General features: G+C 42.6%; 1 protein-coding gene and 5 pseudogenes across 1 annotated transcript; 3 read left to right on the top strand and 3 right to left on the bottom strand.

Annotated features, from left to right (window-relative positions):
* Positions 1–3,396: 3,396 nt before the first annotated feature.
* On the bottom strand, positions 3,397–3,516 carry LOC146076168 (5S ribosomal RNA; annotated as a pseudogene).
* Positions 3,517–9,661: 6,145 nt separating this feature from the next.
* Positions 9,662–9,781, top strand: LOC146076196 (5S ribosomal RNA; annotated as a pseudogene).
* A 19,181-nt stretch (positions 9,782–28,962) lies between these two features.
* On the bottom strand, positions 28,963–52,328 carry LOC146072313 (uncharacterized). Its single transcript, XM_083179613.1, has 2 exons — positions 51,721–52,328; positions 28,963–29,101 (listed from the first exon to the last, which is right to left on the bottom strand). Exons 1-2 carry the CDS (start codon positions 51,914–51,916, stop codon positions 28,992–28,994), a joined length of 306 nt encoding a protein of 101 aa, XP_083035739.1. The 5' UTR covers positions 51,917–52,328; the 3' UTR covers positions 28,963–28,991.
* LOC146077196 (5S ribosomal RNA) lies at positions 30,748–30,867 on the bottom strand (annotated as a pseudogene).
* LOC146077280 (5S ribosomal RNA) lies at positions 35,916–36,035 on the top strand (annotated as a pseudogene).
* Positions 49,282–49,401, top strand: LOC146077197 (5S ribosomal RNA; annotated as a pseudogene).
* Positions 52,329–72,089: the final 19,761 nt, after the last annotated feature.

Here is a 72,089-nt window from a genome sequence, read left to right on the forward strand (position 1 = left end):
TGGAAACATCCAATGAGCTTAAGCGCAAGGATGACGGACATCGGCGTCAGCCAATAGAAACATTGTCTCTCAACAAACATTGAGAGAGAGAGAGACGGCCAATCCATAGGCCGCTACTGTGATTAGCAGCACTAGTGTCCTATCAAGACTCAGCCCTAGGGCATGAGTGTTTATGACGTGCCTTGAAGCTCCGTCCACAAGAGTTCTCTCTCACTGAACTCAAAGGGATAAGGCGCTAGCCAATAGAGTCATTTACAGTATATTACTTGATGGACTGGTCAGTTAGCCAATCTCCATGTTCCTATGTTACACATAGGTAGCGTCTTTCTCACTGTAAGCGCTGCTGACAAGATGATTTTAGAGAAAAGTCAGCGCATAAAACTCATAATTGCTGGCTCTCTGTATGTTTCCAACGTTTGCTTTTACCTTTGTAGTACAAGCATACATAATTACAATCATTATATGGTACATAAAGTGCATAATGTGCATATTTAAAAAACATAAAAAAACGTGAAAAAACTACATATTTCAGTTTCTTTTTTTAAAAACAGCAAATGTATATATAAAAAATTGTAAATTTCATGCTTTTAAAAATGGAGTTATTTCATACCCCTCGTTCAACCCTACTGGGGCTAGTGTATTGAGATTTAGGATCCAAAATGTTTCCCTTTTAATCAGATCCTGATCTCTATCACCCCCTCTTCTGTTAGGAAATACCACTTCAATGCCTTTCACTTTTAGGCTCGCAGGATCACTATTATGGAATATTCCATAATAGTGATCCTAAATCTCAATACACTAGCCCCAGTAGGGTTGAACGAGGGGTATGAAATAACTCAATTTTTAAAAGCATGAAATTTACAATTTTTTATATATACATTTGCTGTTTTTAAAAAAAGAAACTGAAATATGTAGTTTTTTCACGTTTTTTTATGTTTTTTAAATATGCACATTATGCACTTTATGTACCATATAATGATTGTAATTATGTATGCTTGTACTACAAAGGTAAAAGCAAACGTTGGAAACATACAGAGAGCCAGCAATTATGAGTTTTATGCGCTGACTTTTCTCTAAAATCATCTTGTCAGCAGCGCTTACAGTGAGAAAGACGCTACCTATGTGTAACATAGGAACATGGAGATTGGCTAACTGACCAGTCCATCAAGTAATATAAATGACTCTATTGGCTAGCGCCTTATCCCTTTGAGTTCAGTTAGAGAGAACTCTTGTGGACGGAGCTTCAAGGCACGACATAAACACTCATGCCCTAGGGCTGAGTCTTGATAGGACACTAGTGCTGCTAATCACAGTAGCGGCCTATGGATTGGCCGGCTCTCTCTGAGCAATGTTTGTTGAGAGACAATGTTTCTATTGGCTGACGCCGATGTCCGTCATCCTTGCGCTTAAGCTCATTGGATGTTTCCAGCTTTTTCTATGGGTCAGCGAGCGCACCTAGACCACGCCCTCTGACGAAGTGTTATCACGAAATGCGTAGGGGCGTGGCTACGGTGACCCTCGCTGTCTGCACCAGGCTGTCCTCCCTCCGTCTGTCCTCAGAAGGACCCGGCACGCTGTGTATCCTCCAAGAGAAACAGCGTGGGCCGCGTGTATCCTGACTGTGCTCCGGATGGTGTGCTGAACCTGCCTGGTAACATTTCTAAAATCTTGTGGTATCCAGCCCACTGCCGATGTATTATTTGGTACGAGCATTTCCTATGACTTGTACTCTGTGCTGTGTGCCTTTTAAATATTAAATTGTTTTATGCACTATGGAGCGCCCCTCTGTTCCTCTTTTCTGCCTAGATATATATATATATATATATATATATATATATATATATATATATATACTGTATACAATGGTTTGGATAAAGGTCTAAGCGACTACAAATATCTGAATAGGAAACGTTTTACTTTTAAAACATATAAAAGTTTTATTAGTACAAAAAAATTTTTGTATATAAAAAATGCACAATAGTATTTATATAAGAACAAACAGTACAAGAAATATCATAGAAAAAAGCAATATATAAAAAATGCGAAGCTAAGTAAAAAATGCCTATAAAAAGATATCGCTAAAAAGGGGAGATATAAAACCAGTTATAGGTAAAAGATACAGAAGTATCAGAACTTATCTCTTTATGGAGGTGTCAGCAGGCAGTACCCAACGCGTTTCGTCATCTAAGACTTCATCAAGGGGTGAGAGGGATGTGTGCCTGGTGCTCTACTTATACTCTATGTCTAGTGATCCTAATTATGATGTCACATCCTGTAGGATGTGGCTATCGTTTCTAGAGACAACAAAAAATCATGAAAACTGGAAAATACTAATATAGATGTTATGGTATAGGCTCTATGCAGCCTGCGCTATCAGGGGATAATAGATATTCACATTGGAAACAGCAGAAAATACACATTGTAATTGCGGGGGTGCGTGTGCCCACTTCTGGCGGGCGCACGTCACTTCCGCCCCGCTTCCTGTGTCCATCAGCGCTGTGTAATACAGCGTCTTCCGCCTCTCTTTGGCGGATGTGCAGAAGCGCCCCACTTCCTTTCCCAGGATGGATGCGCGTCATTGGTCTGGATAGCTTCAGATGTCAGCTCTGTGGAAAACGGAGTTTCATTGTAGTATATGTCTCCATTTCGGCGGCCATTTTGTTAGGGATTTCTTGGTCTTTTACTTGGGGAATCGGCCATCTTTCTGAGTGCGGATGCGCAGACTTAAGATGATAGTGCTCGATTTCTCATGGGACACATAGAAAGAATATGGATCAGGGATACAACACGTTAGTATTTGTATTTATATGTGCATGTTAAATGCATATCGTTTTATAAATCCTATCACAGCTTATGTTAACCATATATAAAAGTGAAATTTATTAGAGCAGCATAAATTATTTTGATAAACGTATGTACATCATGTGCATCTTATGTTCATCAATTCATAATAGCCCAGATCGAAAATATACCTAGATGTATATGTCTATATAAATTTTTTTTTTTTTTTTTTTTTTTAAATATAGATATACAGGATGAGACCAATTAATATATAATAGCAGCAGATTTTAGTCTGTTTAGAGACAGATATTTGATGTTAAAAAGGTTTTTAGGTGAAAATAACGAAAATTGAAGATCCTCAGTGGAAAATTAATTATCAATAGTGACTTTTAGAGGAAGGAGTAATGAAGGAGTAATAAATACATAAATAAATAAATATATAGGTGAATAATACAATAATAAAGTGATTTCAGTGTTTTTAGCTTTTTATTAATTCATATACTGTATATTACAGTGATTTCTACAGATGAAGACGTCATAGTATATTGTGAATAAAATAGTGATTGAGCCATGGTATCTCTATTTTGTCCTTATCTCGAGGTGTATGTTGTCTGTACATTACAGAACCCGTTCTTCTCAGGTAGTCACCTGTCCTGATACTGTACGGGCCCAGACACTGCTTGGCTGCCAAGATCGGACGGGGTTGAGCATTACCAGCGTGGTATGACTGTAATGTTTATTCCATGTTCCTTAACCTCTCGGACTTTGGTACCTTATTGCTCATGTGATGAAACCAGAGTGAGGAATTTGGGAAGAAAGGAAGAAAAGTGATCCAGTTTGTGACAGGACAGTAAAGTTAGGAAGGGATTTTTACAAAACCTTTACAGGAAAGGTGCAATCTCGTATCCTTCATTTAAACCGCTTGGATATAGCGTCTGGAGTTGGAAGATCCAATACATCTCCCTTTGGGACAGTTTCTTAGCCAGGTCACCTCCTCTGTCCCCCAGCTGGACATGTTCGATCGCTTTGAACGTCAAATCTTCGGGGTTTGAAGCATGGGTTGCGGTGAAGTGTCTGGGAACTGCGTGATTGTCCATTTTGTTCTTTATGCTTCTTACATGTTCCTGGATTCTAATTTTAAGGGGGCGTTTCGTCTTGCCGACATATTTCTTTCCACAGGTGCATTCTAACAAGTAGATAACTGAGGTGGAGTTGCAGTTGGTAAAGTCCTTTATTTGGAATTCATTGTTATTTCCGGTGTCTGTGAAGCTCTTCCTATTTGGATGGAGGTACTTGCATATAATGCATTTACCACATTTGTACGATCCTTTGCACTTCGGTAGTCTAGTAGATGCTACGGGCATTCTTAGCATGCTGGGTGCCAAGATATCCTTCAGATTCTTTGATTTTCTATATACAATGTCTGGTTTTGGTGGTAGGATTCCCTTTAGTACTGGATCCATCAGGAGGATCCCCCAGTGGTTTGTTAGTGAGTTCTTGATAGTGTCTTCATGTCTATTGTAGGTGGTGATAAATGCTACTGACTCTTTGCCTTCCTCTTTTGTCTTCTTTTTATACGTAAGTAATGAGGCTCGGTCTGTATTTCTTGTTTTTACTGCTGCCTTTTCGATTAGACCCGATGGGTACTCCTTTTCTGCGAATCTTTGTCCATAGAGGGTCAATTGTTCCTCCATGTCGTCTGGCTTGCTGCAATTCCGCTTGATCCTATGGAATTGGGAGAACGGTATATTATCTTTCCATCGTTTTAGATGGTTACTCTTATGGTGTAGATAGCTGTTTGTATCCACGCTTTTGACATAATTTTTAGTTATTACTTTGTTGTTTTCGTGTGTCAAAATCAAGTCCAGAAACTCAATGCAATCTTTTTGTACATTTGACGTGAACTTTAGATTCATATCATTATTGTCCAGGCTTTTAAAAAATTCTTGGAAGCGTAAGTCTGTCCCGTCCCATACAATTAAAATGTCGTCTATATAACTTTTATATAAAATGATTTCATTTGTGAAGTTCGGGTTATTATAAATATAGAGATTTTCCCAGTGTCCCATAAAAAGATTTGCGAAACTTGGCGCGAAGATGGTCCCCATAGCTGTTCCGCACTGCTGTAGATAAAATCGATCCTGAAACTTAAAATAGTTATGATGTAGAATAAAAAGCATGACATCGCAAATAAAATCTCTGTGCTCCGGTGTAATTGAGGCATCTTTTTCTAGGTAACTCCTGCTGGCTTCCACTCCTTTTTTGTGTTCGATGCAGGTATACAGCGATTGCACGTCTATGGTTACCCATTTGTATGTATCTTTCCATTCGAAAGGTTCCATTGTATTGAGTACGGATGTTGTATCCTTTAGATAAGAGGGTAGGCATTTGACGTATTTGTTAAGAAAAAAATCCACATATTGTGACAGGTTTGACGTTAATGAATCTATGCCCGCCACGATAGGTCTTCCGGGCGGGTTTTTTAGGCATTTATGGACTTTTGGTAAAAAGTAAAATATAGGGGTGATGGGGTCTAGTCTTAATAAAAATTGGTACTCATCTTTAGTTAAAATATTGTTCCTGAGACCTTGTAATAATAGAGTACGTAGTTCCTCAATGTATGTATCTCTTGGGTCATTGGGTAGCTTGCTATACGATTTCTCATCATTCAGAAGCCTTTCTGCTTCTTTGACGTAGGATTCCCGATCCATAATAACCAGGCCCCCCCCCTTTATCAGCCGGTTTTAAAACCAGGTCTTGGTCCTTTTGAAGTTTTTGCACTTCGGTAGTCTAGTAGATGCTACGGGCATTCTTAGCATGCTGGGTGCCAAGATATCCTTCAGATTCTTTGATTTTCTATATACAATGTATGGTTTTGGTGGTAGGATTCCCTTTAGTACTGGATCCATCATGATTTTTTGTTGTCTCTAGAAACGATAGCCACATCCTACAGGATGTGACATCATAATTAGGATCACTAGACATAGAGTATAAGTAGAGCACCAGGCACACATCCCTCCCACCCCTTGATGAAGTCTTAGATGACGAAACGCGTTGGGTACTGCCTGCTGACACCTCCATAAAGAGATAAGTTCTGATACTTCTGTATCTTTTACCTATAACTGGTTTTATATCTCCCCTTTTTAGCGATATCTTTTTATAGGCATTTTTTACTTAGCTTCGCATTTTTTATATATTGCTTTTTTTCTATGATATTTCTTGTACTGTTTGTTCTTATATAAATACTATTGTGCATTTTTTATATACAAAAATTTTTTTGTACTAATAAAACTTTTATATGTTTTAAAAGTAAAACGTTTCCTATTCAGATATTTGTAGTCGCTTAGACCTTTATCCAAACCATTGTATCTTTTTGCTACACCCCTTACCAAGGTGTTTTTCTTAGAGGTCAGCTGACACCTTTTTTTCTAAAGGTATATCTGTCTTTTTGATTAAAAAATACTAAGTTGTTCAGAACACAAGTGGCACCCTACATTTCCCTTCTTTTCCCTGGACATTATCGGTTATTTTTTGTAAGGCAGCCTGGTGTTAGAACACTCTACAAACGTGTTCAGAAATAATGAACGCACCACAAAACAGACATTTTGTGTAAAAGTATATTTAATGAGAACAAACAAACAAACGAGACGGTACCATCACAAGACCTAGATGACCTATTTTGGGCCATAGAAAGAACACTCACAAAGGAGATTAAGGCTTGGTGGGACATACAGGGACTACAGCATTACATCTCAGTCAATAGGATTCCCAGAGGTCTAAGAATCCAAAAACAACCAACCTTTGGAAACCAAGACTCACCGTTTATGGAAAAATGGGATGCCACTCTCCATGCATGTTCCCTGAGTTTGATGAAACTACTAATCGAAGAGAAACAGAAAACTCTGTTAGAACTGGAAGTAGATATTAAAACACAGGAAGGAGTCTTGGAAACCTATAAAGATACAGAGGACTACAGGGTTAATGAGAAAGTACTTAATAAAAAATTAGAAAGAATAGAGGAGGATGTCATCAAAGGCAAAGAAAAGAAATTCCTGAGGGATAAGAAAGACTATGACCAAGGGAAGGTCAAAAATTGGAACAGATTCAACAACATCGAACATGTACACCCACAGGATAATAGAAATAAGTGGAAACATGTGACACACAAAAAATCATCAATGAGGCACAGGAGCTTCGATTCACCAAACTATGCACCAATAAAGACCAGTAACAGATTTACAGCTCTGCAAAGACTAAGACCAAACGGAGAACAAGAACCGTCTTCCTCGTCTTTTTTATCTCCAAGTACAGGAACAAGAAGGAAAGAGGACTGGAGAATATTCCTGAAAGAAAACGTCAAACAAGCATCTCCACTAAAAAGAAGACTTACAGACGACGAGGAAAGCGGGGCAGCGGGAGGCAAAGATCCCAAAAAAAGAGCGGCATAACAAAACCACAAGACATCGAAACCTTGGCAAAGAATAAAGGCATATTTAATCTCTCAAAACATGTACTCACAGCACCAGAAGTGTCCCTACTGGGAAAAGGATTATCCTTTGCACCAACAAGCAGTTTGAACAGATTCGAAACATATATCGACCTGAATAAATTTGTACGAAAATTGACATTGAAGAGGCATTTTTTAAGGAAAGAGGATGCGATAACATCAAACTTTGAAAACAGATCCAAATCGGGTTTGAAACCGGCATCTAAATACTACCCATTGGAATCAAAAGGATCAAATATCAGTATCTTTTATGACCTAGTAAAAAAAGATCTCTGTGACATAGAACAGGCACCTGTCAAAACAAAGAACATGACAAACTCTGAAAGAGAGGCCATGAAAAAGGACCAAGACCTGGTTTTAAAACCGGCTGATAAAGGGGGGGGGGGGGCTGGTTATTATGGATCGGGAATCCTACGTCAAAGAAGCAGAAAGGCTTCCGAATGATGAGAAATCGTATAGCAAGCTACCCAATGACCCAAGAGATACATACATTGAGGAACTACGTACTCTATTATTACAAGGTCTCAGGAACAATATTTTAACTAAAGATGAGTACCAATTTTTATTAAGACTAGACCCCATCACCCCTATATTTTACTTTTTACCAAAAGTCCATAAATGCCTAAAAAACCCGCCCGGAAGACCTATCGTGGCGGGCATAGATTAATTAACGTCAAACCTGTCACAATATGTGGATTTTTTTCTTAACAAATACGTCAAATGCCTACCCTCTTATCTAAAGGATACAACATCCATACTCAATACAATGGAACCTTTTGAATGGAAAGATACATACAAATGGGTAACCATAGACGTGCAATCGCTGTATACCTGCATCGAACACAAAAAAGGAGTGGAAGCCAGCAGGAGTTACCTAGAAAAAGATGCCTCAATTACACCGGAGCACAGAGATTTTATTTGCGATGTCATGCTTTTTATTCTACATCATAACTATTTTAAGTTTCAGGATCGATTTTATCTACAGCAGTGCGGAACAGCTATGGGGACCATCTTCGCGCCAAGTTTCGCAAATCTTTTTATGGGACACTGGGAAAATCTCTATATTTATAATAACCCGAACTTCACAAATGAAATCATTTTATATAAACGTTATATAGACGACATTTTAATTGTATGGGACGGGACAGACTTACGCTTCCAAGAATTTTTTAAAAGCCTGGACAATAATGATATGAATCTAAAGTTCACGTCAAATGTACAAAAAGATTGCATTGAGTTTCTGGACTTGATTTTGACACACGAAAACAACAAAGTAATAACTAAAAATTATGTCAAAAGCGTGGATACAAACAGCTATCTACACCATAAGAGTAACCATCTAAAACAATGGAAAGATAATATACCGTTCTCCCAATTCCATAGGATCAAGCGGAATTGCAGCAAGCCAGACGACATGGAGGAACAATTGACCCTCTATGGACAAAGATTCGCAGAAAAGGAGTACCCATCAGGTCTAATCGAAAAGGCAGCAGTAAAAACAAGAAATACAGACCGAGCCTCATTACTTACGTATAAAAAGAAGACAAAAGAGGAAGGCAAAGAGTCAGTAGCATTTATCACCACCTACAATAGACATAAAGACACTATCAAGAACTCACTAACAAACCACTGGGGGATCCTCCTGATGGATCCAGTACTAAAGGGAATCCTACCACCAAAACCAGACATTGTATATAGAAAATCAAAGAATCTGAAGGATATCTTGGCACCCAGCATGCTAAGAATGCCCGTAGCATCTACTAGACTACCGAAGTGCAAAGGATCGTACAAATGTGGTAAATGCATTATATGCAAGTACCTCCATCCAAATAGGAAGAGCTTCACAGACACCGGAAATAACAATGAATTCCAAATAAAGGACTTTACCAACTGCAACTTCACCTCAGTTATCTACTTGTTAGAATGCACCTGTGGAAAGAAATATGTCGGCAAGACGAAACGCCCCCTTAAAATTAGAATCCAGGAACATGTAAGAAGCATAAAGAACAAAATGGACAATCACGCAGTTCCCAGACACTTCACCGCAACCCATGCTTCAAACCCCGAAGATTTGACGTTCAAAGCGATCGAACATGTCCAGCTGGGGGACAGAGGAGGTGACCTGGCTAAGAAACTGTCCCAAAGGGAGATGTATTGGATCTTCCAACTCCAGACGCTATATCCAAGCGGTTTAAATGAAGGATACGAGATTGCACCTTTCCTGTAAAGGTTTTGTAAAAATCCCTTCCTAACTTTACTGTCCTGTCACAAACTGGATCACTTTTCTTCCTTTCTTCCCAAATTCCTCACTCTGGTTTCATCACATGAGCAATAAGGTACCAAAGTCCGAGAGGTTAAGGAACATGGAATAAACATTACAGTCATACCACGCTGGTAATGCCCAACCCCGTCCGATCTTGGCAGCCAAGCAGTGCCTGGGCCCGTACAGTATCAGGACAGGTGACTACCTGAGAAGAATGGGTTCTGTAATGTACAGACAACATACACCTCGAGATAAGGACAAAATAGAGATACCATGGCTCAATCACTATTTTATTCACAATATACTATGACGTCTTCATCTGTAGAAATCACTGTAATATATATGAATTAATAAAAAGCTAAAAACACAGAAATCACTTTATTATTGTATTATTCACCTATATATTTATTTATTTATGTATTTATTACTCCTTCATTACTCCTTCCTCTAAAAGTCACTATTGATAATTAATTTTCCACTGAGGATCTTCAATTTTCGTTATTTTCACCTAAAAACCTTTTTAACATCAAATATCTGTCTCTAAACAGACTAAAATCTGCTGCTATTATATATTAATTGGTCTCATCCTTTATATCTATATTTAAAAAAAAAAAAAAAATTTATATAGACATATACATCTAGGTATATTTTCGATCTGGGCTATTATGAATTGATGAACATAAGATGCACATAATGTACATACGTTTATCAAAATAATTTATGCTGCTCTAATAAATTTCACTTTTATATATGGTTAACATAAGCTGTGATAGGATTTATAAAACGATATGCATTTAACATGCACATATAAATACAAATACTAACGTGTTGTATCCCTTATCCATATTCTTTCTATGTGTCCCATGAGAAATCGAGCACTATCATCTTAAGTCTGCGCATCTGCACTCAGAAAGATGGCCGATTCCCCAAGTAAAAGACCAAGAAATCCCTAACAAAATGGCCGCCGAAATGGAGACATATACTACAATGAAACTCCGTTTTCCACAGAGCTGACATCTGAAGCTATCCAGACCAATGACGCGCATCCATCCTGGGAAAGGAAGTGGGGCGCTTCTGCACATCCGCCAAAGAGAGGCGGAAGACGCTGTATTACACAGCGCTGATGGACACAGGAAGCGGGCGGAAGTGACGTGCGCCCGCCGAAAGTGGGCACACGCACCCCCGCAATTACAATGTGTATTTTCTGCTGTTTCCAATGTGAATATCTATTATCCCCTGATAGCGCAGGCTGCATAGAGCCTATACCATAACATCTATATTAGTATTTTCCAGTTTTCATGATTTTTTGTTGTCTCTAGAAACGATAGCCACATCCTACAGGATGTGACATCATAATTAGGATCACTAGACATAGAGTATAAGTAGAGCACCAGGCACACATCCCTCTCACCCCTTGATGAAGTCTTAGATGACGAAACGCGTTGGGTACTGCCTGCTGACACCTCCATAAAGAGATAAGTTCTGATACTTCTGTATCTTTTACCTATAACTGGTTTTATATCTCCCCTTTTTAGCGATATCTTTTTATAGGCATTTTTTACTTAGCTTCGCATTTTTTATATATTGCTTTTTTCTATGATATTTCTTGTACTGTTTGTTCTTATATAAATACTATTGTGCATTTTTTATATACAAAAAAATTTTTTGTACTAATAAAACTTTTATATGTTTTAAAAGTAAAACGTTTCCTATTCAGATATTTGTAGTCGCTTAGACCTTTATCCAAACCATTGTATCTTTTTGCTACACCCCTTACCAAGGTGTTTTTCTTAGAGGTCAGCTGACACCCTTTTTTCTAAAGGTATATCTGTCTTTTTGATTAAAAAATACTAAGTTGTTCAGAACACAAGTGGCGCCCTACATTTCCCTTCTTTTCCCTGGATATATATATATATATATATATATATATGTCTATTGTCCGTGTGTCACTGAAACACTGCAATCTGTTGGCAGCAAGTGAAACTACATCTAGCTTTGGAAGCATTTGCTTTGAGTGGGCTTACTAGTGAATAACTATCTATTTCTATGAAAATTGATTTTTTTTTTTGTATCACTATAGTAATTATAGCAAAGCATTTATAGAAACTATCTTAAGAAGACAAACAGCTGTTTAATAGTTAAGCCCATTACCATATACAAGGTGCTATCAAATTCTTGGAAGGTAATCAGAGTTGCTTTAATTAAAGAACATTGCTGTGCCAATTACTGAAATGGAACAAATTATTTGATGTGAATACACAATAAGTATAATATTTCAGCTAACTGTAGATTAACTTAGACCAGAATGTAATTAATGATATGAAATATATTTTATCATTATATGAAAAACAATGCATAAACAATGCATATAGTACGTATGTACACACTGGGCGATTTTGAGCTGAAAATAGCTCACTTTTGGTGTTTGAGCTACTTTCAGCTGTGTGTATGGTCGGGCGATGAGTGCTGCTGTGCACTCCCGCATCATCATCACCGTCGGGCTGTTTTGCCAGCCGAGTGTACAACTTTTGTTTTACCCCCTGTGAAAATCACTGGTCCTGTAAAAATCACTCACTGTGTGTGCACTGAGCGATTTTACGCCCAGTGATTTTCACATCATCGTTCCTCATACACGCTAGGAAAAATGCCCAGCATATATGAGGCTTAACTATAAATATATCCAATAATATACTGTATACTGTATTTATAATGTATACTTAGGCATTGAAACCATACCTCCCAACTGTCCCGATTACAGAGGGACAGTCCGTCTATTTGGCGGCTGTCCCTCCCGCAGGTGGTAATGTCCTTGGGGCAGTCGGGGCGAGCCGGAGATCAATGCTACTTTGCTCTGCAGACCAGCCAGTGATCTCTTCAGTGCAAGGATGAGTAAGGGAGGCAGTGGCGTGCTGGCCCGTGGGGCAGGTGCCACTCTGCTATCTGATGTACAGGACCGGGAACAGGAGACAGGAGGGAGACATGCGCCACCGCCAGTAGAGAGCCAGCAAGTCAAGTACGTCTGTGGCTATATCAAATATTGCACCTGCTCACGGCCCGGGAGCCAATTGGGAGCGGCTATTTGAGATTTCAAATAGCGCCGTGGACCTGCTCATCTAGCTGGCTCTCTCCCGGTGGTGGCACGCATCTCCCTCCTTGTATCTGAGAAAGCGGCACCAGGCTGAGCAACAATGCGCTCTGCCCAGCTCTGGCTGTCTGCCGTTGTCTGAGACTTTCATTAAACTCCCCCTTTACAACAAGCATTTGCACTCCCCCTTGGTAACAAGCATTTGCACTCCCCCTTGGCAACAAATATATGCACACCCCCTCGGCAACAGGCATTTGCACACACCCCCCCCCCCCCCATGGCAACAGGAATTTGCACTCCCCTGTGGCAATGAACATGAAGGCCCTGGCAGGCATGAAGGCCCTGCATCAAGCCCCTAGCATGTAGGTAAGGGGCACTTATATGGGATAATATTTAATAGCCAATGCGGTGTATGGTATATGTAATGGGCATTACAGTGTTTGGGATAAGGTGTAATGGGCATCACGTTGTGTGGCGTAACGTATAATGGGCATTATGGCATGTGGTATACTATGTAGTGAGTGTGTGACATGTAATAGGCATTACAGTATACATTTTTGGCGTGGGCCTTTGGCATGCACTGTCCCTGCTGTCCCTATATATTTTTTAAATTGTTGGGCCTTGGCATAACTTGGAATGGGCATTAAGTTGTGTGGCATAATGTGTAATGGGCGTTACAGTGTGTGGCATAATGTGTAATGGGTATTATGGCATGTGGTATACTATAATGGGTGTGTGATGTGTAATAGGCATTACAGTGTAAGTTTTTGGCGTAACACAGATCCCTTCCTGGAAGCCCTGTGGCTACCTGGGTCTCTGTGCAGGGGGACTTCCAGGTTAGAAACCTAGAAGTCCAAGCAGCGTTGGGGATCACAAAGGGCAGCTCTTATTGGAGAGCTGCCCTTTGTGTTGCTCATTGCATATGTCAGTACATATGCGATGAGCATTGTGGCGATGGGCGGTGCTGCTTGGTACATCCTTGGTGCACCCCAAGCTACAAGTTGCCAGCCAGCCCCTGGAGGGAGGTCCTGATTTGGAATTTCAGAAAGTTGGGAAGTATATTGAAACATATAGGCACAAAAGCTAAATATGAAAAAACCTTACTGTATATCAGAGGTGGATTTAGACCTCATGGGGCCCTAAACAAGATACAGATTTAGGTACTTATGTAGTATCTGGGCGTCCGATTTTGTGATTGTATGCCTTACCTTAAGGCATACAATCAGATGCGATGCGATTCGATGCGATTTTGCATAGGATTCAATGTTAAGAAGGTCCTGTTCATTTCCCCACTATCCAAGTGGGCATAGAGTTGATTTTATATAGTGTGACGAGCGCAGCGAGCCACCGAGCCAGAAGCGTGGCGAGCAAAGCGAGCCCCGCGAGGGGACGCATATTTCTTAAAAAGTATTCTTTGTCCCCTCGCGGGGCTCGCTACGCTCGCCACGCTTCGGGCTCGGTGGCTCGCTACGCTCGCCACAGGTTTATATCTAACTCCATGCCCACTTGGATAGTGGGGAAAGGAGAAGGACCCCTTTTTCCCATTGAATTCTATGTTAAAATGGACTCAGACCATTTTAACATTGAATCCTATGGAAAAATCTTGACCATCGCATCGCATACGATTTAGTCTCATGCGATGCGATGCGATCCGATTTCTAAATCGGACGCCCAGATACTACATAAGTACCCAGATTTATGGCCCCCCTCACTCAAACAATCCATCACTCTGTACTATCCTGATTTACGTCCCTTAAATGATTTGTTGCTTTTCATCCCTATATTCTATTACAGTACTGTCATTTATAGAGCCCTGCGATCAGATAGCCGAGTGAAATCTCACCACAGACTTTGTGAAAATATCACATATCAGTAATTAATTCACAAGCCGCTCACCATCGAATGATTTTTCCAGTGTGTGCTGTCTGTGCATAACCCAGGACTTACTTGGCCAGGCTGATCGGGTCCAGAGCCTGGGCATGCCTCTGAGAAAATGGTCGTTTACCACCCACAAACATCGGCTTTCTGTCAATCAACTCGTGAACGGCTTGTCATTAAATAATTTGCTGGATTTTGTTTTTGCAGAATGGCTTTGTGCATGCATGCTACAGTCTGTATGCATATACAGCTGATCGATAATCGCTCAGTGATTAGGTTTGAATAACCCCCTGTAGCAAGCCACCCTTGCCGTTTAACCCCCGCTCCGGATGCTCACCATATTCTAAGTTCCGGGGGAACCCTCGCTGTCCTCTGACAGCGAGGGTTCCCTCAAACAGCAGGGCTCGCGGCTAATGCAGGGAGCCTGCTGCATTTAGCCGCGAGCCTCACTGTTTTAGCGGCCGCACATGACATTTCCCCTTCGCTGCAAAAACCTAGGGACAGGGAAATGGCGTATGCAGGGGGTCAGTTGAATACTGACAGTGCGAGCTGTGACCGCGAGCAGGCAGCACTGCTCGCTGTCACATTTTGAGAAAACCATTAAATATACCCCAATGTATCTCATCTCATATTTTGACCGGACCATATACTGTAGACCAGGAGTTCTCAGAAAATTTTTAAATAGTCTAATGTTAATTTAATTTAGCACTAATTAAATGTTTCCTTCAGGCAATGATTATGCATATTAGTACTTAAAATAGAGTATAATAGCATATTGATATATCACTAGTCAGTGTGTGCCAACTCCTCCTTCCCCCGCCATCAACCATTATTGTAGCAGTCAGGTCTTATATTTAAAATAACACTGGCCTTTATATTGTCTTTCCAGACATATTTAAATGTCATGTCCCAATCAGAGCAATTTCATTATCATAGCCAGCCTAAAGCCATGTGCAAATGTGCATAAACACCTGCTGTTGTAAATGTGTATTGGCACTAAGTGGTTGCAGTTCTGTTTCTTCATAAATGATCCTTAATGATACCACTACAAAAGGACATTTTGATGAAAAAAATAGCATTTGCACTATCTGGCAAACTGTTTTGGAACATTGATCTTGACGCTTTCATCAATCATAACTTTTCTGCTTCCAAAAAGGATACTCTTGGTATACATTAGAATGGATATACTCATGTGAAAAAACAGAATCTATTAACATTTTTTTGAGAAAACTCGGAAACAATATACATTATACCTAACTCAGCTAAAAAACTCAGGAGACTCTCCTCTGATTGGCATCAGTAGCCAATCGTGTGGACACTACAGAAATGTGGGTGAAATTTAATAGGGTGAGACATTCAGACAGTGAGAGATTTGGTAAGAAATCTCCAGTTTTTTTTTAAAAAACAGCGATCATTTACACTTCAAAATCAAACTGGTTTTGCAGTGTAAATGATTGCCCCTTTAAAAAAACCTGGGGTTTTCTTACCAAATCCCTCACTTTCTAAATTTCACCCATATATCCTAATCTTTAAACGTTTTATGCACTCTGATTAGTTGGAAAGCATATCTTAGAAGACAATCTATACAATTGTCTCATCCTTCAACCCCTTGTGTTCACTTATTCTACTGGTTACACCTTATTTGGCTGTAAAGTTCCAAATGTGCATTTTCAAGAGTCATCCTCCTCGATCCTTCATCATCTATAATCTTTAGCTCTCACCAAATCTTATCAAAATGTTTTAGGCCTTATATTGATCGCCACTGGAACCACTGTTGCACAAAATTGGAAAGGCCATAATACATAATTTCTGCATTAAATTCAGCTTGTTTTTCAAGTGGAAACCAAGGTCATCCCCTATTGCAGTGGTTCCTAAACTGTGTGCCGTGGCACCCTGGTGTGCCTCGGGGGACTTGCAGGGGTGCCTTGGATTGGTGGTCCAGGACAAATTCAATTATTTATGTTCAATATAATATTCAAATTGGGGACAGACAGTAGTGAATCCTGTCCATTACCACGTAACTGATCCTACGGATGAGATATAAACACAATTTATTTAACTTTATATTTGTTTCTGACTTTCCTAATGATAAACCTTTAGCCTAGTAATGCCTTGAAAAATTTTTCTGGTACTTCGGGGTGCCGTGATTCAAAAAGTTTTGGAACCCCTGCCCTATTGTTTTGTATTCTCCAAGGTTTAATACTAAATAACTACCCCTAAATCATACTACTGACTTTGCTGCTGATTGGTTGGCACTTAGAATTTGATTGGTTGTAACTTTAAATCCTCCCGCTTTATCTGTCTTCAACGATAAAGTTGCTACAACCACCCTCTTGGTATGTTTCATGACATTCCCTATTTGTAGCTCATCTCATATTTTGACCAGGCCATATACTGTAGTCAATAAAAATCTGTTTTTCTCTTACATTCTTATGGGATACAGGGAAGTCGTTCATAACGATTGGGGTAAAGAGGTTTTCCGTAGGAGACAGGCACCTATAAACGTTTACACTGGGTGTACTGGCTCCTCCCCTCTGCTCCCCTCCCTCCAGTCAGTTAAGAAAATGTGCCTCAGGAGAAGCACATGTCAGGAAGAGCTCCAGAGAGTTTTTCTTCTGTTTAATTTCTTTTATTATTTTGGGACTGCTGTTTTGGACTCAACAGCAGTCCTGCGTCGTGGGAGACTGGGGAAAGGGTTCAGCTGCAGGCCGCTTCATGGTACCGAGCTGTCCCTGCCACAGGACCACTGTCCTGCGTGGGTGATGTTACCGCGGGCATTGCGCTGCAGCGCGCACACCCCCGGCATGCCGCACACCCCTAGTCCAGTCTGAAGACGTCGTGTGGTAAGTACTACCCCGGGGTCCCCTGCCGTGGGGTCCCCGGGTGACTGTGTGGAAAGATGGCGGCGGCGGTATCGGCGGTGCCCTGCACAGGGACCGCGCAGTCCCCTGCCTACACTGGAACAGGGTACTGCCTCCTGTACTGTCCAGGGCAGTTTACCACGGGTTGGACATTTTTCAATGTCAGTTCCAGTATAAAAATGCAGGTAAGCTCCGGCGCCATCACGCTGGGCGGAGCTTACCCAGAGCGGGACCAGTGCTCCTTGGGCGCGCTTTTGGCTACATGCTAACAGGAGCAGCCATCAGACAACACAAGACACTCCACAGTGTATGTGTTGCAGAGGGCAGAAGGCACATGACACTTTCCAGTATATGTGCTGCAGCTATTAAAAGCGCTATCTCTGTAAGAGTGGTAGCCCTGTTATACAGTGTATAATCTGCATGTATTACATGTACAGTATATGTATGTCTGTAACCTGCACCTCACAATATGCGCAGTTATAGTATACTGGTCCCCTTATTTCTGTGCTATACCCCACTTGCTATTAGCAGACATCACACTGTCTAGCCTCACACTGTAACATGACATCTGTGTGCAGCTGGGGTGATGGGGGAAGGGTTCCTGCTGTGCAGAGTAACAAGCTCTAACATGTGAGCAGCACAGATTATGTCACTAAGGGCCTTATTCTGATCGGTGCGGATATTCCCGCATGCAGACGGACCGCCGATGTTGATCGTCTGCGCATGTGCAGAGGTCACTCTGCGCATGTGCAGGCGATTTCGCCGCACGGATTCTTTATACGCCGCACAGGGGGCGTAGAGGGGCGTGAGGGGCTACTTAGCCTCATTACCCTATGCATACGCCCCCCGTTTCATGGGCGTTCCCATGCAAACGCGGGGCGTATGCATGGTAATGAGGCCGTGACGCGTGGGTACGGGGCGGGCATCTGACATCGCCGGATGTCAGCTGCCCGCCCCCATACATGATTTCACACGGACAAGTGTCCGTGTGGTCTTGTATTGCGGGACCTGGTGGAGCGTGCGGCCCTGCATTCGATGTTCGGCGACCATCGAATGCAGGGGCAGCTCCCAAGACGGAGGAGGCGTATCCCCGTCCAATTTCATGCGGATCGCCACATATCCGCGTACGGACGGCAGGTGGCGATCCGTATGGAAGGCGGGGATTCGCCTGCACGGTTGCGGCCGCATATTCTGATCGGGCCGCACCAATCAGAATAAGGGCCTAAGTGCTGTGTTAGTGCCAACAAAATCTAAACCAGGGTCACCTCATGTGAGTCCCCGGTTTTGCGTGCAGCATGAATATGGCGACTGCGGTGTCCACCTCAAACCGCATGGTCCCCTGCATACAGGGACTGCCTCTGCACTATAACTGAAGCGCCATTGAGACAGAAAGCGCCAAAAACTGCTCCTTCCCTGGGTGCCGAAAATGCCAGGGCAGGGAATCTGCAGATAACAACTACTAGCGCTATTAAGTTTTACCTTGGGTACACTTCAATTGACATATTATATGTAATATATATATATATATATATATATATATATATATATATATATATATATATATATATATATATTACGGTGGTGCTTTATGCACTGCATTACCAGCTCTTCAAGGGAGCTGTGGTAAGAGTGTCAGTGTCTCTGTGTCCTTATCCCACTGGCTTGATAGCTATGGTGCAGACACTGAAATGGTAAATGCTTCACATAATGCCTACTACACACTGTCATATATAGTCTGTGTCAATGTGTCTGGGTGGAAAGGTTCTCTCTCCAACATGTTGAGAAAGTTAACCTGCAGGCGGTGCAAAAATGATTTCACTCCTGCTTCCTTATCACAAGTGACTTGTCACGAGGTGTCCCCTTAACCGATTGGGGGGCATTAAGTAGACTCCCAGGAGTCTGCTTGATCCAGTCATATAAGACAAGGCTGGAGAAGGTGTCCTCACCTCTATGGTGTAGTTGATGCTTGCTTTCTTCCTTTGGAGAAGCAATGTGATTATTCTAATCCTCAGCGCATACCTGACCAACAACCACTGTGGATTGTGTGTGTCTGTGTGTGTGTGATTCTAATTACTGAGATTCACAGTTGCGCTTAACAAGGGTGATTAGTAAAGCACTAACGGTGCAGTTGCTATTAATGCACACAACTCTGATAAGGGTGATATGACAGTGGTGCAGGTGTCTGAAAATTACACCACATTCAGGACACAGCTAAGGTTCTGTGTGAGGCGCAGAAGGAGTTAGGTGCCATTAATGGCCGTAACTCAGCCATGGCGGTATTGGGTCGCAGATCCCTCTGGCTTCAGCTATGGATGGCTGACGCTGACTCCAAACGAAGTGTTGAAAACCTTCCCTTCACGGGTGAACGGTTGTTTGGCAGCGATTCAGATGAGTTAATCTCAAAAGCCACTGCAGGGAAGCCCACCTTTCTTCCCTCGACTCCACAGGCGCCTAAGCGTCCTTTTCCTTCTCACACCCAGCAGTCCTTTCGGACCGGCAAATTCCGCCCAAAAGCCAGGGGTGGTTCAAATGCAACCAGAGGCTCCTGAGGTAAATTCAGGAAGCCTTCTGCTTCGGCCACCACAGAGTGGCCATCCGGGGCAGCTGCAAGTAAACCCGCAGCATGACGGTGGGGCTCCACCAATAGTTCCGGTCGAGGTGGGAGCCAGACTGGCGTTCTTCGGCCATGTTTGGGAAGCCTTGTGCCTCAATTCTTGGGTACGGGCTCTTATTTTGCACGACTACAAGCTGGAGTTTGCAATACAACCACCTCACAGGTTTTTCAAATCAGGCCTTCCAGTGTCCCCAGTGGACCAAATGGTTTTGCAGCACGCAATCCAAAAACTGGTGCAGGCCAGAGTAATAACCCCGGTCCCTCCCCTGGAAAGGGGGCAAGGTTATTCAAATTTATTTGTGGTCCCAAAACCGGACGGGTCGGTTCGCCAAATACTGAACCTAAAATCCCTGAACCCATTCTTGACTGTAACCAAGTTCAAGATGGAGTCCTTGCGGGCCGTGATAGCGGCACGGGAGGAAGGGGAGTTCTTGGCATCTTTGGATGTGAAGGATGCCTACCTTCACATCCGAATTTGGCCACCTCATCAAAAATATCTTAGGTTTGCGCTGCTGAACGATCACTATCAGTTTTGCGCACTGCCGTTCGGCCTGTCCTCAGCCCCGCGCATATTCACCAAGGTGATGGCGGAGATGATGGTGGTTCTCAGGATGCAAGGGATCTTTGTCATACCATACTTGGATGACCTGCTTGTAAAGGCGCGGTCATCGGAGGAGCTGCAGGCAGCCTTACAGATTACCATGCAGACCCTGGCGGGTCACGGTTGGCTCCTGAATTTAGCAAAGTCCTCTCTGATCCCTTCGCAGAGACTCCAGTTCCTGGGGATGGTGTTGGACACTGCTCTCATGAGAGTGTTCCTGCCACAAGAAAAGATTGTGGCCATTCAACAGCTGGTCACAGACTTGTTGAAAACCCCCCAGGTGTCAGTGCACCAGTGCATTGTTCTTTTAGGAAAGAGGGTGGCCTCCTTCGAGGCCCTCCAATTCGGGAGGTTCCACAGCAGGATTTTCCAGCTCGATCTCCTGAGCAAGTGGTCCGGTTCACATCTTCAGACGCATCGGAAGATTGTGTTGTCGTCTCAGACGAGACTGTCACTCCAGTGGTGGCTCCACACGCCCAACTTGCTGGCAGGGCGAAGGATTGGCATCCAAAATTGGGTCTTAGTCACCACGGATGCAAGCCTCCTGGGATGGGGTGTGGTGACCATGGGTCAGTCCTTTCAGGGCAAAAGGACCCTCTGGGAAACACGTCTCCATATAAACAACTTGGAGTTACGTGCTGTGTATTATGCACTTCTGGAGGCAGCCCCTCTCCTCAGCGGGCATGTGGTCCGCATCCAATCAGACAATGCCACTACTGTGGCGTTTCTGAACAGACAGGGCGGGACCAAAAACAGGTCCTGCATGCGGGAAGCAACAAAGATCCTGTCCTGGGCAGAGAGTCACTGTCAGGCTCTGTCTGCCATTTTCATACCCGGGGTAGACAACTGGGAAACCAACTTTCTCAGTCGCCACGAGCTTCACCCCGGAAAATGGAGTCTACACCACCAGGTATTCAGTGCTCTGGTGGCTCGGTGGGGGATCCCACTAGTAGACATGATGGCATCGAGACACAATTGGAAGGTGTCCAGATACTTCTCCAGGGCGAGAAGACCCACAGGCGGAGGAGGTGGACGCCCTCTCGATACCGTGGACGTTCAGCCTGATTTACATCTTCCCACCGATCCCCCTTGTGGCTCGGGTACTAAGGAAGATAAGAAGTCGAGGTCATTCTAGTGGCTCCAGACTGGCCAAGAAGAACGCGGTATCCAGATCTTCTAAGTCTCCGAAGCGTCTCCCTCTGCAAAGAGACCTGCTCATGCAAGGTCCGTGCGTCTTCCAGGCCTTAGAGCAGCTTCGTTTGACGGCCTGGAGGTTGAGCGGCAGATCCTAACAGAGAAAGGATTGCACACATCTGTCGCCAAGACCATGACAAGTGCTAGGAAGCCGGTGACGGCAGCACATTACCACCATATCTGGAGGAGATATGTAGGATGGTGTGAACATAGAAAGTTTGCTCCAGCGGAGTTCAAGCTTGAAAGATTCCTCAGATTTCTTCAATCTGGCTTGGATCTGGGCCTACGTTTAGGCTCTTTGAAGGTGCATGTATCTGCACTGTCTGTCTTTTTACAAAAGAAGCTGGCTAATATCCCTGAAGTGCAGACGTTCTTCAAGGCGTCTTGCACATACAGCATCCTTTTGTAGCCCCTACTCCACCATGGGACTGGGATGTCGTTCTGACGTTCCTGCGATCCTCCTGGTTCGAACCACTGGAGGAAATAGATTTGAAACATCTTACGTGGAAGACGGTGGTCTTAGTAGCCTTAGCCTCGGCTAGGCGGGTCTCTTAGCTAGGGGCGTTAACCTGCAAGAGCCCTTATTTGATCTTCTATGAAGAGAGGGCGGAATTTACGCACTAATCTGCGTTTTCTTCCTAAGGTGGTGCCAGCATTCCACTTGAACCAGCCAATTCTGGTTCCTACTAGTGGCCCTCAGTTTGAGGTGCCGACATCTTTGGATGTGGTTCGGGTTCTCTGGGTATATGTCCGGAGAACGGCAAAATTAGTAAGACTGTAGGACTTTTTGTCTTATATGATGCCCAAAAAGTCAGGCGTCCTGCTTCTAAGCAGTCTATTGCACGCTGGATCTGTGCAACCATTAAACAGGCTTATGTGGTGGCGAAGCTTCCTATGCCTGCTGGGATGAAAGCCCACTCTACTCGTTCAGTGTGGACCTCCTGGGCGGCTGCCCGAGGAATGTCGGCCTTACAATTGTGTAGGACCGTTACATGGTCAGGTCAACACACCTTTGTCAAGTTTTGCAAAAATTGACGCTTTGGCCACTGAAGATACTCAGTTTGGGAAAGCGGTGCTGCGGCAATCTCCGCACAATCCCGCCCGTTCTGATGTCTTTGGTATATCTCCAATCGTTATGAACGACTTCCCTGTATCCCATAAGAATGTAAGAGAAAATAGGATTTTAATACCTACCGGTAAATCCTTTTCTCTGAGTTCTTATGGGATACAGGGCGCCTGCCTCTGTGAGGAGTTTCTGCCTGACTCACTCAAGTAAGCCGTGGACCACTATTGGGTCCTTCCATTACCCTGTGTTCCTTAGGGGTCACAAGGGTGGAGGTTACCAAGGTAACCTTTATCATTCACCTCGTGTATCTCAATTGTTCACGAGTGTATGTTGTCACTTAGGTGACATTTCTTATCAAGTTGTCCCAGTTGGGACACAAAAGTTTACAAAATGTTGTCAATATTTGACATATTCATAAGGCTCTGAGGCTTCCACGTGCTCTGTGGTCGCTACAGTGGTCTCTGTATGTTGAAAGTTATGTCTGGGTGTGCTGGATGAATCTCACCACGTTAAATATTACACATATTCCTCTCATATTGTTCTTCTCCTTCGGTACAGTTTTCTAGTAACTGACTAGAGGGAGGGGAGCAGAGGGGAGGAGCCAGTACACACAGTGTAAAAGTTTATAGGTGCCTGTCTCCTACGGAAACCCTCTTTATCCCAATCGTTATGAACAACTTCCCTATATCCCATAAGAACTCCGAGAAAAGGATTTACCGGTAGGTATTAAAATCCTATTTTTATAACAGTCTTATTTAATTCAGAACTGATTAAATGTTCCCTGCAGGAATTAATTAATGTTATAACTACAATATTAAGAAAACAGTTCCAAAGTAAAAATGATACATTATGTCCTAAGGAATTTTAAAAGATCATAATAACAGCACTGGCGGGATGCTTAAAACTTTGTTTAAACATTCTTACACTTATAACTATTCTATCTAAAATAATCTGATAATGAAATTAATTGCAATAATTTCAACATTAAATTGTAGATGAAGGGCTCTTTATTACATCCATCATTTAGCTTCTTTTGTGTTGCATCATAGGTATAATGTAGCAATAATCTTCAGGCCTCTGATCAGAAAGGTATTACTGCACAGCCCACTCCACATTTCTAGAATATAGAGGAAGTTTATTGTTTGGGGATCGGCAGGTCCCTGTGGCAGGGAAGATGTTAAGAGGTCCAACATTCACGTAAAGTTTCAAACATGCCATTTTGTCTCCCAGCGACTGTCTGAAGTGCCTCAGAATAATTTGAGCACATTGAGTTATTTCTGTTCGAAAATTGAAGGACTTTGTCATGAAGGGCAATTTGTGTGACTAATTACAGCTTATGTTTGAGTCTACAAAGTATCTAGGCATGCTTTTTTTCTTCCAATCTTCACTCCCCCGCTCCCTCTTTCTCTGACCTTCTGTTGTAATGTATGTTTTCTTGGCTCTCTAGCATTGAGGGAAGAATATAATTCTATTGAAGGCACACACTGTGGAACTATAGAAAAATAACTGAACACAGGCATGTTGGTGCTAGAAACTGTTTGTCATTGAGATGAAAGTTCTGTACTCTATTTTTCCTTTGTAGTTATTTGCACAATATTACGCCGTCAGAGGACAGCAAGACATGACCCGGATTCCATTATACATTTAAAGAAAAGGACCCTAGTGGACTGTAAGTACAGTTTCTGTAGGAGACTCCTAAGGAGTTGATGAAGCTGCAGCTCCAGGCCTTCACATAAAATAGGCCCATCATTATGACAGAATTCTGATCACCAGACAGACACCAGCTGGCCACATGTTAGCCATAAATCAGAAATACTACAATTACATTTGTTTTATATATATGTTTTCTTGATCATCACCAATCACATAGTGTACATGTAAAAAGAACATAAGACAATAATATTAGATGAGGAGCAATCCACATTTTTCCAAACAAATATCAATAAGTAAAAATATCAATAAGTAAAAAAAAAAAACAGTGTCCAAGTGGTAATATTAAAGATATTATTATAGGATTGACAATGACAGCCACATAATAAAGAGATGCCACCAATCAATCCTAGGAGAGGCACCATAATATAACACTAACATGAATTAAAAGGGTAAAACAGACAGTAAAATAAAACAGATCAAAACAAAACATTCGCCCCTTCCTAAAGCCAAGCCATCATCCCATCCACGGACCGATCCGACCATCCAGCAGGAGACAGGGGGAGATGAGGGTGGCGTGGATATTAGTAGTTAGGTGGTAATAGGGGTCTTATTTTGGAGAAGTTGTAAATTATACCATGAAATAGACTGAAAGCATGCTTGAATTGCCATTTTAGTCCTAAGAGGTAAGGTTTGAATATATCTAACCCAACATTTAAATAGGGCTGAGGTCATAGATTCTTTATGAAGCGATGTCTCCAGCCAGCCCATGGTAAATAGAAAAAGTAATCTAGAGGTTGCCATTTCCAGAGAGGGGGCTGAAGTGAAGTGTGTAGGTGTGTAAGGAGCTCCAAAAAGTTTGGATGTGAGGGCAGGTCCAAAAGCAATGGTGGAGATGTGTGGTGGTAGCTGTTCCCATTAAGTGACAGTGTTTAGGGGAGAAATATTCTCTATGAAATATCCCTTAGCAGGGATAAGTTTAAGATTTAATAAGAATGTAGATATAATAGTCTTGGGATCCAAGGTTGAGGTTTGTGAAGCCCACTTGTGGAGTCCCGGAAGGTCTGTATCAGTGTCCAGCTCAGGACGTATGTGTGCATATATTGTAGAGATGGAGTGTTTGCAGGTGCGAATAACGAAGTAAAGGGGGTTTGTGATATCCTGGGTTTGCAATATAGCTAGAACAGAGTGTAGGTAGTGTGTGGCTTGAAGCAGTGGCGTAACTACTTATTTTGCGCCCCCCCGCCACACATTCCCCCCCCCCCCACTCCCACTTCCCTCGGCGCCCCCCCATGCACATACCTGCCCGCCGCTGCATCTGCGGTAACAGTCCCATCTCTCGCAGCGCTGGCTCCTGCTGCTATAACAAAAAGAGACTCATAGAAAATGGCTGCCCCCATACTGCAGACAGAAAACTGTCTGCAGTATGGGGGCAGCCATTTTCTAAGTGTCCGTTTTCATTATAGAAGCAGGAGCCAGCGCTAGGAGAGACGGGACTGTGACAGCACGGCAGGCAGGTACCCGCAGACAACAGCGGGTAACTATAGCCCCGCAGACCCCCGGCGCCCAAACTTTCTCTGCGCCTCCCCACCACCGCGGGGGCTGCGGAGCTATAGTTACGCCACTGGCTTGAAGGTAGGCAAATTTGTGTTGTGGGAGTAAATGAAAGCGCGACATAGCTTCATCAAAGGTTAATGGTGTGTGAGGGGTGTTTAACAAATGTCGCAAAGATAGGACGCCAGAAGAGCGCCAAGCCATAAAGGGAATTCAAGGTTTCCGACAAGAGGGAGGGATAGAGAACAGTAGCACAGTAAATGCAAAGATTTTCTGTCTCGCCTCAATGTGAAACAATTACATTTCTTTATTACACATTTATGCAATTTTTGTACTTTTATATATTTAGGGAGATACCGGGACTTATAGTGTATGGGTTCTACCAGGGGCATAACTAGAACTTGTTGGGTACATAGCAAAAACTATAAGGGGCCCCCTCAAACTGGACTCCGCCAGAGAGGATATATCCTATCTCCTAATATTAAGGCTGTCACAATTGGGACCACTTAGTGACAAAGGTGCTCTAATAAATATATTTAATCCACAAACATTTGGAAGTACATGTCCACTTTGATTACAAATATCATCATTATTAAAAAAAAAAATACATTCAAAGATCTGATTTAAAAAAATGCATTACATAATCAGGTAGTTCACTGTAATTCATATAAGGAATTTCATAAAACAGTACTCTCATTACAGTGAATTACTTGTTCATTATGCAATGTGATCTTTTAATGGTGATATTTGTTAACAAAGTGTTCTTCCAAATATTTCAATATTAATTAGATTTACTAAATGCAATACATTTTTTTTTACAGTTATATATAGTTTCAATAGCATTTTAAAGAAATTAGCATGAATGAATGAATATAAAGATAGCCGGTATGGGCATGGGAAAAATGGCTATTGGCTATAAAAAGGGTTATTAACACATACAACAATTTCATAAATACTTTCCTATATAATGGATGAGGCAAGGGTTTACGATTATGATGATTAAATGTATAGTCATCATAATCACCAGGATGTGCATCGGACAATTTAGTGTTTTGGATCTGAATCTCCTGCCGTGTTTTGGAGCTGGATTGGTTTTATTATTTATTTACAGTCTCTTATATAGCGCGGCATATTCCGTTGCGCTTTACAATTGGTGTTGCATGGCCTTATTTATATGTGCACTATATTAAAAGTGTACAATCGACATACGCCCTTTATTCCCTCCATAGTAGATTATTGTTTTTAATATTATATTTGTATATCAATGTGTGTTGTGTATCAATGTATTTTTTACTTACTGTATATGACTCCTGATGGGAACACCCCTCATTGCATTTGGTTGTCTGCACCTGGACAGGTCCATCGTCTTGTGCTATGATGGACCTCACCTGTTGGGTCTTGTACTGATTGGTGGAGGGAGTGTCTCATTGGGATTAAACGTCTGTATGTTTTATTGTGTGATTACCCCTGACAATGGGCAGGGTGCCTGGAATATGTTGGAATAAAGATCACAGTTCATTCTGCCTGATTCCAGTCTCGTGAGTCCACTTCTTCAATATATATATATGTTTGGCTAACAGCTACAAGAAGGTACCGGAGCAGGATACCCACATTACTGTACATTAATGGTGCCGGGAGATCAGAGTTATATATTTTATTAATTAATGAAATGTGTATGCGGAATTGTTGCATCAGAACCAATAAAACACAATAAAAAAAATAAAATACATAATATAATTATAGTCATTAAAAGTACATTGGTACTATTTAAAATAAGTTATGCCAGTGCGGTAAATCGTACCCAGGCATGGCATAACGAGAGTTCTATATGTATACCTTCTCAAAATAAAAGCAACATATAAAAGTGAACTGCGAAGTTCAATAAAATGTGATTATAAATATATATTTTTGTTATACATCCTCCTATTCTATCAGAGGGCATTATTCTGATCGGTGTGTACTTTCCCGATTTCCTACGGAGCGGTCCGCACGCCACGCTGTGCGGTGTCGTGCGGACATCGTCCGTAGAAACGCCCACCGGTCCTCCGCATTCGGACGGACTCACTCTTTAAGAACAGGGCGTGTGTACGGACGACATACAAACCTTGCGTGTGCGGTGGACACGAACAGATTCTGCACGGTCTTACAGCGTAAGCACGGTCTTACCGCGTTAGAACGGACGGGAAGCTGGCCGTACGCACCGATGCGGAGTATTTACGCTAAATACAACACTATTTTTCAGAGCACACACAGCGATCACATGACCCACTTAGGCAATTAGGCAACCTCATTAAAAAGGGATTGTTATCTATTTGAATCAATGAAATTCTAATATACAGATGGGTCTTTTCCCATCTTGGCAGGGGATGGCGCTGGCGTCGCCAGCCGCCATCCCCCGCCAGCTCCATGGCGATCGTGAGAAGGGGACGCGCGCGCACGAGAGGCGCGCGCGTCCCCTTCCGACGGCGCTTCCATACGTTTCCCCGGGTCCCCGCCGACTGCCCGCACCCCCCCTAACCCCCCCCTAACCCTGTCCGTCTCCCTGAGGCGGAGACGGACAGGGTTTCCGTCGCGCTAGCGACGGAGACTGAGACGCGCGTGCGCGTGAGACGCACGCGCGTCTCAGTCTCCTCGCTGGCGTGGCTGCTGGCGGGTCGCCAGCGCAGACGCCATGGCGACCCGCCAGCAAGGATGGGACAAGACCCATCTGTATACTGAAACACATTACTACTACATTCATTACACACATTAACCCTTACAGCATGTGAACCTAACATACATCTATATACAGTATTTACATTTTGCTTATTGAAAAGATTATAAACAAGTTACACATATACTTTTACATATTAAAAAAACACACAGACAACTTCGAACTGTAATAAACAATTTATTGCCTGTACAAAACTGGGTTTAAACCCCCCCAAAAAATAACAATTAAATATCGCCATCGAGGAGACGGTCAAATTCCGCCAGGACCTGGCGCATGTGGCCTCTTATACGTAAGAGGGCCCCACGGAGACCCTCTTGTGCTTGGGCTGGCTCATCTGTGGACAAATTAAAAATGGTAAAATTACTAATGATATTCATGCATACATTTAACATAGTCATACCTAAATTTGAAACATGCACCGTGACAGGTGTGTGTATATATATATATATATATATATATATATATGTGTTAACCTTGGATGAGTGGCGCCACTTTATGCTTAAATAAATATATACAAAAAACAACAATATTCCCTTATTTATATAGGGTGTCAGCCCGTCTTAAAGTGACAAAGTACCGGTATAATACTTATAGAAAAATGTGCAGGGAAGGAATAAGACCTTGGCGACTAATTGTTGTGAGAAGTAGTAAAAAATATATAAAAATATATATAAAATTTTTTTATTGTAACAATATAAGACAAATATACAAAAGCGACCAGAGGTAGGCGGACTGCTAGGATGACAAGCTTAAAATTTTAGGGAGTCAAAGGTACATAAAAAATATATAAAAGAGGTTTTTATATATAAAAAAAGGGAAGGGGGGATGGAATATAAAAAAGTACAAAATACAATGGATAAAAGGTAGAATAGTAATAGCAGCAAATTCAATAAAGAACGCTTATCTTTTTGAGAAGGTAGGAGGTCAGATACCCAACGCGTTTCGTCTATGTGACTTCTTCAAGGGGTAGGGAGCAACTGAACTCAGGACGGTTTTTATACCTGTATGCCTGTCAGGTACTCAGTGACATCACTTCCTGTGATTCACTGGCTTAATTAATGGTGTAAAAAATCAAAAGGAGATATTAGGGATTGTAGAGGCTATATGAACATATGAGTTTATACATGAGTATGATGTCCAGCTAAACGCTATATGTAGAGGGATAAATACGTTTTCAAAACATAGTAAAAAGCGTATATTAGATGAAGTTGCGGCACTTCCGCCACACTTCCTGTGTCCTTATAGTGCGACTGCGCATGTCCGGCTTGTTAGCAGTGATTGCTGTGCCACGACCTCCTTTCTGTATGCGCATGTGCCAGGAGGTCCCGTTCGGAGATACGAGCGTCTTATCTTCACATCCACAGCTCTAGTGGATGTGTCTGAAGTCGCGAGTGCCGGCGGCCATTTTCTTGTGGATCACATATAGGAGAACATCGTAATTTGACTGGCGGCCATCTTTTCAGGGGTATTTCTCATCGTATGAGGCATATATACAATGACAAGAACAAAAACATAGTAACTAAAAATTTCCTGGGTTATATTTAGCAGCAGAACGAACGGGGATAATTCCCATATTATCACTATGCGCTGATAATAAACGAAGTATGAATAATAATCAGATAGACATATTTGGAGCATTTGCATATGGAAAGGTAATTTTAGATACATTGATTGACGCTATAGAGCACTCTGTGAGAATGAAGTGCTAGTGCTAGTATAGGTATAAAGTGCTAGTGCTAGTATAGGTATAAATATAATAGTGTCAGAATCGTTGGTGACACATTCTAGAGAATTATTAAAAGTGACAGGATTATTAGAATTTAATGGATATACATATAGTGCTAGAAGAGTAATTAAAGTGCTGTGCATTTGATAGATAATTTATTTAGATACATACATAGTACTAAAGTGCTATTTGGGTTAGGAAAAGTGATATAAATACATAGAGCATAGATCCAAGGTTATCCGAGTCACTGATTTTTGCTACAGCACCAGGTTTTCCCAAGGGGTCTCCCATCTTGGTACTAGCCTGGCCCAACACTGCTTAGCTTCCAAGATCGGACGAGATTGGGCGTATCATAGTGTGGTTTGACTGTAGAGTAAAATGACGACACCTGGAGATGTTATTAGTGTTTTTATTATTATTAATGGTGAAATAGAGTGAGGGTTAAAGAAGATTGTTATAGAAAAAATGGTAAGAAAACCTTAGAGGAAAGGTGCAATTTCATAATTGTCATTAAAACCCCGGGGATGCATGGTGTCCAACTCGAAAATCCAATACATCTCACGTTGGGATAGTTTGTTCGCCAAATCTCCTCCTCTTGGTCCCAGTTTGACATGTTCAATCGCTTTAAAAGTCAGTCCTTCTGGGTTGGCATTGTGGTGCGTCTCAAAATGCTTGTAGATGGCATGGTTGTCGATTTTATTCTTTATATTTCGGGTATGTTCTTGGATTCTTAGTTTCAAAAGTCTCTTGGTTTTACCCACATACTTCAGATGGCATGGGCACTCTAGTAGATATATTACGGAAGATGTGTTGCAGTTCGTGAAGTCTTTTATGTGATACTCTTTTGTGTCGTTGTAGTTGGTAAACCTTTTCCTGGTGGGGTGGACAAATTTGCAGATGTTACACTTGCCACATTTGTAGGAGCCAGTACATTTTAATCCGGAGTTGCTTTGCGTGCGTGAAGATGTAATGAGACTAGGTGCTATTATATCTTTCAGGTTTTTGGATTTTCTGAAGATAACCTCAGGGTTAGGTGGAAGTAGTTCTTTCAGGATTGGATCCATAAGAAGTAAATTCCAATGTTTCTTTAAACTCTGTTTAATTACCTGTTCGTGTTGGTTGTATGTGGTAATGAAGGCGATTGTGTCCTTCCTTTCCTCTTTGGTCTTATATTCAAGGAGATCGTCTCTATTAACCTGGTTTACTTTCGTGATTGCATTCTGTAGGAGTTGGTCTGGGTATTCTTTTTCTTTAAATCTTTGTTTATACATCTCCAGCTGGGCCTCGCATTCATCATTTCTATTGCAGTTTCTCTTTATACGGTTAAACTGGGAGTATGGGATATTTTCTTTCCATTTTCGCAGGTGGTTACTTCTAAAATGTAGGTAGCTGTTGGTATCAACCTGTTTAATGAAATTTTTGGTATTTACTTCGGCGCCTTCGCCCATTAAAACCAAGTTTAGAAATTCAATCTTTGTTTTGTTGATACTGGAAGTAAATTTTAGGTTCATTTGGTTGTCTCCAATGTACTCTAAAAACTTAAAAAACAGCTCCTCGTCACCTTCCCAAACTATTAAAATGTCATCGATGTATCTCTTGTAAAATCTGATATTTTCCTTAAAAGCATGGTCTGTATATATGAAACGTTTTTCCCAGCTCCCCATAAAAAGATTTGCAAAACTGGGTGCAAAGATAGTGCCCATTGCTGTGCCACATTTTTGAAGATAAAACTGGTCAAGAAATTTAAAATAGTTGTGGCTTAGAATAAATTTCATAAGGTCGCATATAAAATTCTTGTGTTGTGGATTAAGTTCATCATCTTCCTCCAGAAACTCCTTACAGGCTTCGATTCCCAGTTGGTGTTCGATACAAGTGTACAGTGACTGTACATCTATTGTGGCCCAAAGGAATGAATCTTTCCATGTAAAATTTTTTAAAAGATTTAAAACTGTGGTGGTGTCCTTTAGATAGGCGGGTAGGTTTGTCACATGCTTCCGTAAAAAGATATCCACATACTCCGACAGGTTAGAAGTCAAGGAGTCAATCCCTGCCACTATGGGTCGTCCTGGTGGGTTTTCTAGGGATTTATGAATCTTGGGTAAGAAATAAAAGATTGGGGTAATGGGATTTGACCTCATGAGGTATTGGTACTCGTCTTTTGTTATGGTTTTTTCCCTTAGTCCTTGAAGAAGTAGAAGTCTCAGTTCTTCTATAAAAGCTTCCTTCGGATCATGGTTGAGTGCTGTGTATGATGCTTCATCATTCAATAGTCTGTTCGCCTCACATACATAAGCCTCACGGTCTAGAATTACCAGGCCCCCCCCCCCTTTGTCGGCTTGTTTTATAATAATTTCTTGGTTTTCCTTCAGATGTTTAAGGGCTTCTCTTTCCGCATTCGATAAGTTTTTGTGTATGATTGGTTCAAAATCTCTGTCACATAAGTCCTTTTTTACTAAGTCATAGAAAATCCCAATATTGTTGCCTTTAGACTCAATGGGATAATATTTTGATGTTGGTTTCAAACCAGAGTTAGACCTGTTTTCATAATTTTGTAGGGTTGCGTTCTCTTTTTTTGCAAAATGTCTTTTGAGGGTTAGTTTCCTTATAAACTTGTTTAAATCAATGTACGTTTCGAATTTGTTCATACCTCCTGTTGGGGCGAATGATAGACCTCTGTTTAGAAGGGTGGTTTCTGCTTCCGTTAGTTCATGTTTAGAGAGGTTGAAGATACCTTTGGGTTGTGTTTTTATTGGAGCGTTCTTTTTTTGTTCTCTCTCCCTCCTGCCGCCCCTTTTTCCTCTTCTTCTGTGAATCGTCTCTTCAGAGGTGACGCTATCCTTATGTCTTCCTTCACGTTCATTCTTATATTTTCTCGAATTCTTGTTCCTGTGTCCGTGGATAAAAAACCGTCATCTCCTGTGGAATTCAGCCTTTGTAACGGTGTATAGCGGTTAGATGTTCTCCAATGTGGTGTTTTAGGGGAGTCGTTATTTCTGCTGTCGAGGTTACGATTCCAAGTTCTTGTTGTTGGGTTATGTTGTTTTTGGTAATTCCTTTGCTGGTAGCGTACATTCGTGGAACGGCTCCAATTCTTGACTTTGCCTTGTTCATAGTCAAGTTTGTCCCTTTGGAATTTTTTCTCCTTATTTTTGATTACCTCCTCCTCCATTCTTTCTATTTTCTTATTTAGTACTATTTCATTCACTTTGAAATCCTCTTTATCTTTAAACGCCTCTAGGGCTGCCTCTTTACTTTTGATTTCTTCTTCAAGTAGTGCGAGTGACTTTTTCTTTTCATTAACTATCAGTCTCATGAGATTTATGGAGCAGTTATGTAAAATTGCGTCCCATTTCTCAATGAACTCTGTATCCATATTGCCCAAAGTGGGTTGTTTGGTCATTCTAAGACCTCTTGGCACTCTGTCCACTGTAATATATTGCTCAAGTCCTTTGATGTCCCACCAGGTTTTCATTTCTTTGGCCAAAAGTCTTTCGAATGTCCAAAACTTGTCATCCAAATCTCCTTGGTTGGTGGGTTCAGTTGGTACTATTTTTTCACTAAAGATTTTTTGGCACCAGTCATTACGTTTATTGGTGCGATCATTGCCTCTAAGCATGATATCTATGCCGGGCCAAAAAGCACCAGGCAGCCGCTCAAAATATACCTAGAAAATGTTTGTTAACCTTGAATGAGTGGCGCCACTTTATGCTTAAATAAATATATACAAAAAACAACAATATTCCCTTATTTATATAGGGTGTCAGCCCGTCTTAAAGTGACAAAGTACCGGTATAATACTTATAGAAAAATGTGCAGGGAAGGAATAAGACCTTGGCGACTAATTGTTGTGAGAAGTAGTAAAAAATATATAAAAATATATATAAAAATTTTTTATTGTAACAATATAAGACAAATATACAAAAGCGACCAGAGGGGGGCGGACTGCTAGGATGACAAGCTTAAAATTTTAGGGAGTCAAAGGTACATAAAAAATATATAAAAGAGGTTTTTATATATAAAAAAAGGGAAGGGGGGATGGAATATAAAAAAGTACAAAATACAATGGATAAAAGGTAGAATAGTAATAGCAGCAAATTCAATAAAGAACGCTTATCTTTTTGAGAAGGTAGGAGGTCAGATACCCAACGCGTTTCGTCTATGTGACTTCTTCAAGGTGTAGGGAGCAACTGAACTCAGGCCGGTTTTTATACCTGTATGCCTGTCAGGTACTCAGTGACATCACTTCCTGTGATTCACTGGCTTAATTAATGGTGTAAAAAATCAAAAGGAGATATTAGGGATTGTAGAGGCTATATGAACATATGAGTTTATACATGAGTATGATGTCCAGCTAAACGCTATATGTAGAGGGATAAATACGTTTTCAAAACATAGTAAAAAGCGTATATTAGATGAAGTTGCGGCACTTCCGCCACACTTCCTGTGTCCTTATAGTGCGACTGCGCATGTCTGGCTTGTTAGCAGTGATTGCTGTGCCACGACCTCCTTTCTGTATGCGCATGTGCCAGGAGGTCCCGTTCGGAGATACGAGCGTCTTATCTTCACATCCACAGCTCTAGTGGATGTGTCTGAAGTCGCGAGTGCCGGCGGCCATTTTCTTGTGGATCACATATAGGAGAACATCGTAATTTGACTGGCGGCCATCTTTTCAGGGGTATTTCTTATCGTATGAGGCATATATACAATGACAAGAACAAAAACGTAGTAACTAAAAATTTCCTGGGTTATATTTAGCAGCAAAACGAACGGGGATAATTCCCATATTATCACTATGCGCTGATAATAAACGAAGTATGAATAATAATCAGATAGACATATTTGGAGCATTTGCATATGGAAAGGTAATTTTAGATACATTGATTGACGCTATAGAGCACTCTGTGAGAATGAAGTGCTAGTGCTAGTATAGGTATAAAGTGCTAGTGCTAGTATAGGTATAAATATAATAGTGTCAGAATCGTTGGTGACACATTCTAGAGAATTATTAAAAGTGACAGGATTATTAGAATTTAATGGATATACATATAGTGCTAGAAGAGTAATTAAAGTGCTGTGCATTTGATAGATAATTTATTTAGATACATACATAGTACTAAAGTGCTATTTGGGTTAGGAAAAGTGATATAAATACATAGAGCATAGATCCAAGGTTATCCGAGTCACTGATTTTTGCTACAGCACCAGGTTTTCCCAAGGGGTCTCCCATCTTGGTACTAGCCTGGCCCAACACCATGGGGTGGACACCATGCATCCCCGGGGTTTTAATGACAATTATGAAATTGCACCTTTCCTCTAAGGTTTTCTTACCATTTTTTCTATAACAATCTTCTTTAACCCTCACTCTATTTCACCATTAATAATAATAAAAACACTAATAACATCTCCAGGTGTCGTCATTTTACTCTACAGTCAAACCACACTATGATACGCCCAATTTTGTCCGATCTTGGAAGCTAAGCAGTGTTGGGCCAGGCTAGTACCAAGATGGGAGACCCCTTGGGAAAACCTGGTGCTGTAGCAAAAATCAGTGACTCGGATAACCTTGGATCTATGCTCTATGTATTTATATCACTTTTCCTAACCCAAATAGCACTTTAGTACTATGTATGTATCTAAATAAATTATCTATCAAATGCACAGCACTTTAATTACTCTTCTAGCACTATATGTATATCCATTAAATTCTAATAATCCTGTCACTTTTAATAATTCTCTAGAATGTGTCACCAACGATTCTGACACTATTATATTTATACCTATACTAGCACTAGCACTTTATACCTATACTAGCACTAGCACTTCATTCTCACAGAGTGCTCTATAGCGTCAATCAATGTATCTAAAATTACCTTTCCATATGCAAATGCTCCAAATATGTCTATCTGATTATTATTCATACTTCGTTTATTATCAGCGCATAGTGATAATATGGGAATTATCCCCGTTCGTTCTGCTGCTAAATATAACCCAGGAAATTTTTAGTTACTATGTTTTTGTTCTTGTCATTGTATATATGCCTCATACGATGAGAAATACCCCTGAAAAGATGGCCGCCAGTCAAATTACGATGTTCTCCTATATGTGATCCACAAGAAAATGGCCGCCGGCACTCGCGACTTCAGACACATCCACTAGAGCTGTGGATGTGAAGATAAGATGCTCGTATCTCCGAACGGGACCTCCTGGCACATGCGCATACAGAAAGGAGGTCGTGGCACAGCAATCACTGCTAACAAGCCGGACATGCGCAGTCGTACTATAAGGACACAGGAAGTGTGGCGGAAGTGCCGCAACTTCATCTAATATACGCTTTTTACTATGTTTTGAAAACGTATTTATCCCTCTACATATAGCGTTTAGCTGGACATCATACTCATGTATAAACTCATATGTTCATATAGCCTCTACAATCCCTAATATCTCCTTTTGATTTTTTACACCATTAATTAAGCCAGTGAATCACAGGAAGTGATGTCACTGAGTACCTGACAGGCATACAGGTATAAAAACCGGCCTGAGTTCAGTTGCTCCCTACCCCTTGAAGAAGTCACATAGACGAAACGCGTTGGGTATCTGACCTCCTACCTTCTCAAAAAGATAAGCGTTCTTTATTGAATTTGCTGCTATTACTATTCTACCTTTTATCCATTGTATTTTGTACTTTTTTATATTCCATCCCCCCTTCCCTTTTTTTATATATAAAAACCTCTTTTATATATTTTTTATGTACCTTTGACTCCCTAAAATTTTAAGCTTGTCATCCTAGCAGTCCGCCCCCCTCTGGTCGCTTTTGTATATTTGTCTTATATTGTTACAATAAAAATTTTTTATATATATTTTTATATATTTTTTACTACTTCTCACAACAATTAGTCGCCAAGGTCTTATTCCTTCCCTGCACATTTTTCTATAAGTATTATACCGGTACTTTGTCACTTTAAGACGGGCTGACACCCTATATAAATAAGGGAATATTGTTGTTTTTTGTATATATTTATTTAAGCATAAAGTGGCGCCACTCATCCAAGGTTAACAAACATTTTCTAGGTATATTTTGAGCGGCTGCCTGGTGCTTTTTGGCCCGGCATAGATATCATGCTTAGAGGCAATGATCGCACCAATAAACGTAATGACTGGTGCCAAAAAATCTTTAGTGAAAAAATAGTACCAACTGAACCCACCAACCAAGGAGATTTGGATGACAAGTTTTGGACATTCGAAAGACTTTTGGCCAAAGAAATGAAAACCTGGTGGGACATCAAAGGACTTGAGCAATATATTACAGTGGACAGAGTGCCAAGAGGTCTTAGAATGACCAAACAACCCACTTTGGGCAATATGGATACAGAGTTCATTGAGAAATGGGACGCAATTTTACATAACTGCTCCATAAATCTCATGAGACTGATAGTTAATGAAAAGAAAAAGTCACTCGCACTACTTGAAGAAGAAATCAAAAGTAAAGAGGCAGCCCTAGAGGTGTTTAAAGATAAAGAGGATTTTAAAGTGAATGAAATAGTACTAAATAAGAAAATAAAAAGAATGGAGGAGGAGGTAATCAAAAATAAGGAGAAAAAATTCCAAAGGGACAAACTTGAATATGAACAAGGCAAAGTCAAGAATTGGAGCCGTTCCACGAATGTACGCTACCAGCAAAGGAATTACCAAAAACAACATAACCCAACAACAAGAACTTGGAATCGTAACCTCGACAGCAGAAATAACGACTCCCCTAAAACACCACATTGGAGAACATCTAACCGCTATACACCGTTACAAAGGCTGAATTCCACAGGAGATGACGGTTTTTTATCCACGGACACAGGAACAAGAATTCGAGAAAATATAAGAATGAACGTGAAGGAAGACATAAGGATAGCGTCACCTCTGAAGAGACGATTCACAGAAGAAGAGGAAAAAGGGGCGGCAGGAGGGAGAGAGAACAAAAAAAGAACGCTCCAATAAAAACACAACCCAAAGGTATCTTCAACCTCTCTAAACATGAACTAACGGAAGCAGAAACCACCCTTCTAAACAGAGGTCTATCATTCGCCCCAACAGGAGGTATGAACAAATTCGAAACGTACATTGATTTAAACAAGTTTATAAGGAAACTAACCCTCAAAAGACATTTTGCAAAAAAAGAGAACGCAACCCTACAAAATTATGAAAACAGGTCTAACTCTGGTTTGAAACCAACATCAAAATATTATCCCATTGAGTCTAAAGGCAACAATATTGGGATTTTCTATGACTTAGTAAAAAAGGACTTATGTGACAGAGATTTTGAACCAATCATACACAAAAACTTATCGAATGCGGAAAGAGAAGCCCTTAAACATCTGAAGGAAAACCAAGAAATTATTATAAAACAAGCCGACAAAGGGGGGGGGGCCTGGTAATTCTAGACCGTGAGGCTTATGTATGTGAGGCGAACAGACTATTGAATGATGAAGCATCATACACAGCACTCAACCATGATCCGAAGGAAGCTTTTATAGAAGAACTGAGACTTCTACTTCTTCAAGGACTAAGGGAAAAAACCATAACAAAAGACGAGTACCAATACCTCATGAGGTCAAATCCCATTACCCCAATCTTTTATTTCTTACCCAAGATTCATAAATCCCTAGAAAACCCACCAGGACGACCCATAGTGGCAGGGATTGACTCCTTGACTTCTAACCTGTCGGAGTATGTGGATATCTTTTTACGGAAGCATGTGACAAACCTACCCGCCTATCTAAAGGACACCACCACAGTTTTAAATCTTTTAAAAAATTTTACATGGAAAGATTCATTCCTTTGGGCCACAATAGATGTACAGTCACTGTACACTTGTATCGAACACCAACTGGGAATCGAAGCCTGTAAGGAGTTTCTGGAGGAAGATGATGAACTTAATCCACAACACAAGAATTTTATATGCGACCTTATGAAATTTATTCTAAGCCACAACTATTTTAAATTTCTTGACCAGTTTTATCTTCAAAAATGTGGCACAGCAATGGGCACTATCTTTGCACCCAGTTTTGCAAATCTTTTTATGGGGAGCTGGGAAAAACGTTTCATATATACAGACCATGCTTTTAAGGAAAATATCAGATTTTACAAGAGATACATCGATGACATTTTAATAGTTTGGGAAGGTGACGAGGAGCTGTTTTTTAAGTTTTTAGAGTACATTGGAGACAACCAAATGAACCTAAAATTTACTTCCAGTATCAACAAAACAAAGATTGAATTTCTAGACTTGGTTTTAATGGGCGAAGGCGCCGAAGTAAATACCAAAAATTTCATTAAACAGGTTGATACCAACAGCTACCTACATTTTAGAAGTAACCACCTGCGAAAATGGAAAGAAAATATCCCATACTCCCAGTTTAACCGTATAAAGAGAAACTGCAATAGAAATGATGAATGCGAGGCCCAGCTGGAGATGTATAAACAAAGATTTAAAGAAAAAGAATACCCAGACCAACTCCTACAGAATGCAATCACGAAAGTAAACCAGGTTAATAGAGACGATCTCCTTGAATATAAGACCAAAGAGGAAAGGAAGGACACAATCGCCTTCATTACCACATACAACCAACACGAACAGGTAATTAACCCCTTCCTGACAGAGCTAGTTTTTGCGTTCCTGACAGAGCCATTTTTTTCAAATCTGACATGTCTCACTTAAGTGGGGATAACTTTTTTTTGCTTTTACTTATCCCAGTGATTTTGAGATTGTTTTTTCGTGACACATTGTACTTCAAATTAGTGGTAAATTTGGGTCGATACAGTCTGTGTTTTTTTGTGAAAAATACCAAAATGTCGTGAAAAAATGGAAAATTTAGCGATTTGCAAAATGTTAAATTTTCTGCTTGTGAGACAAATAATCATACCACTCAAAATAGTTAATAACTAACATAGACCATATGTCTACTTTATGTTTCCATCATTATTTCAACTTCCTTTTAATTTTTTGGGACACTAGGAGGCTTACAATATGAATAGCAAATTCTCAAATTTTCAAGAAAATTTCAAACACTGGTTTTTTTAGGGACCAGTTCAGTTCTGATGTGACTTTGAGGGACTTGTATGTGAGACACCCCCATAAATGATGCCATTTCAAAAACTGCACCCCTCACAGTATTCAAAACAGCATTTTGGAAGTTTGTTAACCCTTTAGGTGTTTCACAGGAATTAAAACAAAGTGTAGGTGAAATTTCAAAATTTCATTTTTTTTGCAGATGTGCAATTTTAATACATTTTTCTAAGGAACACAGTACATTTTACTAGAGAAATGTGACTAAAAATTGATTCCCCCAATTCTTTTGTTTTCAAAAATATCCTATATGTGGCCCTAGTGTGCACGTTGACCAAACCACAGGCTTCATAATAGAAGGAGCACCTACTTGATTTTGGAGCCTCCTTTTTATGAGATTATTTTTTAGGCACCATGTAGGTTTCTAGGCACCATAAGATGCTAAAATTTAGGAACCCCCCCACAAGTTACCCCATTTTGCAAACTACACCCCTCAGGGAATTCATCTAGGGGTATAGTGTACATTTCAAACCCCCAGGGGTTTCACCAATTGTGGTACAACTGGGCAGTGAAAATGAAAAATTACATTTTTTACACAAAAATGCAGTTCTGGCTCAAAATTTTTCATTTTCACAAGGAATGAAGGAGACAAAGCACCCCAAAATCTGTGCCCCAATTTCTCCCGAGTACCGCAATGCCTCACATGTGACCAAAAAATACCAGTTGGGTGCATGGCAGGACTCAGAAGGGAAGGAGTGATTTTTGGATTTTGCAGCTCAGATTCTGGTGGAATTTTGGTGGGTGCTATGTCGCATTAGCAAGACCCCCCAAGCACCAATACAGTGGAACCCCCCCACAAGTGACCCCATTTTGCAAACTACACCCCTCAGGGAATTCATCTAGGGGTATAGTGTACATTTCAAACCCCCAGGGGTTTCACCAATTTTGATACAAGTGGGCAGTGAACATGAAAAATTACATTTTTTTACACAAAAATGCAGTTCTGGCTCAAAATTTTTCAGTTTCAGAAGGTATGAAGGAGAAAAAGCACCCCAAAATCTGTGCCCCAATTTCTCCCGAGTACGGCAATGCCTCACATGTGAACAAAAAATACCAGTTGGGTGCATGGCAGGACTCAGAAGGGAAGGAGTGATTTTTGGATTTTGCAGCACAGATTTTGGTGGAATGAATGGTGGGTGCTATGTTGCACCAATACAGTGGAACCCCCCCACAAGTCACCCCATTTTGCGAAGTACACCCCTCAGGGAATTCATCTAGGGGTATAGTGTACATTTCAAACCCCCAGGGGTTTCACCAATTTTGATACAAGTGGGCAGTGAACATGAAAAATTACATTTTTTTACACAAAAATGCAGTTCTGGCTCAAAATTTTTCATTTTCAGAAGGTATGAAGGAGAAAAAGCACCCCAAAATCTGTGCCCCAATTTCTCCCGAGTACGGCAATGCCTCACATGTGACCAAAAAATACCAGTTGGGTGCATGGCAGGACTCAGAAGGGAAGGAGTGATTTTTGGATTTTGCAGCTCAGATTCTGGTGGAATTTTGGTGGGTGCTATGTCGCATTAGCAAGACCCCCAAAGCACCAATACAGTGGAACCCCCCCACAAGTGACCCCATTTTGCAAACTACACCCCTCAGGGAATTCATCTAGGGGTATAGTGTACATTTCAAACCCCCAGAGGTTTCACCAATTTTGATACAAGTGGGCAGTGAACATGAAAAATTACATTTTTTTACACAAAAATGCAGTTCTGGCTCAAAATTTTTCATTTTCAGAAGGTATGAAGGAGAAAAAGCACCCCAAAATCTGTGCCCCAATTTCTCCCGAGTACGGCAATGCCTCACATGTGACCAAAAAATACCAGTTGGGTGCATGGCAGGACTCAGAAGGGAAGGAGTGATTTTTGGATTTTGCAGCTCAGATTCTGGTGGAATTTTGGTGGGTGCTATGTCGCATTAGCAAGACCCCCAAAGCACCAATACAGTGGAACCCCCCCACAAGTGACCCCATTTTGCAAACTACACCCCTCAGGGAATTCATCTAGGGGTATAGTGTACATTTCAAACCCCCAGGGGTTTCACCAATTTTGATACAAGTGGGCAGTGAACATGAAAAATTACATTTTTTTACACAAAAATGCAGTTCTGGCTCAAAATTTTTCATTTTCAGAAGGTATGAAGGAGAAAAAGCACCCCAAAATCTGTGCCCCAATTTCTCCCGAGTACGGCAATGCCTCACATGTGAACAAAAAATACCAGTTGGGTGCATGGCAGGACTCAGAAGGGAAGGAGTGATTTTTGGATTTTGCAGCACAGATTTTGGTGGAATGAATGGTGGGTGCTATGTTGCACCAATACAGTGGAACCCCCCCACAAGTCACCCCATTTTGCGAAGTACACCCCTCAGGGAATTCATCTAGGGGTATAGTGTACATTTCAAACCCCCAGGGGTTTCACCAATTTTGATACAAGTGGGCAGTGAACATGAAAAATTACATTTTTTTACACAAAAATGCAGTTCTGGCTCAAAATTTTTCATTTTCAGAAGGTATGAAGGAGAAAAAGCACCCCAAAATCTGTGCCCCAATTTCTCCCGAGTACGGCAATGCCTCACATGTGACCAAAAAATACCAGTTGGGTGCATGGCAGGACTCAGAAGGGAAGGAGTGATTTTTGGATTTTGCAGCACAGATTTTGGTGGAATGAATGGTGGGTGCTATGTTGCACCAATACAGTGGAACCCCCCCACAAGTGACCCCATTTTGCAAAGTACACCCCTCAGGGAATTCATCTAGGGGTATAGTGTACATTTCAAACCCCCAGGGGTTTCACCAATTTTGATACAAGTGGGCAGTGAACATGAAAAATTAAATTTTTTTACACAAAAATGCAGTTCTGGCTCAAAATTTTTCATTTTCAGAAGGTATGAAGGAGAAAAAGCACCCCAAAATCTGTGCCCCAATTTCTCCCGAGTACGGAAATGCCTCACATGTGACCAAAAAATACCAGTTGGGTGCATGGCAGGACTCAAAAGGGAAGGAGTGATTTTTGGATTTTGCAGCTCAGATTCTGGTGGAATTTTGGTGGGTGCTATGTCGCATTAGCAAGACCCCCCAAGCACCAATACAGTGGAACCCCCCCACAAGTGACCCCATTTTGCAAACTACACCCCTCAGGGAATTCATCTAGGGGTATAGTGTACATTTCAAACCCCCAGGGGTTTCACCAATTTTGATACAAGTGGGCAGTGAACATGAAAAATTACATTTTTTTACACAAAAATGCAGTTCTGGCTCAAAATTTTTCATTTTCAGAAGGTATGAAGGAGAAAAAGCACCCCAAAATCTGTGCCCCAATTTCTCCCGAGTACGGCAATGCCTCACATGTGACCAAAAAATACCAGTTGGGTGCATGGCAGGACTCAAAAGGGAAGGAGTGATTTTTGGATTTTGCAGCACAGATTTTGGTGGAATGAATGGTGGGTGCTATGTTGCACCAATACAGTGGAACCCCCCCACAAGTCACCCCATTTTGCGAAGTACACCCCTCAGGGAATTCATCTAGGGGTATAGTGTACATTTCAAACCCCCAGGGGTTTCACCAATTTTGATACAAGTGGGCAGTGAAAATGAAAAATTACATTTTTTTACACAAAAATGCAGTTCTGGCTCAAAATTTTTCATTTTCAGAAGGAATGAAGGAGACAAAGCACCCCAAAATCTGTGCCCCAATTTCTCCCGAGTACGGCAATGCCTCATGTGTGACCAAAAAGTGGCAGGACTCAGAAGGGAAGGAGTGATATTTGGATTTTGCAGCACAAATTCTGGTGGAATGATGGTGGGTGCTATGTCGCATTAGCAAGACCCCCAAAGCACCAATACAGTGGAACCCCCCCACAAGTGACCCCATTTTGCAAACTACACCCCTCAGGGAATTCATCTAGGGGTATAGTGTACATTTCAAACCCCCAGGGGTTTCACCAATTTTGATAAAACTGGGCAGTGAACATGAAAAATTACATTTTTTTACACAAAAATGCAGTTCTGGCTCAAAATTTTTCATTTTCACAAGGAATGAAGGAGAAAAAGCACCCCAAAATCTGTGCCCCAATATCTCCCAAGTACGGCAATGCCTCACATGTGACCAAAAAATACCAGTTGGGTGCATGGCAGGACTCAGAAGGGAAGGAGTGATTTTTGGATTTTGCGGCTCAGATTCTGGTGGAATGAATGGTGGGTGCTATGTGGCATTAGCAAGACCCCCGAAGCACGGTGAAATTATGAACCTAATATTCCATAGATGTGTGGTATATTTTAAAACACTCCTTTATACATAGGCCGGGTTTGTCGGGGCAAGTGTCACACTGGAAAATAGTTTGCTTTCTTATTCCCTTTTTATAGCAAACTTTGCACCTTTTTTGTGTCCTGCCCTTTTTTCCAGTGGAGGGGATTTCATCAGGAAAATGCTGCCCTGGTACAATACGGGGGCCAGTACTAGAAGTACTGGGGCCCTCTGCCTGCTGGTTCCCAAATATTAGGCCCTTTATGACTTCCTCTTGAAAGTGCATAAATGTCCCCCTCTGGCCGGTAGAACGGAATAGCACGTAAGCGTTATACAGTGCCATCTGGATGATATACACGGCCACCTTCTTGTACCAGATTTTTGTTTTCCGCAGGGCACTGTACGGCTTCAGTACCTGATCTGAAAGATCCACTCCGCCCATGTACCTATTGTAATCCAGGATACAATTAGGTTTTGAGGTGTGGGTACTGGTACCTCGTACAGGGACGGAGGTGGTACTGTCTCCGTGAATTGTTGTCAGTATAAGGACATCCCTCTTGTCCTTATATTTGACCAACAACATATTTTCGTTGCATATTCCCCTGCTTTCACCCCTTCTCATTACTTGGGCAATGTGCGTTTTTGGGAGGCCTCTTTGGTTCTTGCGCACAGTACCGCAAGCTGCTGTACCTCTTGAACCAAGGGCCTTAAACAGGGGGATGCTAGTGTAAAAGTTATCCACATAGAGGTGATAACCTTTATCCAGGAAGGGGTGCACTAAATCCCAGACAATTTTCCCACTAACACCTACGAGGGAGGGGGGGCATTCTGGCGGTTCAATTCTTGAATCCTTCCCTTCATAAACCCTAAACCTGTGGGTGTACCCTGAGGTGCTTTCACACAGTTTATACATTTTTATGCCATACCTTGCCCTCTTACTGGGAAGGTACTGGCGGAATTTAACCCTTCCTTTAAAATGTATAAGGGACTCGTCGGTACAAATAAATTTTTCAGGGATGTACACCTCTTCAAATTTGGCACTGAAATGATCAATGACCGGCCTGACTTTGAACAGCCGGTCAAAGGTGGGATCATCTCTGGGTGGGCACTGTGCATTATCGGTGTAATGTATAAATTTAAGAATTGTCTCAAATCGAGTCCGGGTCATGGCCATACGGTAAAATGGAGTACTGTACAGAACATCTGTACTCCAATATTGCCTAATTTCTGGCTTTTTTACTATGCCCATATGAAACACCAGACCCCAAAACGTCATCATCTCTACTGCATCTACAGGGGTCCACCTAGCAAATGATGACGTGGGGTTTTGAGCAATAAACTGCTGGGCATATAAATTAGTTTGGTCCACCATTAAATTTACAAAATCATCAGAGAAAAATAATTTGAAAAAGTCAATTTCTCTGAGACCTGTGGAATCAAATTGGATTCCTGGCATGGCCAAAAACTCAGGAACCTGGGGCTCAAAATTGTCTGGTGGTGGGGTCCATACGAGATCAATTGTTGGGGGGGGTCTCAGCTGCTCTACGGGGGCGTCTTTGAGGGGGTCCCTCATCATCAGAGGAGGAAGAGGAGCTTAAGGCGAATCCTTCAAATTCCCCGCTTGCATCACTGGCTGTGTCAGAGTCAGAAGCAAGCAGGGCATATGCCTCCTCCGCTGAATACATTCTTCTGGATGACTGGGATGACATTTGGGAGGACACTTGGGAGGACATTTGGGATGCCATTTTTATTTTTGTGTTACTGGTAGTGAAATGTTTCAACACGTGTATAGTGTAGGGGGGGGGGTACAAACTTTATTTCAACCCGGGGGGTATGTAGTGTGTATGTAGTGCAGAAAAAAAAAAAATACTTTATACCAATAAAAAAAAAAAAAAATGAAGGGGTTAAAAATAAAAAATTGAAGGGGTTAAAAAAAAAAAAAAAAAAAGGTCCTGCGCCAAAAATTGAGCACAGATGTTGGTCAGTAACGTCTGTCACTGAACAGCGCTCAAAGGCAACAGGAATTTGATCAAAAAAAAAAAAAAAATAGATCAACCCTGTGCCGAAAAAGCTGATCAGTGATGTACGTCACTGATCAGCGCACAGTGGCCACAGGACACCCACAAAATCACAGTGTGTGTAAAAAAAAAATTAAAAAAAGACCCCACAGCACTCACAAAAAAAAAAAAAGGTGATCAGTGATGCGACACTGATTACCAGTGAGGTGCAGCAGGTGCACAACCTTTGGTGCAACTGACAGTGCAACTGACAGGTATATATAAAAAAAAAAAACCTCTGCACCCCCAAAAAAGTTGCTGATCACCTCAGATATAGTGATCAGCACAAAAGGCGGGGGCAGCAGACACAAAATTTAGCACTCTCTGTCACTCTCTATCACTCTCTGTCACTCTCTGTCACTATCTCTCACTATCTCTCACTATCTCTCACTATCTCTCACTATCTATCACTCTAGGACACTAAAAAACCTGCACCCCCAAAAAGGGGGGGTAGCAGACACAAAATATACACTCTCTATCACTCTCTGTCACTATCTCTCTCTATCTCTCACTATCTATCACTATCTATCACTATCTATCACTCTATGACACTACAGCAGCAGCACTGACAGGTATATCTATATATAAAAAAAAACCTGCGCCCCCAAAAAGTTGCTGATCAGTTAATTTATACTGATCAGCACAAAAGGAGGGGGCAGCAGTCAGTTATATAAAAAATATATAGCACAATCTGTCACTATCTCTCTCTATCTCTCTCTCTCTATCTCTCTCTATCTCTCTATAACTATCACACTGCAGCAGCACAAAATATAGCACTCTGTCACTAGGCCTCTCTATCTATCTCTCTCTCTCTATCTCTCTCTATCTCTCTATCTCTCTATCTCTCTCTCTCTATCTATAACTATATCACACTGCAGCAGCACAAAATATAGCACTCTCTGACACTATCTCTCTCTCTATCTCTCTCTATCTCTCTCTATCTCTCTATCTCTCTCTATCTATCTCTCTATCTAGCTATTACACTGCAGCAGCACAATTTCACAGCACAGGAAGGCACAAGTAGCAACAGGATCCAGGAAGCATCCAGCACACTACAAGCACAGATCAAGCAGTGATCAAGCAGTGATGAAGCAGTGATCAGGTAAGTATAGAGCAAGGTTCTGGTCAGTATATGGCGGCAGGTGGGCACGGTGACCGCACTGCACGCTATTCCAGACCGGAATGGCGTCTGCAGTGCAGTCACCGTTAGTTTAAACCCCCCTCCATGGCTGTGATTGGTCCGTCGGTCCGACGGGCCAATCACGGCCTTTGGGGGCGGGCGGGGTGAGGTGGGGTGACACCAGTGTCACCCTTACACCCCGCGGTGATTGGTGCTGTACTTTACAGCACCAATCACCTCCGATCCCGTGTCACCGGCGAACGTTATTCGCCGGTGACACAGGAAAATGCTGTAATTGGCTGTTCACACTGAACAGCCAATCACAGCGATCGCCGACGGGGGGGCGGCATCGCAGCCCCCCCTGGGCATGCACGGACATGTCTGCTGTCAGGGACAGCAGACATGTTGAAACTGTCACCGCGTCTATAGACGCGGTGACAGTTTAAATCCATGACGTACATTTACGCCATGTGTCGGGAAGTGCTTCCCGACCATGACGTAAATGTACGTCAAATGTCGGGAAGGGGTTAAACAGAGTTTAAAGAAACATTGGAATTTACTTCTTATGGATCCAATCCTGAAAGAACTACTTCCACCTAACCCTGAGGTTATCTTCAGAAAATCCAAAAACCTGAAAGATATAATAGCACCTAGTCTCATTACATCTTCACGCACGCAAAGCAACTCCGGATTAAAATGTACTGGCTCCTACAAATGTGGCAAGTGTAACATCTGCAAATTTGTCCACCCCACCAGGAAAAGGTTTACCAACTACAACGACACAAAAGAGTATCACATAAAAGACTTCACGAACTGCAACACATCTTCCGTAATATATCTACTAGAGTGCCCATGCCATCTGAAGTATGTGGGTAAAACCAAGAGACTTTTGAAACTAAGAATCCAAGAACATACCCGAAATATAAAGAATAAAATCGACAACCATGCCATCTACAAGCATTTTGAGACGCACCACAATGCCAACCCAGAAGGACTGACTTTTAAAGCGATTGAACATGTCAAACTGGGACCAAGAGGAGGAGATTTGGCGAACAAACTATCCCAACGTGAGATGTATTGGATTTTCGAGTTGGACACCATGCATCCCCGGGGTTTTAATGACAATTATGAAATTGCACCTTTCCTCTAAGGTTTTCTTACCATTTTTTCTATAACAATCTTCTTTAACCCTCACTCTATTTCACCATTAATAATAATAAAAACACTAATAACATCTCCAGGTGTCGTCATTTTACTCTACAGTCAAACCACACTATGATACGCCCAATCTCGTCCGATCTTGGAAGCTAAGCAGTGTTGGGCCAGGCTAGTACCAAGATGGGAGACCCCTTGGGAAAACCTGGTGCTGTAGCAAAAATCAGTGACTCGGATAACCTTGGATCTATGCTCTATGTATTTATATCACTTTTCCTAACCCAAATAGCACTTTAGTACTATGTATGTATCTAAATAAATTATCTATCAAATGCACAGCACTTTAATTACTCTTCTAGCACTATATGTATATCCATTAAATTCTAATAATCCTGTCACTTTTAATAATTCTCTAGAATGTGTCACCAACGATTCTGACACTATTATATTTATACCTATACTAGCACTAGCACTTTATACCTATACTAGCACTAGCACTTCATTCTCACAGAGTGCTCTATAGCGTCAATCAATGTATCTAAAATTACCTTTCCATATGCAAATGCTCCAAATATGTCTATCTGATTATTATTCATACTTCGTTTATTATCAGCGCATAGTGATAATATGGGAATTATCCCCGTTCGTTCTGCTGCTAAATATAACCCAGGAAATTTTTAGTTACTATGTTTTTGTTCTTGTCATTGTATATATGCCTCATACGATGAGAAATACCCCTGAAAAGATGGCCGCCAGTCAAATTACGATGTTCTCCTATATGTGATCCACAAGAAAATGGCCGCCGGCACTCGCGACTTCAGACACATCCACTAGAGCTGTGGATGTGAAGATAAGACGCTCGTATCTCCGAACGGGACCTCCTGGCACATGCGCATACAGAAAGGAGGTCGTGGCACAGCAATCACTGCTAACAAGCCGGACATGCGCAGTCGCACTATAAGGACACAGGAAGTGTGGCGGAAGTGCCGCAACTTCATCTAATATACGCTTTTTACTATGTTTTGAAAACGTATTTATCCCTCTACATATAGCGTTTAGCTGGACATCATACTCATGTATAAACTCATATGTTCATATAGCCTCTACAATCCCTAATATCTCCTTTTGATTTTTTACACCATTAATTAAGCCAGTGAATCACAGGAAGTGATGTCACTGAGTACCTGACAGGCATACAGGTATAAAAACCGGCCTGAGTTCAGTTGCTCCCTACCCCTTGAAGAAGTCACATAGACGAAACGCGTCGGGTATCTGACCTCCTACCTTCTCAAAAAGATAAGCGTTCTTTATTGAATTTGCTGCTATTACTATTCTACCTTTTATCCATTGTATTTTGTACTTTTTTATATTCCATCCCCCCTTCCCTTTTTTTATATATAAAAACCTCTTTTATATATTTTTTATGTACCTTTAAATCCCTAAAATTTTAAGCTTGTCATCCTAGCAGTCCGCCCCCCTCTGGTCGCTTTTGTATATTTGTCTTATATTGTTACAATAAAATTTTTTTATATATATTTTTATATATTTTTTACTACTTCTCACAACAATTAGTCGCCAAGGTCTTATTCCTTCCCTGCATATATATATATATATATATATATATATATATATATATATGTATATAGACACATATATAACTATATATATGACACATACATCTATACATACATGCATACATACTACATGGAAAGCCTGTTTTTTCCCCTCTACCCTTTACTCTGTAGAACACCTCACAGTCATAGTGCTCCTTCTGAATACAAACCCACCCATGACTAAGCTCTGAGAAGCATGTCACGCGCTGCACCAATCCCAATTCAGCAAACAAAGTTCAGTGTCTGTTATATGATGGAGCGTGGCATGGGAGTTAGTCAACTCTCAGGAATGCACAGTACATTTGTGCAATCAAGCATGGCTTGCCTGCTGATGGTCTGCTCCAGAAATCATTGTCATAATGCCAGTTAGGTGAAGCTGCAGCACTAACCCACTACCATGCACAAAATCATTACTAAGACCAAATCAACACACAATTATGGTGCCAAACATACATGCAGGCCGCAGGGGGTGGATACCTAGAGAAGGGCCCAGGGGCACTGACCACTTGTTACTCCATTCTAAGCCACGCCTTTCCATACTCCATTTATGTCATACTTAATCTAGTTTAGAAAGATCAATCACCAGTAAACTCTACTCACCTATATGAGGCTACAGATAGTATGCTTGCAGCAGGGACATGTAACCCTTACATGAGCAAGTCATCCCTTTCTTCCAGGATACAGATTAACTACACTGGTTCATTGACACTTAAAATCGACCTGAAAGCCATCCCCACAACCTGTGTCATTAATCTGTGTCCTGGAGGAAAGGGATGGTTTGCCCACCCTATCTAACCCCTAAGTGTGTCTGTTGCTACCCAGTTTGTTTTATCACTTTATAGTATTGAAAAAAACAATTGAATCACCAGTGCTACATAGCAAATAGAAGATGACAAAAGGAATAATGATTCTTTATCTATACATACCAATTTCTGGTGCCTGCACCACCTCACAGGCCTCCTCTTCTTCTGTGGCCTCCTCATGTGGCACCTCAGCCTCTTCTGCCACCTCGTCCTCCAATGCCACCACCTCCGCTGCCCACACATCCTCCTCCACTTCCTCCCTTTCCAATTCCTCCACTTCCTCCGCCACCCCTTCTTCAATGGCAACCTCCTCGGCCATTACTTCCTCCGCCTCCTCCTGGCCCTGGGAAGCCTCGGATTCTTCTCAGGCCTGTCTTGCTTGTTCCCGTGCTGTGTTTGTGAAAAAACAAAAAAGTGCCAATTAGGGGTCATTTGTATTAAGCCTTATCAAGCTATAAATGCAAAGGTTATAAGTAGAGATAAATGTACAGGCAATCACCTCCTTAGTGGCTTTTACAAAACACAGCCTGTAACATGGCAGGTATGCTGTGACATTTGGGCCATTGTAAGCATCACAAGCATTAATCCTCACCAATAACATATTTTATGACCATTACAGGGTGTCAAACAGGAAGTAGCACACATATAGTGTATGCCATGTTTAACTCATGATCAGGCTGGTTACCTTATTGGCTTAAATAATGTCATGTAAGCAATCATGTACAAATGGCCATTTAATGTATAAATACTCACATCTCGCAATCCTGGCCCTGATTTGCTGGAGCAAATCCGGCTGGCGACGTCTCAAGTCTGACCACCGCCGCTCCAGCTGTGCGATGGTCCGCCGCACCTGCGTGCGGGCGTATATGCGCCGGCGGGCCACCGCATAGGCAATCCGCTTCTGCTGATTGGTTATGAAGGGCCCTGCACGGCCCAGCCTGGTCTCCATAACGGCGACCAGTGTCCTTAGCTCTGCTGGGGAAAAAGGGGCTGCTCTGCCATAGGCCGCCATCTTAGCAATGGCACAAATCAAGCGATCATGTCCTGTCATTGGTTAATCAGAGTGATATTTGGTATTAACTTTATTGTTCACTTTGACAGTAACAGCGTGTATGCGCCAGAACAGACGGCTAACCCATTGCATCGCAAACCCACACTTGCTGTACCTTTGCATAGTTTAGCAGACCATGCCATTACTTACTATCTCCTAAACAGACATTGTAAAATAAGATGGGAACCCATTATATATAATCTATGACATTCACCAAACATGGGTATAAGCAACAGGTGAAATAGTCTACATACACTTACCTTCTACTGGCCCACACTAGAGAGGTGGAATGAAAAGTAGCTAGCATCAAGGCTGAATTTGGAGACCTTTCACATGTGATTTGGATGCTAGCACTCATTACTTGAGCCTAAGTGGTGGACTGGATTTACATATGGAATGGGTATTGTCATTTGTACTACATACCAAACAAGTGCTCAGTACAGATGTACATTCACATATACATTTCATGTCTGACCTCAGTTTTATTTGGTCATTGGTGTAAAAATCTGCATTTACCTACTAAATCAGACTTACTAAGTTTGCCAGGTTTTTTTTAAAAAAAATTCCCCAGCTAGGGGCGTGGCCTATGCGCCGCACGGTTGACGCGGCCATACAGAACGCGGCCGTACGGAACGCAGGGTGTCGCTGATGTACACCAATTACAGAAATAGTATATAAAGGTGTGTTAGACAAATGCAATGTGGTTGCACACATGTCTGCATCTCTATCTGAGGAAGAGCAGGAGTGGCAGGACCTATTTGCCCGCATGGACTCCAGCACCACCTATGTCCCCATCAACCCAGACCAGCCATTGGGGGAAGAGCAGCCAGATGGGCCATCTACATCAGGCCAATCGTCAGCTGGCCCATCTTCAGCCTCAGCAGAAGCATTGGGAACACAGCAGGTGGCTTCCCAACAGAGTAGCCTGGCCAGCACTTCGAGTACAGCGACAGGTGGCCGTGGCCGTGGCAGTGGCCATGGCCGTGGCAGTGGCGGTGCCAGTGGTCGTGGCCGTGGCCGAAATAGGGCAACAGAGGAACCAAGCAGCAGAAACATGGCATTCGAAGCGCAGGAGCTTGCCATCCTGGTGCCCCGCGCACGGGATTGGATCGAGTGTCCACAGGACCGGTTGACACACACAAGGAGATGGAAGATCTGGGAGGACATAACGGCGGAGATTAATGCGGTGGCTCCACAAGTTCGTGAGACGGAGCACGTTAAGAAGAGGCAAGTTCATGTGTGTTACATTTGAGCAGTACAAGACCAGTAATGTTTACATTAGATATTAGATGGAGTTGGTCAATGGGCGGTCACGTTGCTTGGAGGCACAGACATGTTTGGCATGTCATTGAATTGATATTTATTGTAGGGTGAGTGTGAGTGTATCTTCTAAGGGTTGGTTTTCAAATTTAATATAATCTAAGTTTGGTGTCATGAGGCACATGTTGTCATCTGTTGCAGATTGCAATGGGTGCTACAGCAAACATGAGGAGTGACATGTATGAATATGTAAACTTTGATTGCAGGTGGCACGACTTCAAAACGAACCTCAAGAAGAAATTGACTCAGCGGTGGGAACACAGCCACACCTCTGGGGCTGGCCCCATGCCATCAAAGCTGAAGCTCACCCCCCTGGAAGAGATGGCCGAGTGCTGCATTGCAGTGGAGGAGGACGGGGGGTGAGCACCATGGACAGCGAGGCCCCAGCGGAAGTCATGGCTTCTTTGCTTGAAGGTAATTATTTGCCATGCCATAAGTAGCTGGTTCTAATTTTGCATGGAATGTGTTGTAATTGTAATTTTCTCTTTCACCAGCATCCCCACCGCTTGGTCAAGAATCTCTTGAGGAGGTTGAGGAGTCTGTGCCACCTGCCACCAGTACCAGGCCCCTGCAGCAGCAGCCACTGACCGCGGCTGAATTGGCCACGTGGGGGCAGGTGCTTGGCAATATTCACCAGCAGGGAGAGTCGGCATCAGAGCGGGTGCGTAGGACCGAGGAGGTGTTGCAGGGTTTGGTCAGCAGCCAGCAGACTATCGCTGGGAGCCTGCAGGCTATTGCTGAGGCCCAGCAGGCCATGGCTGGCACCCAGCAGTCAATTGCTGCTAGCCTGCAGGTGCTGTCTGATCAAGCCCTGCGGCAAAATGACCTCCTCCTCCACCATAATGAGCTTATGGTGGAGCTAGTTGCCAGCAATAGGGTCCTAATGTCATCCGTTTCTGGTGCATTACCACCATCAGCACTCCCTGCTGCCAGAGGGGGAAGACGATCCACCCCCTCCCCAGCATCTGCTCCACCTGGCCCACCATCTGACCGTGGCCGTGGCCATGGGCGAAGAGCTGCTGCACGTGGCAAGGAGCCTGGCAGGGGCAAACGTGCCCGCAAATGAACTTGTGTCCGCATTAATCTCCACCCTTATGTCTTTCCAAATCTTTCATTGAGCTGTGTGTGTCAGCTTCCTGTGTCCAATTCCGTGCAGAGGGTACCCACATTTGCCCTCGCTTCGAATGTCATGTTTGGTTCCCCTGTTGCCCAGTTTCGGCTACCATTACTGTCTGCTGTACTTGAAGTGTTGGTGCTATACTTTTGTTGTGAAGCCACCTGATGTGTTCCTAATGATTCTGCTGTGGCTATGTATGTCTAGAATACATGGATTTATTATATATCATTTAATTGTCTTCCTGTTATGCTACCTTTTATTTTGTGGCAATTTGACATTTATTTGATAAGTTCATTTAATAAATGTTTTTTTGTTTCCCCCAAATGTGTGGTTTAATTGATACATGTCGAAGTGACATGTGTATTTGTATTATTAACCCCTTCCTGACAGAGCCAGTTTTTGCGTTCCTGACAGAGCCCTTTTTTTCAAATCTGACATGTCTCACTTAAGTGGGGATAACTTTTTTTTGCTTTTACTTATCCCAGTGATTTTGAGATTGTTTTTTCGTGACACATTGTACTTCAAATTAGTGGTAAATTTGGGTCGATACAGTCTGTGTTTTTTTGTGAAAAATACCAAAATATCGTGAAAAAATGGAAAATTTAGCGATTTGCAAAATGTTAAATTTTCTGCTTGTGAGACAAATAATCTTACCACTCAAAATAGTGAATAACTAACATAGACCATATGTCTACTTTATGTTGACATCATTATTTCAACTTCCTTTTAATTTTTTGGGACACTAGGAGGCTTACAATATGAATAGCAAATTCTCAAATTTTCAAGAAAATTTCAAACACTGATTTTTTTAGGGACCAGTTCAGTTCTGATGTGACTTTGAGTGACTTGTATGTGAGACACCCCCATAAATGATGCCATTTCAAAAACTGCACCCCTCACAGTATTCAAAACAGCATTTTGGAAGTTTGTTAACCCTTTAGGTGTTTCACAGGAATTAAAACAAAGTGTAGGTGAAATTTCAAAATTTCTTTTTTTTTGCAGATTTGCAATTTTAATACATTTTTCTAAGGAACACAGTACATTTTACTAGAGAAATGTGACTAAAAATTGATTCCCCCAATTCTTTTGTTTTCATAAATATCCTATATGTGGCCCTAGTGTGCACGGTGACCAAACCACAGGCTTCATAATAGAAGGAGCACCTACTTGATTTTGGAGCCTCCTTTTTATGAGATTATTTTTTAGGCACCATGTAGGTTTCAAGGCACCATAAGATGCTAAAAGTTAGGAACCCCCCCACAAGTGACCCCATTTTGCAAACTACACCCCTCAGGGAATTCATCTAGGGGTATAGTGTACATTTCAAACCCCCAGGGGTTTCACCAATTGTGGTACAACTGGGCAGTGAAAATGAAAAATTATTTTTTTTACACAAAAATGCAGTTCTGGCTCCAAATTTGTCATTTTCAGAAGGTATGAAGGAGACAAAGCACCCCATAATCTGTGCCCCAATTTCTCCCGAGTACGGCAATGCCTCACATGTGACCAAAAAATACCAGTTGGGTGCATGGCAGGACTCAGAAGGGAAGGAGTGATTTTTGGATTTTGCAGCTCAGATTCTGGTGGAATTTTGGTGGGTGCTATGTCGCATTAGCAAGACCCCCCAAGCACCAATACAGTGGAACCCCCCCACAAGTCACCCCATTTTGCAAACTACACCCCTCAGGGAATTCATCTAGGGGTATAGTGTACATTTCAAACCCCCAGGGGTTTCACCAATTTTGATACAAGTGGGCAGTGAAAATGAAAAATTACATTTTTTTACACAAAAATGCAGTTCTGGCTCAAAATTTTTTATTTTCAGAAGGTATGAAGGAGAAAAAGCACCCCAAAATCTGTGCCCCAATTTCTCCCGAGTACGGCAATGCCTCACATGTGACCAAAAAATACCAGTTGGGTGCATGGCAGGACTCAGAAGGGAAGGAGTGATTTTTGGATTTTGCAGCACAGATTCTGGTGGAATGAATGGTGGGTGCTATGTTGCACCAATACAGTGGAACCCCCCCACAAGTCACCCCATTTTGCAAAGTACACCCCTCAGGGAATTCATCTAGGGGTATAGTGTACATTTCAAACCCCCAGGGGTTTCACCAATTTTGATACAAGTGGGCAGTGAAAATGAAAAATTACATTTTTTTTACACAAAAATGCAGTTCTGGCTCAAATTTTTTCATTTTCAGAAGGTATGAAGGAGAAAAAGCACCCCAAAATATGTGCCCCATTTTCTCCCGAGTACGGAAATGCCTCACATGTGACCAAAAAATACCAGTTGGGTGCATGGCAGGACTCAGAACGGAAGGAGTGATTTTTGGATTTTGCGGCTCAGATTCTGGTGGAATTTTGGTGGGTGCTATGTCGCATTAGCAAGACCCCCCAAGCACCAATACAGTGGAACCCCCCCACAAGTCACCCCATTTTGAAAACTACACCCCTCAGGGAATTCATCTAGGGGTATAGTGTACATTTCAAACCCCCAGGGGTTTCACCAATTTTGATACAAGTGGGCAGTGAAAATGAAAAATTACATTTTTTACACAAAAATGCAGTTCTGGCTCGAAATTTTTCATTTTCAGAAGGTATGAAGGAGAAAAAGCACCCCAAAATCTGTGCCCCAATTTCTCCCGAGTACGGCAATGCCTCACATGTGACCAAAAAATACCAGTTGGGTGCATGGCAGGACTCAGAACGGAAGGAGTGATTTTTGGATTTTGCAGCTCAAATTCTGGTGGAATTTTGGTGGGTGCTATGTCGCATTAGCAAGACCCCCCAAGCACCAATACAGTGGAACCCCCCCACAAGTCACCCCATTTTGAAAACTACACCCCTCAGGGAATTCATCTAGGGGTATAGTGTACATTTCAAACCCCCAGGGGTTTCACCAATTTTGATACAAGTGGGCAGTGAAAATGAAAAATTACATTTTTTTACACAAAAATGCAGTTCTGGCTCAAAATTTTTCATTTTCAGAAGGTATGAAGGAGAAAAAGCACCCCAAAATATGTGCCTCAATTTCTCCCGAGTACGGCAATGCCTCACATGTGACCAAAAAATACCAGTTGGGTGCATGGCAGGACTCAGAACGGAAGGAGTGATTTTTGGATTTTGCAGCACAGATTTTGGTGGAATGAATGGTGGGTGCTATGTTGCACCAATACAGTGGAACCCCCCCACAAGTCACCCCATTTTGCAAAGTACACCCCTCAGGGAATTCATCTAGGGGTATAGTGTACATTTCAAACCCCCAGGGGTTTCACCAATTTTGATACAAGTGGGCAGTGAAAATGAAAAATTAAATTTTTTTACACAAAAATGCAGTTCTGGCTCAAAATTTTTCATTTTCAGAAGGTATGAAGGAGACAAAGCACCCCAAAATCTGTGCCCCAATTTCTCCCGAGTACGGCAATGCCTCACATGTGACCAAAAAATACCAGTTGGGTGCATGGCAGGACTCAGAAGGGAAGGAGTGATTTTTGGATTTTGCAGCTCAGATTCTTTTGGAATTTTGGTGGGTGCTATGTTGCATTAGCAAGACCCCCCAAGCACCAATACAGTGGAACCCCCCCACAAGTGACCCCATTTTGCAAACTACACCCCTCAGGGAATTCATCTAGGGGTATAGTGTACATTTCAAACCCCCAGGGGTTTCACCAATTTTGATACAAGTGGGCAGTGAACATGAAAAATTACATTTTTTACACAAAAATGCAGTTCTGGCTCAAAATTTTTCATTTTCAGAAGGTATGAAGGAGAAAAAGCACCCCAAAATCTGTGCCCCAATTTCTCCCGAGTACGGCAATGCCTCACATGTGACCAGAAAATACCAGTTGGGTGCATGGCAGGACTCAAAAGGGAAGGAGTGATTTTTGGATTTTGCAGCTCAGATTCTGGTGGAATTTTGGTGGGTGCTATGTCGCATTAGCAAGACCCCCCAAGCACCAATACAGTGGAACCCCCCCACAAGTGACCCCATTTTGCAAACTACACCCCTCAGGGAATTCATCTAGGGGTATAGTGTACATTTAAAACCCCCAGGGGTTTCACCAATTTTGATACAAGTGGGCAGTGAAAAAGAAAAATTACATTTTTTACACAAAAATGCAGTTCTGGCTCAAAATTTTTCATTTTCAGAAGGTATGAAGGAGAAAAAGCACCCCAAAATCTGTGCCCCAATTTCTCCCGAGTACGGCAATGCCTCACATGTGACCAAAAAATACCAGTTGGGTGCATGGCAGGACTCAGAATGGAAGGAGTGATTTTTGGATTTTGCAGCACAGATTCTGGTGGAATGAATGGTGGGTGCTATGTTGCACCAATACAGTGGAACCCCCCCACAAGTCACCCCATTTTGCAAACTACACCCCTCAGGGAATTCATCTAGGGGTATAGTGTACATTTCAAACCCCCAGGGGTTTCACCAATTTTGATACAAGTGGGCAGTGAAAATGAAAAATTACATTTTTTTACACAAAAATGCAGTTCTGGCTCAAAATTTTTCATTTTCAGAAGGAATGAAGGAGACAAAGCACCCCAAAATCTGTGCCCCAATTTCTCCCGAGTACGGCAATGCCTCATGTGTGACCAAAAAGTGGCAGGACTCAGAAGGGAAGGAGTGATATTTGGATTTTGCAGCACAAATTCTGGTGGAATGATGGTGGGTGCTATGTCGCATTAGCAAGACCCCCAAAGCACCAATACAGTGGAACCCCCCCACAAGTCACCCCATTTTGCAAACTACACCCCTCAGGGAATTCATCTAGGGGTATAGTGTACATTTCAAACCCCCAGGGGTTTCACCAATTTTGATACAAGTGGGCAGTGAAAATGAAAAATTACATTTTTTTACACAAAAATGCAGTTCTGGCTCAAAATTTTTCATTTTCAGAAGGAATGAAGGAGACAAAGCACCCCAAAATCTGTGCCCCAATTTCTCCCGAGTACGGCAATGCCTCACATGTGACCAAAAAATACCAGTTGGGTGCATGGCAGGACTCAGAAGGGAAGGAGTGATTTTTGGATTTTGCGGCTCAGATTCTGGTGGAATGAATGGTGGGTGCTATGTGGCATTAGCAAGACCCCCGAAGCACGGTGAAATTATGAACCTAATATTCCATAGATGTGTGGTATATTTTAAAACACTCCTTTATACATAGGCCGGGTTTGTCGGGGCAAGTGTCACACTGGAAAATAGTTTGCTTTCTTATTCCCTTTTTATAGCAAACTTTGCACCTTTTTTGTGTCCTGCCCTTTTTTCCAGTGGAGGGGATTTCATCAGGAAAATGCTGCCCTGGTACAATACGGGGGCCAGTACTAGAAGTACTGGGGCCCTCTGCCTGCTGGTTCCCAAATATTAGGCCCTTTATGACTTCCTCTTGAAAGTGCATAAATGTCCCCCTCTGGCCGGTAGAACGGAATAGCACGTAAGCGTTATACAGTGCCATCTGGATGATATACACGGCCACCTTCTTGTACCAGATTTTTGTTTTCCGCAGGGCACTGTACGGCTTCAGTACCTGATCTGAAAGATCCACTCCGCCCATGTACCTATTGTAATCCAGGATACAATTAGGTTTTGAGGTGTGGGTACTGGTACCTCGTACAGGGACGGAGGTGGTACTGTCTCCGTGAATTGTTGTCAGTATAAGGACATCCCTCTTGTCCTTATATTTGACCAACAACATATTTTCGTTGCATATTCCCCTGCTTTCACCCCTTCTCATTACTTGGGCAATGTGCGTTTTTGGGAGGCCTCTTTGGTTCTTGCGCACAGTACCGCAAGCTGCTGTACCTCTTGAACCAAGGGCCTTAAACAGGGGGATGCTAGTGTAAAAGTTATCCACATAGAGGTGATAACCTTTATCCAGGAAGGGGTGCACTAAATCCCAGACAATTTTCCCACTAACACCTACGAGGGAGGGGGGGCATTCTGGCGGTTCAATTCTAGAATCCTTCCCTTCATAAACCCTAAACCTGTGGGTGTACCCTGAGGTGCTTTCACACAGTTTATACATTTTTATGCCATACCTTGCCCTCTTACTGGGAAGGTACTGGCGGAATTTAACCCTTCCTTTAAAATGTATAAGGGACTCGTCGATACAAATAAATTTTTCAGGGATGTACACCTCTTCAAATTTGGCACTGAAATGATCAATGACCGGCCTGACTTTGAATAGCCGGTCAAAGGTGGGATCATCTCTGGGTGGGCACTGTGCATTATCGGTGTAATGTATAAATTTAAGAATTGTCTCAAATCGAGTCCGGGTCATGGCCATACGGTAAAATGGAGTACTGTACAGAACATCTGTACTCCAATATTGCCTAATTTCTGGCTTTTTTACTATGCCCATATGAAACACCAGACCCCAAAACGTCATCATCTCTACTGCATCTACAGGGGTCCACCTAGCAAATGATGACGTGGGGTTTTGAGCAATAAACTGCTGGGCATATAAATTAGTTTGGTCCACCATTAAATTTATAAAATCATCAGAGAAAAATAATTTGAAAAAGTCAATTTCTCTGAGACCTGTGGAATCAAATTGGATTCCTGGCATGCCCAAAAACTCAGGAACCTGGGGCTCAAAATTGTCTGGTGGTGGGGTCCATACTAGATCAATTATTGGGGGGGGAATCTCAGCTGATCTACGGGGGCGTCTTTGAGGGGGTCCCTCATCAGCAGAGGAGGAAGAGGAGCTTAAGGCAAATCCTTCAAATTCCCCGCTTGCATCACTGCCTGTGTCAGAGTCAGAAGCAAGCATGGCATATGCCTCCTCCACTGAATACATTCTCCTGGATGATTGGGAGGACATTTGGGAGGACATTTGGGAGGACATTTGGGATGCCATTTTTATTTTTGTGTTACCGGTAGTGAAATGTTTCAACACGTGTATAGTGTAGGGGGGGGCACAAACTTTATTTCAATCCGGGGGGTATGTAGTGTGTAGTGTGTATGTGGTGCAGAAAAAAAAAAAAATGCTTTATACCAATAAAAAAAAAAAAAATGAAGGGGTTAAAAAAAAAAAAAAATGAAGGGGTTAAAAAAAAAAAAAAGGAAGGGGTTAAAAAAAAAAAAGGTCCTGCGCCAAAAATTGAGCACAGATGTTGGTCAGTAACGTCTGTCACTGAACAGCGCTCAAAGGCAACAGGAATTTGATCAAAAAAAAAAAAAAAATAGATCAACCCTGTGCCGAAAAAGATGATCAGTGATGTACGTCACTGATCAGCGCACAGCGGCCACAGGACACCCACAAAATCACAGTGTGTGTAAAAAAAAAAATTAAAAAAATACCCCACAGCACACACACAAAAAAAAAAGGTGATCAGTGATGCGACACTGATTACCAGTGAGGTGCAGCAGGTGCACAACCTTTGGTGCAACTGACAGGTATATATAAAAAAAAAAAAACCTCTGTACCCCCAAAAAAGTTGCTGATCACCTCAGATATAGTGATCAGCACAAAAGGCGGGGACAGCAGACACAAAATTTAGCACTCTCTATCACTATCTCTCTCTATCTCTCTATCTCTCACTATCTAACACTATCTAACACTCTATGACACTGCAGCAGCAGCACTCACAGGTATATCTATATATAAAAAAAAACCTGCGCCCCCAAAAAGTTACTGATCAGTTAATTTATACTGATCAGCACAAAAGGAGGGGGCAGCAGTCAGTTATATAAAAAATATATAGCACAATCTGTCACTATCTCTCTCTATCTCTCTCTATCTCTCTCTCTCTATCTCTCTCTATCTCTCTATAACTATCACACTGCAGCAGCACAAAATATAGCACTCTGTCAGTAGGCCTCTCTCTCTATCTCTCTCTCTCTATCTCTCTCTCTCTATCTATAACTATATCACACTGCAGCAGCACAAAATATAGCACTCTCTGACACTATCTCTCTCTCTATCTCTCTCTATCTCTCTCTATCTCTCTCTATCTCTCTCTCTCTATCTCTCTCTATCTCTCTCTATCTATCTCTATCTATCTCTCTATCTATCTAGCTAATACTAATACAGTGCAGCAGCACAATATCACAGTATGGCACAATTATTGCACAGGATCCAGGAAGCAATCAGCAGCGATCAGGTAAGTATTGCAGCAAGTATTTCTGGTCAGTATGGCGGCAGGGGGGTACGGTGACCGCACTGCACGCTTTCCAGACCGGAATGGCGTCTGCAGTGCAGTCACCGTTAGTTTAAATCTCCCTCCTTGGCTGTGATTGGTCCGTCGGTCCGACGGACCAATCACGGCCTTTGGGGGCGGGCGGGGTGAGGTGGGGTGACACCAGTGTCACCCTTACACCCCGCGGTGATTGGTGCTGTACTTTACAGCACCAATCACCTCTGATCCCGTGTCACCGGCGAACGTTATTCGCCGGTGACACAGGAAAACGCTGTGAATGGCTGTTCACACTGAACAGCCAATCACAGCGATCGCCGACGGGGGGGCGGCATCGCAGCCCCCCCGGGGCATGCACGGACATGTCTGCTGTCAGGGACAGCAGACATGTTGAAACTGTCACCGCGTCTATAGACGCGGTGACAGTTTAAATCCATGACGTACATTTACGCCATGTGTCGGGAAGTGCTTCCCGACCATGACGTAAATGTACGTCAAATGTCGGGAAGGGGTTAATATGAAGTTGTGTTCATTATTTGCAGTGTAAAAGTGTGTGAAAAGTGCAGCATATATGTGTGTGTTTAGTAATGTTCCATTTAAGCTGCAATGGTTCCAATTGAAGCAGTGACAAGCATGTAATTAACAAGTAATGAGTAAAGTAGGTGAGTGTATTGTGTTCAGCTGACATTGGTTGAGGTGCATCCGTCCTGATTAGGCGTTCCGATTGCCTAGCGCATGACCGAGTGGTGTCCGCAAAGCAATACTTGCTTATGGACATCGCATATTTCTTCCCTTTTTGTTCGCGTGCATTCGGTGTGCTGTCCGAATGCACGCCTACCAAAATAAGTGCACTCCCCCGTGTCCGCCCATGTTTCAGCCCAGTTTAGCCCACTTTGAAAGTACGCCCCTGTGTCATTCCGAATGACGCCCATAACACGCCCATATTTCCCGAGTGATTGCGGGGCACATTTCAGTACGGTATTATTGAGAACAAGTACGGAGTCCATGCGTGGCACATGCGCATAGCGTTCCCCACGCATGCGCAGACGGCTAAAAAACGCCATCCGAAAGTATACGGAAATGTACGCACCAACCAGAATAAGGCCCAGAGTGTGTTGTCTTTAATATCAAATTGTCTTTTAGATAATGTTATGCAATTCTTTTCAACATTCCAATCTGACAATCTAACCTTTTGTTTTAGCAATGCTTTTTTAGTGTGCATCATGAATTATTTAAAGTTGCTGTTTTTTAAATTGTGCAGGTTAAATGAAGATGCTTGAAATTAATTTAGCATCGTAAATAATATATGTGTTTGCATTAGTATCATTACGGTGTTTTTTATGCAGCTCCACATCCAGGCTGTAATATTAATTTAGAATGCACAAAGTGGTCTTTCTAAATGTTATTCGGTAGAAGGAAAGAAAGAAATTGCTTTGTAGATTGATTTTTTTTTTTTTAGCTCAGGTAGCATAAGGATGGTCCTGGGGGGCTTAATATTTATAATGTTGGTCTTCTGTTACCCATATATATTGGTTTTAGATGTTTATAACTGAACACACCCAAACAGTTATGAGTTGAACCAGGTTGGTTTTCCAAACCATGGGCCCAATTCAGACATTTTAGCAAGGCTGCAATTTTTGCAGATGGACAAAAACATGCTGGACTGCAGGTGGGGCAGATGTAACATGTACAGAGAGTTAGATTTTGATGGGGTTTTTTAAAACTGAAATCTAAATTGCATTGTAAGAAAAAAGCAGCTAATATATACCCTGCACAGAAACAAAATAACTCCCCCAAATCTAACTCTCTCTGCACATGTTACATTCTCCTAACCTTCAGAGCTGCATGGTTTCGTCCATTTGCAAATATTGGAATTTACCTGAATCAGGGCCCATGTTTGATCCCCCAAATGAGGCAAATTGCAATCTTTCTAGCACTGGATGTTTTGGATTGCATACTCTATAAGTCCTTTCCTTGTGATTGGAGTGCCGGATGGCCTCCCGACAGTCGGTATTCCGATGGTCCGATGGTATCCTGTCCAATAGGAGTCTGGGAATGGGCTTATGTAGGGTACACACCAGAATGATTTGGCCCAAAAACAACCCAATTTAGATACAATCTCAACTGATTTTATGTAAATTGGGCATGTTTTGGGCCATTTCCGCTCCGTTGTGGAGCCCCACGGGTTGTTTGGTAATTTTTCAGATCCTACCTGCTGCAGGTAGGATCTGAAAACAATCGGCTCGAACTCAGATCACATGCAGATCATGAGCGTGTCTCGCGCTCCACAGATCATCAGCAGGTCGTACGATCGTCTTACATCTGTAAAGTGAAGTTTATCACATGCTGTACTAGATGATCACATTTGTTTTGATGACATGCTATGAATCTTCCATTAACTACTTCTTTGGAAGAAGTGGTACTGACCAGTGGCAGGTCCTACCTATGGGCTGCACCCCCCCCCCCCCCCCCCAGGTAGAATCGGCCACTGTGAGACTGCACTGGCTTCATTTTGACTGGCAGTGACTTCCTATTGGAAGTCCGACCTGCAACTCACCAAGGCAATCCCATTAGGAGGTGTTACCTCCCTATGGGGTGCCTCTCTATGCACAATTGCAGGGCAGCCCCTATGGGTCTGCTCCTGAAGTAGCCCCATAGAGGCTGGGGCCAGCGCATGCACAGTACCGGAGAGGCTACTGCGCATCTGCCAGTCCAGCGATGATGATTCAGGGATTCAGCACAAGCAGGTGGCAGCTGTAGCTTGCAAAGACCAGCAGTGGCAGCACCGGAGGCGGGGGGTGGCATTGCGGAAACCTCTCTCCTCCGCTGAGGTAGGAGCCGCCACTGGTACTGACTATTCAATTAGGTGAACCTGTGTTTGTGTTTGGATTCTGCAGAAGAATTTGATGAATATTCTTATCCATTCAAGGTTGCAAACCCCCTAATTGTTTGGACCTACAGTATTCCCCAAGCCATAAGGGCATTGGTCCACAAAAAAACATTTATTGATATAACTTGTATTGCTTTATTCCACAGCGACAGCATACTGTAAGAAGAGTGTCATGCCATGGCATGCAAAGCCAAGGTCTGAAGTCAGGCTGTATTTCCCATTGTCATCCCACTCATTGTTCTGTCCTCCTACCACTCTGTATCTCTCTGACACTTTTGGAACAATTTGTGATAGTCTTATTGAGCTGGTGTATGCCAGTACAGAATGCATTCAGTGTATGAACCGCATTTTATCACCATTCTCTTTCTGGAATTTGTGAAGCTTGTCTAGTCTCCTAGTAGTGGTCATGTGTTCTGCTGGTACATGTTGTGTGTGTTGTATTTGAAACCAGTGGCATATCCATAATCGTACCTCCCAACTGTCCCGCTTATCGTCCTGTTTTTTTTGGGACATTCCCGCATCCCTCCCAGGGCCGGCAGTGTCCCGGGGGGGGGGAGGCAATTGCGAGCCCCCCCCCCCTATGCACAGCGTCTTATACTGCAGCCAGTGGGGCTGGGTGCATAGCCAGCAGCTCACAGAGCTGCTGGGCATGCCCCCACAGCAATGAAAACAGGGTGTGGGCTCTTGGCAAGTCCATGCAACTCCCCCTTCCCACTAGGCCATGCCACAAAAATGTTGGCGCGTGTGCACTTGTCCCTTCTTCATGACCTGAAAAGTTGGGAGGTATGGATGTGCGTTACACAAGGGCCTCTGGGTCCAGATGGGGGCCACACTGCACTCCATGTATGGTACCACCAGAGTCTTTAGAACTACAAGGCTCAGCATGCCTGTTTGAGAGTTGCTGGAACATGCTGTACAAAGCCCAGTGCAGCCTTCCCCTTTAAAAAACTGCAGGGACAACATGGGTTAATGTAGCTAAGATTGTTATATTATTGAGAAGATACAGGTCTTGTTGCATGAACCTGAATGTTGACCCAGACAGACAATGGTGTAGCTAGGTGCCACGGTGCCTGGAGCAAGGGCATGTTTCGCGCCCCTCGATTTGAAGTAGGCGGGGGCTCTTGCACAGCGGTGTAGCTAGGCGCCATGGTGCCCGGAGCAATGGCATATTTCGCGCCCCCCCCCCCCCGATAATGAATCGGGGGCGTGGCTAACATGTGTTGGCATGTCACATTTAAAAAGAAATAACTTAAGAAACACAGTAACGTAATCTGCTGCGCTATATAAGACGCTGTAACGTAATCTGCTGCGCTATATAAGACGCTGTAACGTAATCTGCTGCGCTATATAAGACACTGTAACGGAATCTGCTGCTCTATATAAGACACTGTAACGGAATCTGCTGCGCTATATAAGACGCTGTAACGGAATCTGCTGCGCTATATAATAAGCTGTAACGGAAGCTGCTGCGCTATATAAAATGCTGTAACGGAATCTTCTGCGCTATATAAGACGCTGTAACGGAATCTGCTGCGCTATATAATAAGCTGTAACGTAATCTGCTGCGCTATATAAGACACTGTAACGGAATCTGCTGCGTTATATAAGACACTGTAACGGAATCTGCTGTGCTATATAAGACACTGTAACGGAATCTGCTGCGCTATATAAGACGCTGTAACGGAATCTGCTGCGCTATATAATAAGCTGTAACGGAAGCTGCTGCGCTATATGAGACACTGTAACGGAATCTGCTGCGCTATATAAGACACTGTAACGGAATCTGCTGCGCTATATAACATGCTGACAGCTGTAAATAAAGAAAAATAAATAAAGATAGATACATACAGCACAGCAGGCCAGGGCAGCAGCAGAAGCCAGAGATTCACTCTCCCCCTCCCCTCCCCCCTTTTTAGCTGTAAAATAAATAAATACCTTGAATAACAGCCAGGATAAGGCACGGGCGGCTGCCAGCAAGAAACCTTCTCCTCCTCCAGGCTACAGCCAGCGCTTGGGAAGGCTGATGAGTGACGCTGCTGTAGCCAGGGAGGAGGTCAGAGAACCCAAACTAGGGATTTTTCTAAGTTGACCCATTTTCCATTGAAAATAGAAACCTGGGCAGGGGAGTCTGCCGTTGTGCAGGCGTAGCCTGCTACCTGCCCATCCGCCGTTGACAGCCCATCAATCCCACGGTTCCCGCCAGCGGTGTAGCTAGGCGCCATGGTACCCGGAGCAATGGCATATTTCGCGCCCCCCCCCCCCCCGATAATGAATTGGGGGCGTGGCTTACATGTGTTGGCATGTCACATTTAAAAAGAAATAACTTAAGAAACACAGTAACGTAATCTGCTGTGCTATATAAGACGCTGTAACGTAATCTGCTGCGCTATATAAGACGCTGTAACGTAATCTGCTGCGCTATATAAGACACTGTAACGGAATCTGCTGCGCTATATAAGACACTGTAACGGAATCTGCTGTGCTATATAAGACGCTGTAACGGAATCTGCTGCGCTATATAAGACGCTGTAACGGAATCTGCTGCGCTATATAATAAGCTGTAACGGAAGCTGCTGCGCTATATAAGATGCTGTAACGGAATCTTCTGCGCTATATAAGACGCTGTAACGGAATCTGCTGCGCTATATAATAAGCTGTAACGTAATCTGCTGCGCTATATAAGACACTGTAACGGAATCTGCTGCGTTATATAAGACACTGTAACGGAATCTGCTGTGCTATATAAGACACTGTAACGGAATCTGCTGCGCTATATAAGACGCTGTAACGGAATCTGCTGCGCTATATAATAAGCTGTAACGGAAGCTGCTGCGCTATATGAGACACTGTAACGGAATCTGCTGCGCTATATAAGACACTGTAACGGAATCTGCTGCGCTATATAACATGCTGACAGCTGTAAATAAAGAAAAATAAATAAAGATAGATACATACAGCACAGCAGGCCAGGGCAGCAGCAGAAGCCAGAGATTCACTCTCCCCCTCCCCTCCCCCCTTTTTAGCTGTAAAATAAATAAATACCTTGAATAACAGCCAGGATAAGGCACGGGCGGCTGCCAGCAAGACACCTTCTCCTCCTCCAGGCTACAGCCAGCGCTTGGGAAGGCTGATGAGTGACGCTGCTGTAGCCAGGGAGGAGGTCAGAGAACCCAAACTAGGGATTTTTCTAAGTTGACCCATTTTCCATTGAAAATAGAAACCTGGGCAGGGGAGTCTGCCGTTGTGCAGGCGTAGCCTGCTACCTGCCCATCCGCCGTTGACAGCCCATCAATCCCACGGTTCCCGCCAGCGGTGTAGCTAGGCGCCATGGTGCCCGGAGCAATGGCATATTTCGCGCCCCCCCCCCCCCCCCCCCCGATAATGAATTGGGGGCGTGGCTAACATGTGTTGGCATGTCACATTTAAAAAGAAATAACTTAAGAAACACAGTAACGTAATCTGCTGCGCTATATAAGACGCTGTAACGTAATCTGCTGCGCTATATAAGACGCTGTAACGTAATCTGCTGCGCTATATAAGACACTGTAACGGAATCTGCTGCGCTATATAAGACACTGTAACGGAATCTGCTGTGCTATATAAGACGCTGTAACGGAATCTGCTGCGCTCTATAAGACGCTGTAACGGAATCTGCTGCGCTATATAATAAGCTGTAACGGAAGCTGCTGCGCTATATAAGATGCTGTAACGGAATCTTCTGCGCTATATAAGACGCTGTAACGGAATCTGCTGCGCTATATAATAAGCTGTAACGTAATCTGCTGCGCTATATAAGACACTGTAACGGAATCTGCTGCGTTATATAAGACACTGTAACGGAATCTGCTGTGCTATATAAGACACTGTAACGGAATCTGCTGCGCTATATAAGACGCTGTAACGGAATCTGCTGCGCTATATAATAAGCTGTAACGGAAGCTGCTGCGCTATATGAGACACTGTAACGGAATCTGCTGCGCTATATAAGACACTGTAACGGAATCTGCTGCGCTATATAACATGCTGACAGCTGTAAATAAAGAAAAATAAATAAAGATAGATACATACAGCACAGCAGGCCAGGGCAGCAGCAGAAGCCAGAGATTCACTCTCCCCCTCCCCTCCCCCCTTTTTAGCTGTAAAATAAATAAATACCTTGAATAACAGCCAGGATAAGGCACGGGCGGCTGCCAGCAAGAAACCTTCTCCTCCTCCAGGCTACAGCCAGCGCTTGGGAAGGCTGATGAGTGACGCTGCTGTAGCCAGGGAGGAGGTCAGAGAACCCAAACTAGGGATTTTTCTAAGTTGACCCATTTTCCATTGAAAATAGAAACCTGGGCAGGGGAGTCTGCCGTTGTGCAGGCGTAGCCTGCTACCTGCCCATCCGCCGTTGACAGCCCATCAATCCCACGGTTCCCGCCAGCGGTGTAGCTAGGCGCCATGGTACCCGGAGCAATGGCATATTTCGCGCCCCCCCCCCCCCCCCCGATAATGAATTGGGGGCGTGGCTTACATGTGTTGGCATGTCACATTTAAAAAGAAATAACTTAAGAAACACAGTAACGTAATCTGCTGTGCTATATAAGACGCTGTAACGTAATCTGCTGCGCTATATAAGACGCTGTAACGTAATCTGCTGCGCTATATAAGACACTGTAACGGAATCTGCTGCGCTATATAAGACACTGTAACGGAATCTGCTGTGCTATATAAGACGCTGTAACGGAATCTGCTGCGCTATATAAGACGCTGTAACGGAATCTGCTGCGCTATATAATAAGCTGTAACGGAAGCTGCTGCGCTATATAAGATGCTGTAACGGAATCTTCTGCGCTATATAAGACGCTGTAACGGAATCTGCTGCGCTATATAATAAGCTGTAACGTAATCTGCTGCGCTATATAAGACACTGTAACGGAATCTGCTGCGTTATATAAGACACTGTAACGGAATCTGCTGTGCTATATAAGACACTGTAACGGAATCTGCTGCGCTATATAAGACGCTGTAACGGAATCTGCTGCGCTATATAATAAGCTGTAACGGAAGCTGCTGCGCTATATGAGACACTGTAACGGAATCTGCTGCGCTATATAAGACACTGTAACGGAATCTGCTGCGCTATATAACATGCTGACAGCTGTAAATAAAGAAAAATAAATAAAGATAGATACATACAGCACAGCAGGCCAGGGCAGCAGCAGAAGCCAGAGATTCACTCTCCCCCTCCCCTCCCCCCTTTTTAGCTGTAAAATAAATAAATACCTTGAATAACAGCCAGGATAAGGCACGGGCGGCTGCCAGCAAGACACCTTCTCCTCCTCCAGGCTACAGCCAGCGCTTGGGAAGGCTGATGAGTGACGCTGCTGTAGCCAGGGAGGAGGTCAGAGAACCCAAACTAGGGATTTTTCTAAGTTGACCCATTTTCCATTGAAAATAGAAACCTGGGCAGGGGAGTCTGCCGTTGTGCAGGCGTAGCCTGCTACCTGCCCATCCGCCGTTGACAGCCCATCAATCCCACGGTTCCCGCCAGCGGTGTAGCTAGGCGCCATGGTGCCCGGAGCAATGGCATATTTCGCGCCCCCCCCCCCCCCCCGATAATGAATTGGGGGCGTGGCTAACATGTGTTGGCATGTCACATTTAAAAAGAAATAACTTAAGAAACACAGTAACGTAATCTGCTGCGCTATATAAGACGCTGTAACGTAATCTGCTGCGCTATATAAGACGCTGTAACGTAATCTGCTGCGCTATATAAGACACTGTAACGGAATCTGCTGCGCTATATAAGACACTGTAACGGAATCTGCTGTGCTATATAAGACGCTGTAACGGAATCTGCTGCGCTCTATAAGACGCTGTAACGGAATCTGCTGCGCTATATAATAAGCTGTAACGGAAGCTGCTGCGCTATATAAGATGCTGTAACGGAATCTTCTGCGCTATATAAGACGCTGTAACGGAATCTGCTG

This window comes from Crinia signifera, chromosome 4 (assembly GCF_055691185.1).
Source record: "Crinia signifera chromosome 4, ASM5569118v1, whole genome shotgun sequence".
NCBI lineage: Eukaryota > Metazoa > Chordata > Amphibia > Anura > Myobatrachidae > Crinia > Crinia signifera.

Coding starts and splice junctions, on each gene's coding strand:
- LOC146072313 (XM_083179613.1), bottom strand. CDS start 51,916: ATGGCCGAGGAGGTTGCCATTGAAGAAGGGGTGGCGGAGGAAGTGGAG. Junction 29,102..51,720: donor GGTGCAGGCACCAGAAATTG/GTATGTATAGAT, acceptor ATTTGTCCACAG/ATGAGCCAGCCCAAGCACAA.